General features: G+C 51.3%; 2 protein-coding genes across 6 annotated transcripts in view; one reads left to right on the forward strand and one right to left on the reverse strand.

Annotated features, from left to right (window-relative positions):
* Positions 1 to 1,260, forward strand: part of TMEM106C (transmembrane protein 106C) — a 5,356-nt gene extending 4,096 nt beyond the window's left edge. For 2 of the 5 annotated variants that reach the window (XM_049627280.1, XM_049627279.1), the window contains exon 7: positions 1 to 516. This exon is cut by the window's left edge and continues 454 nt beyond it. Coding sequence is in view for 2 of the 5 variants with exons in the window: in XM_049627281.1 (XP_049483238.1) it covers positions 530 to 694 (165 nt within the window). In the remaining 3 variants the exon portion in view is untranslated. The other 3 variants (XM_049627282.1, XM_049627281.1, XM_049627278.1) reach the window with 3 other exon arrangements.
* Positions 1,261 to 16,081: 14,821 nt separating this feature from the next.
* Positions 16,082 to 47,261, reverse strand: COL2A1 (collagen type II alpha 1 chain). Its single transcript, XM_049627287.1, has 54 exons — positions 47,007 to 47,261; positions 42,683 to 42,889; positions 41,244 to 41,260; positions 40,778 to 40,810; positions 40,639 to 40,671; positions 40,487 to 40,540; positions 40,220 to 40,321; positions 38,921 to 38,998; positions 38,231 to 38,275; positions 38,074 to 38,127; positions 37,589 to 37,642; positions 36,770 to 36,823; positions 36,300 to 36,353; positions 36,128 to 36,181; positions 35,789 to 35,833; positions 35,191 to 35,244; positions 32,486 to 32,530; positions 31,994 to 32,047; positions 30,414 to 30,512; positions 30,060 to 30,104; positions 29,868 to 29,966; positions 29,623 to 29,676; positions 29,165 to 29,272; positions 28,716 to 28,769; positions 28,535 to 28,633; positions 28,325 to 28,378; positions 27,790 to 27,888; positions 27,346 to 27,399; positions 26,913 to 26,966; positions 26,523 to 26,576; positions 26,256 to 26,309; positions 26,012 to 26,056; positions 25,729 to 25,827; positions 25,427 to 25,534; positions 25,046 to 25,099; positions 24,753 to 24,806; positions 24,320 to 24,373; positions 23,917 to 23,970; positions 23,520 to 23,627; positions 22,901 to 22,954; positions 22,353 to 22,406; positions 21,481 to 21,642; positions 21,184 to 21,291; positions 20,836 to 20,943; positions 20,455 to 20,508; positions 20,173 to 20,280; positions 19,931 to 19,984; positions 19,666 to 19,773; positions 19,334 to 19,387; positions 18,814 to 18,921; positions 18,173 to 18,461; positions 17,550 to 17,737; positions 17,111 to 17,353; positions 16,082 to 16,651 (listed from the first exon to the last, which is right to left on the reverse strand). The coding sequence occupies exons 1-54, from the start codon at positions 47,089 to 47,091 to the stop codon at positions 16,505 to 16,507; spliced, it is 4,464 nt and encodes a 1,487-aa protein (XP_049483244.1). The 5' UTR covers positions 47,092 to 47,261; the 3' UTR covers positions 16,082 to 16,504.
* Between the last annotated feature and the right edge of the window lie 22,260 nt (positions 47,262 to 69,521).

The raw sequence follows: 69,521 nt of genomic DNA on the forward strand, positions 1-69,521 counted from the left end.
GAGTTGGTCCTAGAACCCTGACTGTTCAATTTGCGGATGACAAGCATCTTCTAGACATTTGAAATAGGAGGGTCTAGAGCAGAGCTTCTCAGCCTTGGCACCGTTGACATTTTGGACATTGGGACATTTTGGACACCGTTAACAGTTCTTTGTTGTGGGGGGCTGTCTGGTGCACTGCAAGTTGTTTAACAGCATCCCTAGCCTCTACCCGCTAAACGCTAGTTAAGTCACCACCTCCCCGCCCCTCAGTTGTAATACCCCGGAAGGTCTTCAGACATGGCGGAAAGTTTCCTATAGGGTAAAATTGTCCTGGGTTGAGAACCACTTATTTAGAACCACTTCTTCATGCCATAGCCTTTCTGTGAATGTAGAAAGATCCTCTGGCCTCCTGGTTATGTAATCGTGAAGATAGGCATCTGGGACCCATGGATGTTGTTGCTTGAGCTTGCTAGAAATTATTTAGGCAACTTTTCTTCATCTCAAAAACAGAACTTACTCTTCTTTTTTTTTTTTTTTTTCCTCCCCCTAGAACTTCAGTGAAGATTTCATACATTGGCCACATGACACAGAGTTCCTTGGAGACACATCACTATGTGGACTGTGGAGTAAATTCCACAGCTGTTTAGAAACTGCTCTTGGTTCTTCCATGGCAGCACCTGCCAGAAGAGACACAGCACCTGTTCCCAGGGCCTGAGTTTCATACCATGTCGCAGGTGGTAGAAAGAGAGGAGAAATTGGTTCTCTTGATCGCCAGCAAACACCCTCCTGCCACTTGGTGGGGAGAGCTCCTCTTGGTAGCGCCATCTGTGTTTCTCAGAACCAGCAGACTCACTGCCCGGTGCCTACCCTGTGCCCAGCAAATAGTAGGCACTCGTAAAGTTTGGAGAATTGAATCCTGATCTTTTCGGCTGTTCTTGGGGCATTACAAATAGAAATCATACCGTGGTTCTAGGTTATCAATGCACAGAGTGACGTGGAGATTGGACTGTTAGTGCAGCTGCAGGACTGTCCTACTCGTCTGCACAGAAGAGGCAGAGGGTGGGAACATTTGAATACATAAGGAAGCACAGACCCTTTAATATGGGAAATTTTTTCATCTGTTCACAAATGCCTAGGAACTTAAAAACAAAAAACCTTTTTTTCCTATAGAAAGAATTGTTTTTAGCAAGAGTCTATGTGAGGCTTGCTTTACCCTTCATCCATTGGCTGGAACATGGATTGGGGATTTGGTAGAAAAATAAACCCTGCTTTTTTGATTCACCTACGTTTCCTCTGATTGCCTGGATGTCTTAGGAGCCACCTCTGGGGGACTGTAGAATAGTTGCCTGCTAAGTGGGTCAGCACAGGATGGGGGAGGGGGGAGGAAAAGGAGTCCCCACTGTACTGTCCCCGTGAGCTCCCATCACTGAAAGCAGCCTCCTGCCACAGCAGCCTGGCTCCTCCCCATCTGGCGCCCCCCTGTGGTGACAGGCTGCCCTACTGCTCTTGGAGAACAGACCACTTAGTGCCCCTTGGAGGTTGCTAGAGGTAGGGCAGATGCCTGAGGAGTGAGCAGCTGCTTTCCTAAGGAGGAATAACGTCCCCCACCAGATGACTGTAGTACTGATTAAGAGGACCTGGTTTGAAGCTGAAAGTTTTGTCCACCCTCTTGGCGTCCAAAGAATGGGCTACATAACAGCCCCACGATGGCAGGGAATCTGGTTGGGTAACTTGAGTAGTTAGGTTTCAGGATTCGGCTGAGGTGGACTCCAGCTCCCTCACTGGTGGCCTCGGGAAACCCTAACAGAGCAACAGGTGGTGGCAGGGAGTCAGTATTAGCTTTTGTCCCCACTCCTATAGGTTGATTATATTTGTTTAATGATTTTTGCACTCAAAGTCTTCAAACTAAGGTTAAATTTTATGATTCTTTGGCTGCTGTTGACCATGATGGAGTAACCCAAAGCTCAGGGTTGAAAGCCGAGTTACAGTGTTCTACTGGATCCTTTAATGGTCTGTACTGTGTGTCGGTGAGGGAGCACCACCACTTGTGCAGGAGCAAATCCCCTTTTCTGAGAACACTATCCTAAACAGAACGTGCCCTGAACAAATGAAGATGTTCACAATTACACATTTTCTCTTTAGTTTTACCATGTTCCAACTAGTCTCTAGCACCTCTTTTCATGTTACTCATTAGTACTTCAGTTTGGAATCCCATTTTGTGGCCGTGTACCTCCACAGCATTTCTTATACATATTACCTTAGAACTCAGCTATGATCTTCAAGTGAGAGTACTTAAAATTTTTAAACAGGTCTGACTGCATAATGCTATGAATTCTCATACCTATTTATATCCTAGCATCCCAAGCTACACTGTGGGGTGTTCTGCGTGGTTTAATCATGCTCTCCGTCAATTACTGATTCAATGCATACAATTTGCTGTCAGCAACACCAGAATAGAAAGGGCAAGTGGTTGGCTTGGGTGTCCTCGCTATCACTGTGGTTTTCCTAGTGCGTTGAGATTTGGAGAGTATGTTTCTTGGACACGGGGCTTCACTAGAGATCATTTCTCTGCAGGTTCTGGTGTGGCCTATGTTGGGAACTTTCTTGCTCTCACACTACTTTCACCGTGTCACCTGGTTGAAATCTCCATTTGTTCATTTACTCATGCCAGGAAAATGTTTATTGAGCACCTGCTGTATGCAAAGGATTGCATTTTCTGATGCATTTTGTTCAGAACCATAGCAGAAGTTTGTCTACCACAAGCTTTTGATATTTGCCAGGCCCCATATAGGCCACAGTTTGCCGAGTCACTTTTTGGTTTGTCTCTTTTCCTTTGTTTATTTTTCTTCAGCTCCGCATATGAGTGAAGTCATATGGTATTTGTCTTTCTCTGACTTATTTTGCTTAACCTAATACACTCTAGCTCTAGACACGTCGGTGCAAATGGCAAGATTTCATTTTTTTCACGGCTAATACTCCTGTTTTGTGTGTGTGTGTGTGTGTATACACACACACACACACACACACACACACACACACACACCACTTCTTTATCTGTTGATGAGTTGATGGACACTTGGGCTGCTTCCATAATTTGGCTTTTATAAATAATGCTGCAGTAAACCTAGGGGTGCATGTTTCCCTTTGAATTAGTGTTTTTGTATTTTGGCGATAAGTATTCACTCATGAGTTTACTGGATCATATGATAATTCCATTTTTAATTTTTGAGGAACATTCATGTTGTCTTCCACTGTGGCTGCCACGGTTTATGTTCCCACCAGTAGTGCAAGAGGGTTCCTTTTTCTCTATATTCTCGCCGACACTTGTTTTTTCTCTTTGATTTTAGCCATTCTCACAGGTGTGAGGTGATGTCTCATTGTAGTTTTGATTTGCATTTCTATGATGATGAGTGATGTTGAGCATCTTTCCATATGTCTGTTCGCTGTCTGTATGTCGTCTTGGGGGAAATGTCTGTTCATGTCTTCTGCCCATTTTTTAATTGGATTATTTGTTTTTTGGGTGTTGAGTTGTATCTGCTCTTTATTTTGGACACTAACCCTTTATTGGATATGTCATTTGCAAATATCTTCTTCCATTCAGTAAGTTGTATTTTAGTTTTGTTGATTGTTTCCTTCACTGTGTAGAAGCTTTTTATTTTTGTTTAGTCCCAATAGTTTATTTTTGCTTTTGTTTGTCTTGCCTCAGGAGACCTCTCTAGAAAAATGTTGTTATGACCAATGTCAGAGAAATTACTGCCTGTGCCCTCTTCAAGGATTATTATGGTTTCAGGTCTCACATTTAGGTCTTTAATCCATTTTGAGTTTATTTTTGTGTATGGTATAAGAAAGTGGTCCAGTTTTCATTCTTTTGCATGTGGCTTTGCAGTTTTCCCAAAACCATTTGTTGAAGAGACTGTCTTTTCCCCATTGTATGTTCCTTCCCCGTTTGTCAAAGATTAATTTGCCATATAATTGTGAGTTTATTTCTGGGTTTTCTATTCTCTTCCATTGATCTTTGTGTCTGTTTTTGGGCTAGTACCATACTGGTTCGATGATTACAAGCTTTATCATATAAGTTGAAATCTGAAATTGTGATGCCTCGAGTTTTGTTTTTCTTTTTCAGGATTACTTTGGCTATTCAGGGTCTTTGTTGGTTCTGTACAAATTTTAGGATTATTTGTTCTATCTCTGTGAAAGATGGTGTTGGTATTTTAATGGAGATTGCATTAAATCTATAGATCGCTTTGGGTAGTACAGAGGTTTTTTAAATATATGTATAGGTATATATGTATTTTTAATTTACATCCATGTTAGCATATAGCGCAGTAGTGATTTCATGGGTAGTACAGACATTTTAACAATATTTGTGCTTCCTTTCCGTGAGCATGGAATATCTTTCTCTATTTTTGTATCATCTTCAATTTCTTTCATCAGTGTTTTATACTTTTCAGAATACAGGTATTTCACGTCTTTGGTTAAGTTTATTGCTAGATATTTATTTTTTTCGGTGCAATTGTAAATGGGATTGTTTTCTTAATTTCACTTTTTGCTACTTCATTATTAGTGTATGGAACTGCAACAGATTTCTGCACATTGATTTTGTGTCCTGTGATTTCCCTGAATTCATTTACCAGTTCTTGTAGTTTTTCAGTGGAATCTTTAAGGTTTTCTACATATAGCATCATGTTATCTGCAAATAGTGAGAATTTTACTTCTTCCTTGCCAATTTGGATGCCTCTTATTTCTTTATGTTGTCTAATTGCTATGGCCAGGACTTCCACTACTACTGTCGAATGAAAGTGACGAGAGTGGACATCATTCTCTTATTTATGATGTTAGGGGAAGAGCTCTCAGTTTTTCACCATTGAGTATGATGTTGGCTGTGGGATTTGCATATAAGCCCTTTATTATGCTGAGGTATGTTCCCTCTAGCCCTATTTTGCAGAGGATGTTTTCTTTATAAAACTTTTTTTTAGTTTATTGTCAAATTGGCTAACATACAGTGTGTAAAGTGTGCTCTTGGTTTTTGGAGTAGATCCCCGTGGTTCATCGCTTTTACATACAACACCCAGTGCTCATCCCAACAAGTGCCTTCCTCAATGCACATCACTCACTTTCCCCTCTCCTCCACCCCCCATCAACTCTCAATTTGTTCTCTGTATTTAAGAGTCTCTTATGGTTTGCCTCCATCCCTCTCTGTTTGTAACTATTTTTCCCCCTTTCCCTTCCCCCTTGGTCTTCTGTTAAGTTTCTCAAGAGCCAAATATGAGTGAAAACATACGATAGCTGTCTTTCTCTGACTGACTTATTTCACTCAGCATTATACCTTCCCGTTCCATCCACGTTGCTGCAAATGCCATGATTTCATTCTTTCTCATTGCCAAGTAGTATTTCATGGTATATATAAACCACATCTTCTTTATCAGTTGATAGACATTTAGTCTCTTTCCATAATTTGGCTATTGTTGAAAGCACTGCTATAAACATTGGGGTACATGTGCCCCTATGAATCAGTCCTCTTGTATCCTTTGGATAAATTCCTAGTAGCGCTATTGCTGGGTCATAAGGTAGTTCTATTTTTAATTTTTTAAGGAACCTCCACGCTTTTTTCCAGAGCGGCTGCACCAGTTTGCATTCCCACCAACAGTGTGAGAGGGTTCCCGTTTCTCCACATCTTTGCCAGCAGCTGTTGTTGCCTGAGTTGTTCATTTTAGCCACTCTGACAGTGTGAGGTGATATCGCAGTGTGGTTTTGATTTGTATTTCCTTGATAATGAGTGACGTTGAGCATCTTTTCATGTGTCTGGTGGCCATCTGGATGCCTTCTTTGGAGAAGTGCCTATTCATGTCTTCTGCCCATTTCTTTACTGGATTACTGGTTTTTCTGGTGTTGAGTTTGGTAAGTTCTTTATAGATTTTGGATACTAACCCTTATCTGATATGTCATTTGCAAATATCTTTTCTCATTCTGTCGGTTGCCTTTTAGTTTTATTGATTGTTTCCTTTACAGTGCAGAAGCTTTTTATCTCGATTAGGTCCCAATAGTTCATTTTTGCTTTTAATTCCCTTGCCTTTGGAGATGTGTCTAGCAAGAAATTACTGCGGCTGAGGTCAAAGAGGTTGTTGCCTGCTTTCTCCTCTAGGGTTTTGATGGTTTCCTGTCTCATATTTAGGTTTTTCATCCATTTTGAGTTTATTTTTGTGTATGGTGTAAGAAAGTGGTCTAGTTTCATTCATTAGCATGTTGCTGTCTAGTTCTCCCAGCACCATATGCTAGAGACTGTCTTTTTTCCAGTGGATACTCTTTGTCAAAGATTAGTTGGCCATACATTTGTGGGCCCAATTCGGGGTTCTCTATTCCATTGGTCTTTGTGTCTGTTTTTGTGCCAATACCATATGGTCTTGATGATTACAGCTTTGTACTAGAGGCCAAAGTCTGGGATTGTGATGCCTCTGCTTTGGTTTTCTTCTTCAATATTACTTTGTCTATTCGGGGTCTTCTGTGGTTCCATGCAAATTTTAGGATTGTTTGTTTTAGCTTTGGGAAGAATGTCAGTGCAATTTTGATTGAAATTGCATCGAATGTGTAGATTGATTTGGGTAGTATTGACATTTTAACAATATTCTTCCAATCCACGAGCATGGAATGTTTTTCCATTTTTTTGTGTCTTCTTCAATTTGCTTCATAAGTTTTCTATAGTTTTCAGCTTACAGATCTTTTACATCTTTGGTTTGGTTTATTCCTAAGTATTTTATGGTTCTTGGTGCAGTTGTAAATGGGATCAGTTTCTTTATTTCTCTTTCTGTTGCTTCATTATTGGTGTATAGAAATACAACCGATTTCTATACATTGATTTTGTACCCTGCAACTTTGAGGAATTCATGTATCAGTTCTAGGAGTCTTTTGGTGGAGTCTTTTCAGGTTTTCCATGTAGAGTATCATGTCATCTGCAAAAAGTGAAAGTTTGACTTCTTCATTGCCAGTTTTGATGCCTTTTATTTCATTTTGTTGTCTGATGGCTGATGCTAGGACTTCCAACACTGTGTTAACAGTGGTGAGAGTGGACATCTCTGTGTGTTCTCAATCTCGGGGAAGCTCTCAGTTTTTCCCCATTGAGGATAATATTAGCTGTGGACTTTTCATATATGGCTTTTATGATGTTTAAATATGTTCCTTCTATCCCGACTTTCTTGAGGGTTTTTATTAAGAAAGAATGCTGTATTTTGTCAAATGCTTTTTTTGCATCTATTGACAGGGTCATATGGTTCTTATCCTTTCTTTTGTTAATGTAATGTATCACATTGATTGATTTGTGGGTACAGAACCAGCCCTGCAGCCCAGGCATGAATCCCACTTGAACATGGTGAATACTTCTTTTTATATGCTGTTGAATTCAATTTGCTAGTATCTTGTTGAGAATTTTTGCATCCATGTTCATCAGGGATATTGGCCTCTAGTGCCTCCTTTTTTGCAGGGTGTCTGTCTGGTTTGGGAATCAAGGTAATGCTGGCTTCATAGAATGAGTCTGGAAGTTTTCCTTCTGTTTCTGTTTTTTGGAACAGCTTGAGGATAGGTTTAACTCTGCTTTAAATGTCTGGTAGAATTCCCCTGGGAAGCCATCTGGCCCAGGACTCTTATTTGTTAGGAGATTTTTAATAACTGATTCAATTTCTTCATGGGTCTGTTCAAATTTTCTATTTCTTCCCATTTGAGTTTTGGTAATGTGTGGGTGTCTAGGAATTTGTCCATTTCTTCCAGGTTGTCTAGTTTGTTGGCATATAATTTTTCATAGTATTCTCTGATAACTGCTTGTATTTCTGAGGGATTGGTTGTGATAAATCCATTTTCATTTGTGATTTTATCTATTTGGGTCCTCTCTCTTTTTGAGAAGTCTGGCTGGGGTTATCGATTTTGTTTATTTCTTCAAAAAACCAACTCTTAGTTTCTTTGATCTGCTGTACTGTTTTTTTTGGATTCTGTATTGCTTATTTCTGCTCTGATCTTTATTATTTCTCTTCTTCTGCTGGATTTGGGGTTTCTTTGTTGTTCTGTTTCTAGTTCCTTTAGGTGTGCTGTTAGATTTTGTATTTGGGATTTTTCTTGTTTCTTGAGCTAGGCCTGGACTGCAATGTATTTTCCTCTCAGGACTACCGTTGCTGCATCCCAAAGGGTTTGGACTGTTGTGTTTTCATTTTAATTTGTTTCCATATATTTTTTAATTTCTTCTTTAATTGCCTGGTTGACCCATTCATTCTTCAGTAGGATGTTTTTTAACTTCCATGCATTTGGAGGTTTTCCAAACTTTTTCCTGTGGTTGATTTCAAGTTTCATAGCATTGTGATCTGAAAGTGTGTATGGTATAATCTCAATTCTTTTATATTTATGGAGGGTTGTTTTGTGACCCAGTATGTGATCTGTCTTGGAGAATGTTCCGTGTGCACTTGAGAAGAATGTGTTTTCTGCTTTAGGGTGAGAAGTTCTGAATATATCTGTCAGGTCCATCTGGCCCAGTGTATCATTCAGGGCCATTGTTTCTTTATTGAATTTCTTTCTGGATGATCTGTCCATTGTTGTAAGTGGAGTATTAAAGTCCCCTGCAATTACCACATTCTTTCCAATAAGATTGCTTATATTTGTGATTAATTGGTTTATATATTTGGGGGCCTCTGAATTTGGTGCATAAACATTTATAATTAGCTCTTCTTGATGGATAGACCTCATAATTATGATATAATGTCCTTCTTCGTCTCTTGTTACAGCTTTTAGTTTAAAATCTAGTTTGTCTGATATAAATATGGCTACTCCAGTTTTCTTTTGAGTTCCAGTAGCATGATAGATGGTTCTCCATCCCCTCACTTTCAATCTGAAGGTGTCCTCAGGTCTAAAATGGGTCTCTTGTAGACAGCAAATAGATGGGTATTGTGTTTTTATCCATTCTGATACCCTGTGTCTTTTGATTGGAGCATTTAGTCCATTTACATTCAGTGTTGTTATTGAAAGATGTAGATTTAGAGTCATTGTGTTATCTGTAGGTTTCATGCTTGTAGTGATGTCTCTGGTCCTTTGTGATCTTTGTAGCATTCCACTCACAGAGTCCCCCTTAGGATCTCTTGTAGGGCTGGTTTAGTGGTGATGAATTCCTTCAGTTTTTGTTTGTCTGAGAAAACCTTTATCTCTCCTTCTATTCTGAATGACAGGCTTGCTGGATAAAGGATTCTTGGCTGCATATTTTTCCTATTCAGAACATTGAAAATTTCCTGTGACTCCTTTCTGGCCTGCCACGTTTCAGTAGATAGGTCTGCTACTACCCTTATGTGTCTACCCTTGTAGGTTAAGGCCCATTTATCCCTAGCTGCTTTCAGAATTCTCTCTTTATCTTTGTATTTTGCCAGTTTCACTATGATACGACATCAGAAGATTGATTCAAGTTATGTCTGAAGGGAGTTCTCTGTGCCTCCTGGATTTCAGTGTCTGCGTACTTCCCCAAATCGGGGAAGTTCTCAGCTATGATTTGTTCAAGTACACCTTCACCCCTGTCTCTCCTCCTCCTCCTCCTCCTCTTCCTCTTCTTCTTCCTCCTTCCTCCTTCCTCCCTCCTCCCTCCTCCCTCTGGAACTCCTATGATATAGATATTATTCCATTTCATTGAATCACTTAGTTATCTAATTCTCCCATCATGGTCCAAAATATTTTTCTCTTTTTCTCAGCTTCATCTTTTTCCATAATTATCTTCTATTTCATTTAATCTCCTCTATGCCTCTTCAGTCCTCACTGTTACCACCCCTAGTTTATTTTGCACCTCATTTACAGCATTTTTTAATTCATCGTGATTATTTTTTAGTTCCTTGATCTCTGCAGCAATAGATTCTCTGCTTTTATTGAAGCCCAGCGATTAATCTTATGACTATTACTCTAAATTCTTGTTCAGTTACATTGTTTATATCTGTTTTGATCAGTTCTTTAGCTGTCATGTCTTCCTGGAGTTTCTTTTGAGGAGAATTCTTCCATTTCATAATTTTGGCTCGTTTTCTGTCCCTTATGTGTTTTAAAAGCTTGTTATATGTCCTGTACCTGCGAGCACTACTATGTTAAAGAGGGTCATACACTGTCCAGGGCCTGGCCCTTCAGGAGGGAGGTGTTTTTTGGAGAGTATTACTTGCTCTCTCTTGTTGTGAGTTTGGTTACTTTATCTCCCTACTCATAGTGATATTTTGGACCCTCCACCAAGTGTGCTTTGATTTGTTCCTTGGAGTAGCCCTGGAAAAGAAAACAAACAAAAAACAAAAAATACCAGCTACAAGTAAACAACAGGGTGGAGGTGGTGCTGATGGAAGAGACCTTATCCCATACTAGGAGAGAAATGACAGGGGTGGGGCGGGGGGGGGGGGGTTGAAGAAAAGAAAATTGACCAGAGAAATTAAATGGCTTAATCCAGAGAGAGAGAGAGAAAGGAAAATAAGGAGGTATAGAACATATATAAAAAGAATAAATATGTCTGTTTAAACAAACCAACAACCAGAGTAACCAGACTAGAGGCATGAGATGAGAAAAGGAAGAATGAATATATATGTGTGTGTATGTATGCATGTATATATATATATATGTGTGTGTGTGTATATATATGAATGTGTGTGTGTGTGTGTATATATGTATATGTATACATATATACATATGTGTGTATATGTATACACACATATACATATGTGTGTGTATGTGTATGTATGTGTGTATATATATATGTATATGTATACACACACACACACAAAGAATTGTCCAAGAATTAAATCAGGCAATGCAGCAGCGCTGGTCTGGAGGAGGCCTGTCTGGTTCGTCAGCATCAATCCCACTCGTGTAGATGTGCAGTTACCAGGCACAGAGGGGTGTGGTTTGATGTAGGCGGCTCCCACCTCCACTGTGAGCCCTGCTGTCCTTTCCTGAAACCCCACCTTGTTGGTGATGGGGAGAAAAATGGCAACATGCCAGTCTCTCCTCCATGGACCAGGTGTCCCAAACCACTCTGTTCAAGCCATCCTCACTGTGCCGTGGGCACGAATGAGGCGGTTTGTCCTGCTCCGACGACTCCCTTGCCTCCCTGGCGCTCAGCTGGGACTTAAACCCCGATGTCTTTAAGGTTCCCACTCCATACACCCTGGTTTCAGGGAAGTGCTGCTCTGGCTGGCAGGTGCAAGCAGTCTTGTCCTTTGAACGGTCATATACCTTCTTCCCACAGCACTCCAATGAGGGGGTTGCTTTCTCCCACTTCAGACTGTGCCTCTGAACTAGTAACCGTGCTGGGGCTGGCTCCCTTCCTCCCCAGGTGCTCGATCCGGGCAGCTGGCCTCAGTCCGGAGAAAGCCCCACAGTTAGAGATTGGATCTTGCTCCATCCTCGTCCGTGTTTTTTCTTTTGTCCAGATACAGTCCTACGGTTCCCCAGCCTCTCTTTCTCTTCCCTTTGTCCCTCCGCAGAAGGGGGTCCCCCCCCTCCATTCCTCTGCCGCCTGTTTTCTCTCTCCCAGTTCGCAATCACACAACTATGGCCCTTCAGGTTGTCCCGGTGGGTCCCTGGAGGCGTCTCTGTCACTTTGCCACCTGGACTTTTGGAGTTCAAGGTCCCTTGGCCGTTTCAACACTGCTGTGTTTGAGAGATGAGGGAACTTAGGATCCCCCTACTTCACCATGTGGGCCTCTCCTCCCCGTAGAGGATTTTTTTCATGACGGATGTTGTACTTTCAAATGCTTTTTCTGCGTCAGCTTAAAAGATTATATGGGTTTATCCTTTCTCTTATTGTTGTATCACATTGATTGATTTGTGAATATTGAACCACCCTTGCATCCTGAGAATAAATCCCACTTGATAGTGGCATATGATTTTTTTAATGTATTGTTGGATTTAGTTTGCTAATATTTTGTCAAGGATTTTTGCATTTATATTCATGAGAGATCTTGGCCTATAACTAACTCTCTCTCTCTCTCTCTCTCTCTCTCTCTTTTTGCAGTGTCTTTAGCTGGTTTTGGTATCATGGTAGCCTTATAGAATGAATTTGGAATATTTCCTTCCTATTCTAGTTTCTAGAATAGTTTGAGAAGAATATTAAATATTTTTTAAGTTTTTTTTGTTTCTTGTTTTTTTTTTGTTTTGTTTTTGTTTGTTTGTTTGTTTTTGTAGAATTCACCTGTGAAGTCATCTGATCCTGGACTTTTGTTTGTTAGGAGTATTTTTTGATTACTGATTCAGTTCATTGCTGGTAATTAGCGTATTCAAGTTTTTTTATTTCTTTCTGCTTCAGTTTTGGTAGGTTATATGTATCTAGGAATTTATCCATTTCTTCTACATTGTCCAATTATTTGGCATATAGGTTTTCATAATATTCTGTTACAATTGTTTGTATTTCTGTGGTGTTGATCATTATTTCTCCCCTTTCATTAGTGATTTTGTTTAATTAAGTGTTCCCCTCCCTCTCTTTTTGATGAGTCTAGCTGGAGGTTTATCAGTTGTTTTGATCTTTTCAAAGAATGAGTTCCTGGATTTATTGATCTGTTCCTTTTTTTTTAGTTTTGATATCATTTATTTCTGTTCTAATATTTATTATTTCCTTCCTTTTGCTGTTTTGGGTTTTGTTGTTCTTTTTCCAGGTCCTTTATTTTTTTTAAGTTTGTTTATTTATTTTGAGAGAGAAAGAATGCACATGCATGGGGGAGGGTCTGAGAGGGAGAGAGGGAATCCCAAGCAGGCTCTGTCTGGTCAGCACAGGGCCTGACACAGGTCTCGATCCTACAAACTGCGAGATCATGACCTGAGCTGAAATCAAGAATTGGACACTTAACTGGCTAAGCCACCCAGGTACGCCTCTAGCTCCTTTAAGATGCAAAGCTAGGTTGTTTATTTGAGATTTTTCTTCTTGAGGTAGCTCTGTATTGCTATAAACTTCCCTCTGGAGTAGCTTTTGCTACATTCCAACGATTTTGGACCATTGTGTTTTGATTGTCTCCATGTATTTAAATTAAATTGCTTTAAATTATCTATTAGTTACCTCCATTTAGTTTAGCTGTCTTGCTGTGATTCTGTCCTGTTCTTTCATTTGGGACATATTCCTCTGTCCCCTCATTTTGTCTGCCTTTCTGTTTCCATGTGTTAGGAAAGTCAGCTATGCCTCCTGCTCTTGAAAATAGTGGCCGTATGAAGAAGAGATCCTGTAGTGCCCTGCAGCATAATGTCCTCTGTCCACCAGAACCTGGGGCTGCAGGGTGTCCCCTGTGTGTCTTGCATGAGCCCTACTATGGTGGCTGAGCCACTTTTGCCTTCAGTCCAGTCATCTGCAATGGCTTTCTTTGCCTGCTATGGGCAGGGTTTGGTCCCTGTGTTGTTAGTGGGCCAGTCCGGGGTCACCTTGGGCCTGAGTTGAGTCAGACCAGACATTTGCCAGAGATGCAATAGCACCAAAAGGCAGGGTGCTTTCCTTGTGTTGTCTCCTGAGGAGCTTTTGTTGGTGGGTGGGGTCTGCAATCACATCAGCTGTCTGCCTCCAGCGCACTGTTGGGGCTGCAGTAGGACTGGTGTGCATAGTTTTCTTCCCCTCTCCCTAGGGTGAGAGTCACTTTGGAGTGGCACTTGCCCCTTTTGGGGCTATTTGCATACTGCCAGGCTTGTGGCACCACTTTGGATAGGCTTCAGCCAAGGGCATATTGGAGGGGACAGGTCCACAGGAGAGCATGGGGGCAGGGCTCATGGCCAGTGAGTTTTGCACCCATCCACTATGGGAAGGGAAGTACCTGCCCAAAACTCTGGCCAAGGCTAGCCACAGGAGAACGCCAGGGTGGGCACTTTGTAAGCAAGCTAGGTGGAGAGCGTTGATGTCATACTGGTTCCCGACGCAGGTGTCCTTGTTTCTGGGCTGGGATGCAGGGGGCGGAAATGCTGCCTGCCAGCTCCTTTGTTCCTGGAAAAGTCTCCCAAAGATTCCTGTTCCTCCAGCACAGCTCTGAGATTAGCAAACAAATCTCTGTCCATATACCCCAGGCGCTTTCAAACTACTGCTTCTGTGCTGTATCTCTGTAGGACTGTTGGTTGTGCCATCTCTTTACTGGTGGGGACTTTTTCCCTCTTGCCATGCCAGTTCTCCCAGAGCTGAGCCTGATGATTTTTTAAATTCCACATATAAGCCCCTGCTGATTGTAAGAACTACAATGTTATGTCCCTGCAGTTTTCAAAGCCAAATATTATGCCTGGGATTTCTGGTGTGAGGGTCTGTTTCTCTCTCCCCTCTTCATGCCTCTGGTGTCCCTTCCTCCCTTGGACAGTCCTGTAGGTCCTTTAGCTCTAGACCACATCTTGGCCCTTCCTACCCTCTCTGATGCGGCCTCTTCTCTACATTTAGTTGTGGAGAGTCTGTTCTGCTAGCATTCGGGTCATTTTCTGGGTTATTTACAGTGATGTGGGTTTCTAGATGTATCTGTGGGATGGGGTGAGCTTAGGGTCCTCCTACTCTGCAGTCTTCCCCAGAAGTAATTATAAATAAGATTCTTCATCACCTCGATAGCAGTCTTAAGATTCTCTCTGTGTTCCTTCACTTGGCTGGAAGGGGAACCAATTTCAGAAATTGTTGTGATTTACCTAGGATCCAGGTGACTTGAGGAAGTCTGAGCTCTTATTTCTAGGTTTTACTAGGTACCCAGGAAGTGGATGGGCTTTGAGGGATCACCTTGATACCCTGGTGCAAATGGGACTTCTCTTACAAAGGTCCAAGCTGATGGTCACAATCTACTGAGCTGCTTCAGTAAGAACTAGGAGCTGTGACACCACTGTGGGAAGTGAGGTGGGATAGGAAGCAGTGTGAGCTTGGTGAGTGTGGCTGTGGGGTAGAGCCACACTCTGCGACTCCATTCCACCTTTGTCCACCTTCAAAAGCATCCATATACCCCGCTGCTCTCCCCTTGCCCACCTTAGCTCTCTTGGTAGATGGAAGGGCTGTTTTAAATTATGAGATAGCTATTCTAATTAGGTATTTTTAAGTATGTTTTCATTTTACTCCTTTAGTTTGTCATGAACTAGCCCTGATAAGATACCCTTTATTCAACAAAGTTTACACTGTAAGTTGGATATTAGTAATACAAACAGGTAGTCCAACAGAAATGCCCTATGTATCTTTTTTTTTTTTTTCTGTTTCTTTAATAGAAAAGCTGTCTACCTTCCTCTGGAGGAAGGGACAGGCAGGGATGGGAGAATGGGACCGAGAGAGGGACAGTTCCTCTGGTTTATCAGTAGTGGTGGGTAGCTTTTGAAATTTATGTTGCCAGATACTATTGTCATTGATTTTGATTGGTTTCGTGTCTCCTGTCCACCTCACACATCACCGCCACTGTGCCCCCCTCTAGTAGAGAAGGGGACAGTTTCCTCACTGTGCCACCCTGAGTCACTGGAAAGCAAGGGACCCCTGATGGCAGGGAGAAATGGGAGGCCATCCATTCAGAAGCCTGGTGTTGGGAGGAAGTCCATGGAAGCTCTAAGTGTAGGCCTGGCAAGCAGAGAGGAGGGGCCAGAGGAGGGCACAGGAAAACAGAATAAGGGGTAGGGGTGAGTGTGTAACACTCCCACCTCTCCTTGACCTAAAAGTCTTAAAGAAAGATGCAGATAAATAGATCGCCAGGGTTGGTTGGTTGGTGTGTACTCGTCACGGGCCTCTGTGGACTTGCTCCCGTGCCTCTTCCCCACCCTCCCTTGGGAGCATCTCTGATCTCCCTCATCCAGCAAGGTGTGGCCCACACACTGTCCCATCCCCTCTGTCCATCCCCACGCCCTAGAGTTGTGTTTTGTGTTTACTCAAGAACAAGGCCGTTCCTGTTTTCTGCCTCCCTTCTCAAGTCTTGCCCTCCGGTCCCAGTCTACTCTTGGATTCCACGCAGTGCAGAGGTTACAAAAAGAGGCAAATGCGTGTTTGTGTGAGGTCACTAAACCAGGCAGTGTGACTCTAGAGTCTTCCCTCCTGGTTGAAAAGTCAATAGAAGAAGGCCTTCAGGACTGCCATTTGGTCATGCCTACAGTATCAAAGACTAAAGGAAAAATGAACAAAGCACAAGTCGGTATGTACTTTCCAATAATTTTTTTGTTTTTAATATCAATTGATGTTTTAAAAAATACAGAGGTGTTTGACACAGAATAGCACCATTGTGTAGGACACACACAGTTCCTGCGCCCGGCACCTGAAGGGGGCTCTTCTTGCCTGGGCTGGGGACAGTCACTCAGGGGGCGTTTGACTCACACCAGTTAGTTTCCTGCCTCTGCCTCGACCCAAAGGTCTTACAGGAAGACAATAAATAAATAGAACACCGAGATTTTATTTTGCAGTCTGCCCAGTTCAGGTCTCTCAGAAAGAGAGAGGAGAAAAGTCCACACTGTTGAGCGGGTGGGATGAATGGACATCAGGTCAGGTCAGCCATTCAGTGCAGAGCCCTAGAGTGACTGGGACTGGAAAATACTTGGGTCCTCTGGGTTGGCAATGGATTGTGTTGTTTGTGGGTTCGGGTTTTTACAAGAAGCAGACAGGCCCTATGTCCACACCAAATTCCTGCTCAGGCCCTCCTATGTCCATGGGTGCAATGTCAATGATGGGGAGACGCGAGGTCTTCTGTGACCGGTACTCGATCATAGTCTTGCCCCACTTACCGGTGTGTTTCTAGGGGAGAAAGAGAGGAGACACTGTCCAATGCCAGCTGCCCAGGACCCCAAAAAGGAGCATCACAGAACACAAAGTGTAAAACACGCTCAGGGCTCCCCCGACCTCTCCTTGGCTTGCTGAAGCCCTCTCCACGCCAGCTTCTGTCCTTACCAGCAAGTCCCCCTCCACCTGCTCCCTCCCCCACAGTGAGCGTCTCTTCACTCCATCCCCAAGGCAGACTCACACACACGCCATGTGAATACTCCTACGAGAGTAACTGGACGTGCCAGGTAGGACTTCTTTCCCCTGAGCCCAGGGAGTGAAGAAGATACAACAATGGCACCTTTCCCTCCCCTGGCACTCCGCACGCCTTCTCTACATAACCCCTCACGCTCACCTCTTGAGGATCCTATCACCTTAGGCCTATGACACCTGCTGTGGACCAACCCTCTGCCTGCTCCAGCCAGCCCGACTCACCGTGCAGCCATCCTTCAGGACAGTATATGTGAACCTGCTGTTGCCCTCAGCCCGGATCTCCACATCATTGGAGCCCTGGATGAGCAGGGCCTTCTTGAGGTTGCCAGCCGCTTCATCCAGGTAGGCAATGCTGTTCTTGCAGTGGTAGGTGATATTCTGGGAGCCCTCGGTGGACAGCAGGCGTAGGAAGGTCATCTGGACGTTGGCAGTGTTGGGAGCCAGGTTGTCATCTCCATAGCTGAACTGTCAGGGCAGAGAGCGATGGCGTGAGGCCCAGAGGCAGTGTCCAGTGGGATCGTGGTTAAGAATACTCTTCCTCCTCTTTCCCTCTTCCGAAGCCTCCAAGAAAAGTGGTGGGCGAGGTGCCACCAACTTCAAGGGAGAAAGAAGAGAAGGGTTCTGAGGAGCCGTCTGGGGCCCAGAGCATACAGCTACTCACGTGGAAGCCACCGTTGATGGTTTCTCCGAACCAGATGTGCTTCTTGTCCTTGCTCTTGCTGCTCCACCAGTTCTTCTTGGGAACACTCGCCGGGTTGGGGTAGACGCAGGTCTCGCCAGTCTCCATGTTGCAGAAAACCTTCATGGCGTCCAAGGTGCAGCCCTGGTTGGGGTCAATCCAGTAGTCTCCTGCAGGGGGAGGAGGCAGTACCCCATTGGGGCTCAGACAGGCACACACATACTCCCGAGAGGGCCAGGCCTGCCTGGGAGAGACGGAAAGGCTTCCCAGGACACAAGGGGGAGAGGCACAGGCTGTGAGGGCCACGTGTGGCCAAAGGGAGGGGAGATGCAGGGATCTGGGAGCAAGGAGACCTGGACGGGAAAGTCTGATGCTAAACAGGGGCGCAAGCAACAGGGCAGGAGCAGCGCCTGCCTGGTGGATGGAACTCTACCCTCAAGTCACGTCTGCCAAGTAGCCATGGCAGGACGGGAGCCAGGGCTGAGGTATCTCTGCTGTGAAATGGAGGAGCAACCATCCACCAGAACCTTCCAGGCCTGGCTCTGGCCTGTGCTACGAGCGGTCTCCTCCCTCATTCTGATGGGGGCCATGCCCTGCACACTCACCGCTCTTCCATTCAGGGTGGCAGAGTTTCAGGTCCCGGCAGGTGCGAGCGGGGTTCTTGCGGGAGCCCTCGGGGCTGCGGATGCTCTCAATCTGGTTGTTGAGGGACTTGAGCGTGGCATCCACCTCGGCGTCGTGCTGTCTCAGGTTGCCAGCTGCCTGGTCGGCCCGCATGTACTGCAGGGGGTCGGGGCCCTTCTCTCTCTGGCCTAGGCCAGCAAAGGCAGACATGTCGATGCCAGGGCCAGGGGGACCTGGAGGGCCAGGGGGTCCGGGGTTTCCAGGAGGACCCTGTAGCAGGAAACGGAAATCAGCCAGGAATTGTGGGGATGTGCCCCTCCTGCGTACATCCCCACTTGCTAGAATATACTAGTGTCTTCTTCTAGACACTGGGTGGGGGAGGGGTGCAGCAGCCCAGGACCAAGAAAAATCACAGCATTTCCCTACTTCTTCATCAGCCCCTCTCTCCTGTTTCCCAGCACCAAGCAGGACCCTCTGAACCTCCAGGGAAGACCCAGGACACAGGATGCCATCTTCACTAGCTGCAGGCGGATGCCCTGAAAGAGGCCCTTGGCACCAGAGAGCCCGAGCCTCCCAGATGCTGGGGACAGGCCAGACAGCGGGGAAGAGTCAGGACACTTACAGCCGGGCCAGTTTCGCCCGAACGTCCGCGGGGACCAGGAGGTCCAATGGGGCCAGGGATTCCATTAGCACCATCTTTGCCAGAGGGACCGACGGGACCAGGAGGACCCTGCAGGCCAGGAGAGAGGAGCCGTCAGCAAAGGCAGGGGTGTGGCGGGGGGGGGGGGGGAGGGGGGGCTGGTCGGGTGGCTGTCCTGATGGGAAGCCCTGCAGCTTCACATTTCTCAGAGGGCCCAGACTTGTCTCCACTGGGCCAGGGACCAGCAGGATGGCTTCACGGCTCTTCTGCCATCCTGAGCTCCTCTTTGTCGAATCCTATTCCCAGTGGGCCCAGCTGACAGCCAAGAGCTGTTCTCATGTTCATCCAGCCTGTGATCTCAGGGGGTTTCTGGCCACAGTCACCCTGAGCCCGTCGTCCTTCCACCTCCGAGCGAGGCCCCCTGAGCCCCAGGCTTCCCTCCCCATCAGAGCGCCCACACCTGGCCCCACCCCCGAGGAAGGACTCACTGCATCTCACTTACTCTAGGGCCAGAAGGACCAGCAGGACCAGAAGCACCTTGGTCTCCAGAAGGACCCTGTGCAGAAGGAAGAAGCAAAAGTCAGAGGTCAGCACAGACAGGGCCCCATCTTCCAGGATGGGAAGCCTTCTTAAATATGTATACGATACATGTCCCCCCTCCCCCGTCCTTTCCATTTGCTCCTCCCTCCAACCCCAAGGAAGTCTTGGAAATTTTTCTTTTGGTCCTGGATATTTCTTAGCATGATCCCAAGCTGGGTTAGCTGCATGGGACACTCAAGTGAGCTCTGAGCAGTGGGAGGCACCTGGGAGACATGCACAGACAGCAATACTCACAGGAGGGCCGGGCAGACCCTGCAGACCAGTGAAGCCACGGTGTCCCTTCAGTCCCCTCTCACCAGCCTCTCCAGCTTCTCCTTTGTCACCTCGGGGACCTTGAGGACCCTGGGAATGAGACAGACACAGGTTGGGTCAGGTTGACTGGGGTAGAGGCCTCTTGCTGGCCTCACCTGAGCCAAGGAGTCCGAGGATCCACACAGTCCCCACTGACCTCCAAGCCTGCCCCAGTTAGGAACCCAACAGAGGACACTCAGATACTCACTGGGATTCCCCGGGCTCCTGCTGGTCCTGCAGGGCCCATGGGGCCTTGTGCGCCCTGTGAGGGAGAGAGTGGGAACTCTGTCAGCAAAACCCTCCTCTGCCTATGGCCCGGACTGGGCCCCAAGACTCCCTGGACCCAGGGATGCATCCAGGGCCTGGGAGTCAGGCACGTAGTGGACGAGCTCCCAGCTCACTTGGCCACCCTTCTCCGCTTCCAGCTTTTACTGAATTAAGGATACTCACAGCTTCTCCTCGGTCTCCCTGCTTTCCAGTTGGGCCAGCGGGGCCAGGAGAGCCAGGGGGCCCAGGGGCTCCAGGAGCACCCACGGGACCAGTCTCACCACGATCACCCTGTCAGGAGAGAGGTCTCAGGCTTAGAGAAGAATGTTCCAGAAAATCCATGGAGAAAAGGCCCTTGCAAACTGAGACAAGACTCTGACTCCAGCCTACCACCTGGGGCTGACCTGGTAGGCCCAACAGAATATTCTCCTGTCCCACTGCTCATAGAGACACCGAGATATTCACCTTGACTCCAGCCGCACCATCTCTGCCAGGGGGGCCATCAGCACCAGGGCTTCCCTGGACAAGAGGAAACAAGATGCCATTAGAGCTGCCCCTGCCAGACTCCCGTTCTTTTCCTCCCTTCTCCCGTCGGGAGCCCCAGGCTTGTTCCCTTCCATCCTGCTAAAGCTTTGGAAGCTCAACAAGCTTCCTTCTGCCTTCCTGCCCACGTACCAGTTCTTAGTCTCTGTGTCCCTCTCTCTCTCCCATCACGACCTTCCATCGCAGCTGGGCACTTGGGCCCATCCCATCATCCCCTCCTCCAGGGCACCAGGACTGGGCCTAGCTGGCCCGGCACGCCTCTCCCTGGGAAGGGCCACACACACAGTGTGTCCCATTGCTCACCTCTCGTCCAGGTTCGCCAGAAGGACCAGTCAGGCCAGGAGGACCCACGGGGCCGGGGGGACCTCGGTCGCCAGATGCTCCGGGAGCTCCCTGCTTGCCAGGCTCACCCTGGAGGGACAGCGACAAAGAGGATGAGTGTGCACTCTAAGAATCCCGTCCTGGGACATACTGAGCCCTTCCAAAGAAAGGGCTGACAGAGAGACGGTGCTGAGGGTGCAGAGTAGGGGGAAATCTCAGGGGGTGGTATTGCTTCTGCAGAGACCAGGCCACCAAGAGCACTGAGTGAAGAACACCAGCCGGAGCCAGGCTGGGCCCAGTTCACCAGAGGAAGGGGCATCCTTCACTCACCGATGGGCCAGGCAGGCCGGGGAATCCTCTCTCACCACGTTGTCCAGGAAGACCAACAATGCCCCTTTGACCAGCCAGACCTTGGGGACCTGGAGGACCATCGGGACCCTAGAGAGGGAAGGCGAGAGTGAGAATTTGAGCTCTGACAGGGAGTGGCCCAGCCATCCACACCCAGCCTGGCCGCCATTCACAGATCCCAGCACTCTTCCCTGGCAGTGGCCCCTCCATGGTGTCCCCTCCTCCTCCATGCCCTCTGAGCTCAGAAGACTTCCTGGCCCAGGCCTGGGAAGGACTTACAGAGGGACCATCATCTCCAGGCTCTCCCTTCTCTCCAGGGGGCCCGGCAGGACCTTGGAGGCCAGGGTCGCCAGCACGGCCAGGGGGGCCGCTGTCTCCTCGAGCACCTTTAGGACCATCTTTTCCAGAAGGACCAGGGGGACCAGGGGGTCCAGGGTTGCCCTAGAAGAGCAAATGCAAGAAATGAGAACTCATCTCACCCTGCCCCATCCAGACTGCCAAAGCCACTGTGGCCCCCTCCACACAAAGGAAGCTTGACCCCCACCCCTGTCTGCTTCTTCCACCTTCCCTCCCAGGAGGGAGCTCTGAGCAGCCAGCCCTGGCTTGTCCAGCCCCACATTTGCTTTCTCTGATCTACTTGGACTTCTTCCTGCCTCCTTTCTTTTAGAAATCTCAATCCCACCATCCCTCAAGGAACAGTTCAAACATGGCTCCTCGGACCCCTAAACCTCTGCACCCACTCCCCCTGCACTTGATTGGTGGTAAACTGGTGACTTTTCACCATCTCTCGTCCCTCCATGGCAGATTCCCTGTGGGCAAAATGTAGAACTTGTACAGGCCGGGAACACAGAATGCGCTCAAGAAATGTGTTGAGGCAATCATGCCAGCCTGTCCTGCCCACTGAGCCAGGAATCTGAGGGTCCAAGCCCAAGCCAGCAGGGAAGGTTGCCCATGGCCACAGCCCTTGCTCGCAGCTGTTTACGAGAACAGGTCCCCGTGATCAATTACTCCCAGGAGTGGGAAAAGGCACAAAGGGATGGAGGCCAGCTTGCACTCTTTGGAGCCCTGCTGGGACTATGCCAGGCTCTTCAACCCCTGCTGTGCCCCTCATGCCAAGAGTAAGGTAAGAACCATCCAGGAGCATCACTTACATTGGAGCCTGGGGGTCCGACACGGCCAGCAGCTCCAGGGAATCCGGTGGCTCCCTATGGGATGAGAAGAAAGACTCTGAATCCCTCAGGCCCTCAGAAGCATCAGGAATCATATCGGGGGACGGACAAGGGTGTCTCAGAGGCTGGTGTGGAAAAGGGCAAGGAGAGCTAGAGAAGGAGAAAGGGCCCCATGGGGTCTGGCTATTGGATCAGGAAGCTGCAGCTTCTCTGCCTCCAGCTCCTGTAGGGGCTGGGGTGAGGAGGTGCATTCAGCTGGGACAGCCAGTGCTTTGGGAGCTGAGCAGGGGGCCTGCCCAGGACCACAGACCTCCCCGGATCACTGCACACCGGCAGAGAGGGGCGCCCGTTCTCCCACATGGCTGTGGGATGGGCTCAGGCTGGCGGCAGAAGCAAGGCTAAGAAAGAAGCGGGTGAGTAAATCCCAGAGCACCACCGTGGGAGCATCTGGCCAGGCCTTCTTCGTGACAGCAGCTGCCGCCCCCAAGGCGCCCTCCACCCCACCTGGTGGGAACAGGGACCTCACTCACCGGGGGGCCTTGAGCACCTCGGGCTCCTTTAGGACCAGTCACACCAGTAGGACCCTGGGAAGGAAGGAGAGAGACAGTGAGGCCTGGTCACCCAGAGGAGAGCTGTGGGCTTCTGGGTATAGGGCCCGTCTGACCCCCAAGAGCTGACTCCCAAGGGGTTAGTTTTCCGAGATGTAGCTTTCTTGTCACTAAAATCCCAGCCTGGAGAAGGCATCACAGGTGGGCCTGCCACCCCCTCCAAGAGAGACTCGTGCTCTAGGAGACCTCGGGGGTGGGGGGGTGGGAGGCCTGGCAGGCATCTGCCCCCTTCCCTCCCCAGGAGCCTGGCTGCGTCGTCCCTGGTCATCTATCCTTAGCCTGCACTCTGTGTCATCTCCTGGCCCCCACACCCTAGACGACATAAGCCAGTTAACTCCTTTTGAACCTCTATCCCCAAGTACAGATTCCTCCCCACAGCTGCTCCCTTCTGGGGCTGGGGCAGCAGCAGGCTCTAACATCTGCCAGGTAGAAGGGCTTCAGCTTGGGGTGACACCCATGCCTCCTGTCCAGGCCCCTCATCCTGCACGCCAACATCCCTATCCCATGGGAACAGCTCCTGGGGCTGCTCACTGCTACCCACCTGAGGTCCAGGAGCTCCAGAGGGGCCCTGAGGACCCGGGGCACCAGCATCACCTTTCTGGCCAGCCTCTCCTTGCTCGCCCTTGGCACCTGGCTGGCCATCAGCACCCTGTCCCGAGGAGGAGGAAGCAGATGAGTTAGAGGCAAGCCAGATACTCCACATTCTTCCAAAAGGGCCAGAGCTCTGGGTGAGTGGGTGGGTCAGTAAATGAGCGAGTGAGCGAGCTGCTCTAAGATGGGACTGTGAGATCAGCGTGGAGGTTCAAGGAAAGACAGAAGAGGCCATTTCCCTCTTCTTTACATTCTGTCCCTCCCTCCCCCACAGGCTAGAAGGTGCCCTCAGGTGTAGAGCTGGCCTGAGCAGAGGGGTGGGAAGGAGGGTGGACAGGGATACTCACGGGAGGTCCTGCGAATCCAGCGGGCCCAGGAGGGCCAGTCTCTCCACGTTCACCCTGTGGGAGAGAGGGCCCAGGAGAGGTAAGGCCCTATGCCTGCCTGCTTCTGTCCTCTCCTATAACCCAGGCCCTTGTGGCCCAGCCCTTGCATAGAAAGCCCAGAGACAGGACATGCAGACAGCCTCCAGGAAGCTCTGTCCTAAATACAAGGGACCCACTTCAGAAGACCTCTCTTGGTCAGAGGATCTGGCGACCCGAAGGCCCTCCACCTCGACCGCATCATGGAGATGAGGCCTTCTCTCTCCATTCTCATCTCTGCTTCCTCCCCCAGACCCAAAGGGCCAGGCTGAGAGGCAGGGCGGCTTCTCTTGCTCCCAGGGGCCTGGGCACAGGGGCAGATACTCACCGGGGCGCCACGAGCACCAGCAGTTCCCGCAGGACCAGGAGGTCCAACTTCTCCCTAGGGTGGGGAGGGGAGATGAGAGCCACAGGTAAGGGGTGGGGGTCAGAGTGGGGACCTTAAAGAGCAAAGTGCATCCAGGGAGCCCTGCAGCAGATGGCCTGTTTTCTCCTTGTAGCTTCAGTCCGAGAGGTACTTCCTGGGGCCTCTGCTGAATGCTGGCTTACCGGCCCCCTCCCTCCCTGCAACAGCTCCGCTGGATGGGGTGCACAGCCTCTGACTCTGCTTTTAAGAAGACTCCCACCCCTCACTCCTTGCAGCTACTAGTGGGCAGGAGGGTGCTAGCTGTTGAGTGAGGAGAAGAGACGGCAGTCTTTGGCAGGAGATGCGCAGGTGTGATAGGGGAGGGGAGCCATGAGCGAAGGGAGCTGTGACTCACCTTCTCACCATTGGCACCGGCAGGGCCAGGGGGGCCAATGGGACCAGTCAGGCCCTAGGGAGAAAGGAGACAAAGGTGAGGGAGGAAGAGTTGACCAGGGACTTGGAGCCCCGTAGGGAGTCTGGGGACCTCACACCCGTGGCCCCAGCCTTGTCAGGAGAGTCCCAAAGCTGCCCAGCCTGCGCAACTGAGATAGGACAGGGGCTGTGCTCACACACTGCGCTTCTGTGCCCAGAGCGCAGGGCTGGAGACCCACGGGGTCCCCAGGGTGCCTGCAGCCAGCATTCACTTACTCGTCCACCGTCCTTCCCAGGGGCTCCCTCGGGGCCTTTCTCACCAACGTCACCCTGTGGGATAGAGAAGATGGGCCACCTCAGGAGGGGGCTCTGGCTCCGTGTCACCCTGGCTGAGGCTGCAGGCACAGCTCAGCTCCTGGCCCAGCAGGATTGGCTATGGGTTCAGGGTGAGAGGCGTGAGATGGAGGGAAGGGTTGGGAGAGGGGGGTCACTAAAAGACAAATAGTGCCTGGGGTGGGTGGGTGGGGGGGAGGTCTCCAAGTTCCTCAAGAGGATTAACTAGGGACCCCCCCCCCCCGCCCAGGTGCTGTGGGGAGGGGATGAGTGTGGCACAGGGAAGCGCAGCTTTGGGGGAGGCACAGTCGGCCTGGTACTCACCCTGTCTCCCTTGGGCCCAGCGATGCCAGCTGCTCCCCTCTCACCAGGCATCCCCTGCAGACCTGGAGGGCCCTGAGCCCCAGGGGGGCCGGCTGGGCCAGATGCGCCCTGTGGGGTGGGGGTAGAGGCGTCTGTGGTGGGCAGCACCTGCCCAGGACCCCAGCACCCAAGCCCCCCTTCCTCCCCTGCCAGGCCTCCTTTCTGTCTTGTCTTCCATCTTCCCTTCTTCTGCCCCATTCCCCCTCCCCTCCCCCAGCAGGGCCTCCTAGGCTGACCCAGACAACCCCAACAGCCTCACTTACTTTGGGGCCGTCCGTGCCAGGAGTGCCAGGGAGGCCGCGGGGACCCTGGAGGCCCTGGGCACCGGGAGAGCCACGTTCACCTGGGAAACCTCGTTCACCCTGTGGCAGAGACACCATGGGGCAGTCAAGTGAGAGTGATGGGGCAGAGGCCCAGGAAAAGGCAGGGGGGCAGCAAGCAGAGTGGGGCCCCGGGACCCGGGCGCGGTTCTGCAGGGCCAGGCTGGCAGAAATGCACAGGGAAAGAGCAGGTCCGAGGGCACCACCAGAAACGGCCAATGCTTACCCTGGGACCCACGAGGCCGGGGGCTCCAGCTTCACCAGGAACACCCTGGAGAACAAACAAAGGCGTGTGAAAGAGGGGAAGATTTGATGTCCTGCAGCCAGGGAGGAGCATCCCTCCCTCTGGAGGCTGAGCTGGGATGTGGCCCGGACACTCCCGGCCTCGTGGGGCTCCTTGTGCCCTCCTGCAGAGCAGAAGAGACCTTCCCATCTAAATAGTTTGCAGGTTCAAAGAGCCCCACACTCACCTGGTCACCTGGCTTTCCACCTTCACCTGGGGGACCGGGAGGGCCAGGAAGTCCCTAGAAGGCAGTGACATGCGTTAGCAAGAGAGTAAGTTTACTCCTCCCGCCCTCCAGGGAGGCCCAGCACAAGGCAAGAGCCAGGACTGTAGGGAAGCCTCACCCCCCTGGCCCCCATGAGAGGGGCGGGCCCTCCACCCGCAGTGCCTACTACCGCCCGCAGAACCCCGGGCTTGGAAAGGACTGAAAAGGGGGCCCAGTCCGGCCACCTACCTGGAACCCAGATGGCCCAGGGGCACCCTGCTCGCCTCGTTCACCGGCAGGTCCCTGCAGAAGGAAACAAACGTGACCCGAGCGCTCCGGAGAATCTAAGAGCCTCGGACACAGGGCACTGGGGTGGCCAGCAGGAGGACAGGCCAGACACCCCCCTGCACCGCCCAACAAGGTTGCAGGAGTGTGTGCCTCGCTATTCTCCCACCAATGACCTGCACTCCTGAAACAGGGGTGGGGTCCACACTGCCTTGGCTGAGTGGGTCTGGTGTCCCGCATGAGCCCACACCCAAACTGTTAGTTTCAATGTCGAGCGGGCCTGAGGTGCCTCGGCCTCCACGCCACCGCCCCCGTGCCCACAGGGCCACCTAGAGAGGCCAGGCAGGTACTTACAGCGGGTCCGGGGGGCCCCGCAGCACCGGTCTCACCATCTTTGCCGGGAAGACCCTAGAGGGAAGGGAAAAGGGTGAGGTCCTGACACACGCTCTTCAGTTCTGTGGACCCCAGTACTGGGCAGGCACAGTCGGTGACCCTGAGTTTCCATGATCCCCCAACCTGAACTCCATTTCTCCCCGCTTCCTTTCCTGAGCCCCTCCTTTTCCCAGTCTTGCTCAGCATGGGAGCCTTCCCCATCTCCCGGCTACTGACCAATAGCAACTAGAAGTCATCCTGTGTGGACTCCCAAAGGCCCTAGAGAAGCATGGACTTCTCAGCCACAGGACTCCACGCTGCTAACTAGGGACCCCAGGAGCATGCCACGGGATTCCTCTCCCCTTGAGGGTGTCCAGCCAGCACCAATGCGTGGGTAGTGAGACGGGGTACTTACTCTCAGTCCAGGGGCACCAGGAAGTCCCTTCTCACCAGCCTTGCCAGGTTCGCCCTGGAGGAAAGAGTGCAGGACCATGAAGGGAGGGTTTTGGGGGGGCGGGGGGTAGAGCAGGTGGGGGAGCCTGGGACTTGGGGCCACAGCCTGACGGACAGGAAAAGCTCAAGCTGAGAATCAGCACCTTCTCTTACGCTCAGAGGGTGTGGCAGCACTGCCCATGGAACAATGTCACGGCTGAGATGTCCCGAAGCTCTAAAGAGCCCCGGGTTTCCCCAGATCACATGCACTCCTGTGGGACATGGAGGCCCCAGCTGCTCATGGCACCCAGGATCCCACTCAGACCTGCCCTTGGTTAACTCTCTTTAGGAGCCAGTCCTTTCCACAGGGGGCAAGGAGGTAGGTGGCACCATGTGGAAGGAAATGGAAGGGCAGGTTATTACTTACATTGGCACCTTTGGGGCCGGGGAAACCCATGACACCAGGCTGCCCACGAGCACCCTGAGGACCTGGAGGTCCAGGACGACCATCTTCACCAGGGGCTCCCTGAAAGAGAGGACACCGTTCTCAGAATGTAGACGCTCTTCCCACATCCGTCCATCCACCTACTAAGTGCCTACTATGTGGCAGGCACAGGGCAAGGCAACGACCAGATGCACAGCACAGGGACTGAGCAAGGTTTCAACCAGCAGCCCTCACTGCACATGTGGACCCCTGTCAGCAACAAGGTACTGCTTAAATTAGAAGTTTTGCCTCTCACGGTGCACACCAGGCTTCGTCTTCCCCCGAGGAAAGGCCCGAATGCACAACGGGGTGGCACTTCCAGAGCTCCACACCCGGCCCTGGTACCTACCATCTGCACCCCTCCCCTGTTCTCAAAATTCACGGGCTGCCCCCCATCCAGACTCCTGTCTGTCTTCCTACCTGCCTCCTCAAGGATATCCCCTCAACCTCTCCCAACAACTCCAAATGGTAGACTTACAGAAGGACCAACTTTGCCTTGAGGACCGGCATCACCGGGGCGTCCAGTGAGACCCTTTGTTGAGGAGAGAGACAGAGGGTGGGCGGGCGTCGGGGCAGGCCCCAGGTCCTCCCGATCCTCAGCACAGGGCTGGAGGGAGCAGGTGGGGAAGGGCACGAGGACTCCCGATCACAGTCGGAAGTCAAGGACAAAGGCGGCTGGGCTACTTACCCGGGCTCCAGGAAGGCCAGGCTCTCCGGGACGGCCAGGATCGCCGTTGGCACCCTTGGGGCCAGCAAGGCCGCTGGGCCCTCGCTCTCCAGGGGCTCCCTACACAAGGGGAGGCAGCAGTCATCAGCAGGCCATTTGACCAGCCACGCAGGGACCCCAAGCCCTTTTTCCCCCCACTCACCTTTGGACCTGCCAGACCATCTTGACCTGGGAAGCCACGGTTGCCAGGAGCACCCTAGGAAGAAGTGGGAGGGCAGGTGGTGAGTGACAATGGCCCCTGACCCAACGGTGACTCCAGGGAGCCCAGCCAGGCTTCGGGGGATCAGTCCCACCAACCCACAGTTTCTGTGGGGCTGTAGCTATGGCCGGCAAGATTCCGAGAGAGTAACTTCTTGGGCCTGACCTGGGGAGTAGCTCAAACCATTTCATGCCCTCCTGGGGGCATGGGGTACAAATAAGAAGGGCTCCCTGTCCCCGTGGCATTGAGTGGAGAAGAGAGGAATCTGATACTCAGGCCACAGGACTGGACAAGAACACAGAACCACCAAGACTCCACTTCCACGTTCAGGTCACACCCATAGAAAGTGGGGACTAGGAGTCCCCTTACCTCTAGAGTAAGAGCCCACTTACTCTTTCTCCAGGGGGACCAACGGGCCCAGCACCACCAGGCTCTCCACGGGCACCTCTCTTGCCTTCCTCACCAGCAGGACCAGGGGCTCCTTGGGGGCCAGCAGGGCCCTGAGAAGCAGCACAAAAGAGAAACAGGGTGAGTCTTCACCTGACCCCGGGTCAATCACTGACCTGGCATGTGGTGGAAGTGACCTTGGCCATTATTTCAGGGCTAGGGGATTTGGGGAAGAGGGGCCGTAGAGGGTCAGCCCAGGAAGAGCAGAAGTGGCCCGGTGGGAAGAGAGAGGGTGTAAGGGTCAAAGATGGGAGCTGAAGCTGCATCAGCTTCTCAACCCCGATATGTCCCCCTCCCCAGACACAGCCTGAGGGGTCCCAGATTAGGGGACAGGGCTATGGAGGAGTAGGGCAGTGGGCGGGGGGATGGCCTTGGGCCCAAGAGCTGGTGGGCAGATACTCACAGGCTCTCCCTTGGGGCCTTGTTCGCCTTTGAAGCCAGCAATACCAGGCTCACCCTTGAGAAAAGACAGAGGCAGGTTGTCACGCTGGGTTCTCTCCATGGACCCTGCCCCCATCTCCAGAAACCCTTAAAGGCATGCCCCCCCCAGCCCCCAACAAAGGACACTGGTGTGAGTGCAGGAAGGAGGGATGGCGGGGTTTGACCCCGATGGTATCGATGGGACTTGGGGTTCACTCTGGGTCTTACCGTCTGACCTTTCGGGCCCAGCGGACCAGTTGCACCTTGAGGGCCAGGTGGACCACGGGGCCCAGGGAAGCCGGGAGCACCAGCGATGCCCGGAGCACCCTGTCAGCATGAGTAGAAGAGAGGGGCATCAGGAGAGGGGGCAAGGAGGGACTGACCCCACCTGGAGGAGCCAAATCCAAGGGCAACACTCACAGCAGATCCTTTGGCTCCAGGAATTCCATCAGTTCCAGGGTTACCCTGAGGAAAGAGATGGGGTCATTATGAAGTAAGTAGCAAAGAATAAACCCCAGCTACCTCCCTGCCCTCCCAGACCACAGGCCCAGGGGCTGGGCCAGCAGCTGGCCGTCCCAGACATGGTCCTGCTGGGGGTTTCTGGGACAGGATGGGGTTGGAAGGAGACCTGCCCCTAGAGATCAGGGAGCAGGTGCTGGGCCTAGATGAAGGTTTGATTGGTGGGGCTCCAAATGGGCTCCACGTCTCTCAGAGGTAAACAGAGTCAAGAGCACCCAGGCCACAGACTTCAGGCCAAAGGGAAGCTGTACTTACAGAGGCACCGGCCGGTCCAGGGGACCCAGGAGTACCAGGTTCACCGCGAGGACCTTGAGCGCCTTCGGGGCCTCGAGCACCAGTGGGGCCAGCTTCACCCTGGATAGAGACAGAGAGGGGTGGAGTGAGGAGACGCCACGGGGCGGGTGGGGGGCAAAGACCTCTCCTCGGCCAGCAACAGCTCAGGGACAGAAAGCGGAGTTGCACACACTGCACCCACTGTGTGCGTGCACGAGCGTGTTCCCCACGTGGTCCCACACGCCCCCCCCCCCCCCAGTGAGCTCGCCAACCTGATGCCTTCCCCCCACACCTCCTCCGCTCTCCGTCTCCCCTCCACACTTTAACCCCCCACAGCAAATGCACACCTCCGTGCTATGGCATCGGGCCTCAGGAAGGCCAGTGCTGGGGGGTCCTGCCCACGCTGAGGGGCGTAAGCTGGTAGACGGGCCACTGAGGCGGGCAGCCTTTACCTCCCCCACTCTCCACCTATTCCTTCACCGGGGAAAGGGAGGCCCTTGGACATCTGGACTCAGGGCACCACTCCACTTGCGTCTGGCCAATGTGCGAACACCGCCACCCCCAGGCTCCGGCCCAGGCCTGTCTGAAGCCAGCCAGGAAGCCAGGACGCAAGCAAGCCGGGACGAGCGCCCCACTCCACTTGCCCCTGCTCTGACCACGGTCCAGTCCTCCTCGGCCTCTGGCAGGTCCCGCAACCCCCCAAAATGGCCTCTGCTTTTACTTTCATTTTTTTCCTGAAAGTTACAACTGGCTGCGATCCGGGCTCTCTGGCCGGCCGAGTCCTCTGGGGAGGACTGCTGACCTGGAGGCGGGGCAGAGCCTCCTCAGGTTTCTTCTCAGAACATTCTTGCTCCACTCTTGTAATTATTATTTTCTAAAGGTCAGGCCCCCTCACCTTCCGCTGTCCCTCTTCACAATGGGTCTCCTTCACCCAGCTCCCAGGGCCTCAGACACTGTCTGGTTGCCATGGAAACCCCCAGGAGGGGAAAGGCAACCTGATGCCAGTGACCACATGGAGGCTCCTTATTCATCTCCCGGCTGCCCCAGGAGAGAATTCCCAGGGAACGTGCGCACTGGAATCCTTCTTGGGCCACAGGGGCCTTTCCCTGAACTGGCTGGCCTCCCACTGGCCCCTATTAATCCTTGGAAGAACTCTGTTCACACTGCCTGGAAGAGCCAGGCCCCCGGTGGGGTAGGGGCGAGAGGGAAGCTTGGAGCTATCTCCTTGCCCACTTCCTCCAGCTGTCTTCCGGGTCTAGAGTTTGCCGTCCTCCAGTTCCTGGTCTTCTGCTCCCTCCCAGATCTCCGGTGTCTCCCCATCTTTTCCTCCCTTCCCTGGTCTGACGCTGTAACCGCACCTCCAGCTTCTTATCCTTATATCTCACTTTCCCTTCCATCTGGTGACTGAACCGCCTGGCTCGTCCTTGCCTCCGCAGAGAGCAGCAGTGGGTGGGGGTGGGACACACTCCTCAGAAGGGAAGTGGGGACGGTCCAGGGGGCAGTTGGTGAGGGTGATGGGGTGGGGAGGGGGCGGCTCCCGACTCCACCCGCAGGGCACGTACCTTGGCACCGGGAGCACCAGGGAAGCCAGGACCTCCAGCAGGACCCACGGGACCCTGGAGGAAGGAAGGAGGGGGAGAGGGGAATGCTGTTTCCGGGCAGTGTTGCTGCAACCCCCAAAGGGGTTGCGAGCCACCCCCACACCTCACACTCCTTCCCACCTTTGTACTGATTTTGCACTACATCCATCGTGGCCCAAAGTCCCTGGGCGAAAACCGCCCCCTCTGCCTGAGCCTGGCTTCACGAGGCAAAGCCGGTTTCTAACTACAGACATGGTGAGAAGCAGATGATTCTTTTACCTCCCTATCTATCCCTCCTCAAAAAAATGCCAAGAGGATGGCTGAGAAAAATGAACCGTTGCTTCAAAGCTTGTTATCGACAGGCTAGGGTGATACGGATTCCTCTCCCTTTGCCCAAGAAGCGCCAGCACTGCCAACCCCACTGGGCTGCTGAAAGGGACTCGGCTAAACCTACCACAGATGACAGGCACTTACCGGAGGCCCAGCAGGGCCTGGTTGACCGTCGTTGCCCCGGGCACCCTATAAGCAGGGGGGGAAGAAGCGGCCGTGGTGAGAGGTGCCTGACCAACAGACCAGGCCCTCCCCGCCCACAGTGCCCGCCCCCCCCACAGAAAATGTGGGCGGCGCTGGGCCCCAGGGGCCTCAGGGCTGAGTGGGGGGCTGGCCAGGGATGGGTGCAGGGCAGCCCCCCAGGGAGGAGCAGCCCCAGAACCCCTCCGTGTTGGGGGCAGCAGCGGGCAAATTCTGAGCTTAAACACAGCTTGGGTGCTCTCCTAGCTATTCCATCATTTCTTAAACTTCCATTTAGACCCCAAATATCCCCAACATCAAGGCCAAGTTATCATTTAAAGACTCAGTGAATCAGGCCAAAGGACAATGAAACAGCCAAGCAGCAAACCTCACACAATTCCTCCCACCTGCTCCCAGGGGGAAACACTTCCAGGAGCTTGGTTATCCTCCTTGGTTGAGGCTTGGTTAAGGCCTCCCCTTGGTTAGGTCCGGGATGCCTCTGGGCTCCGCCCTCTCCCCACCCACTCTACACAACCTATTTCTAAGGAAACACAGATGCTGCCGCTGGCCCAGGAAGAAGCCGTGTTCTGCGATAGGGACAGAGCCCTGGGCACAGCCTGAGGACCACGTCTGAGCTCTTGCCCCTGAGAGTCCTTTACACAGAAAGACAGGGCCGCCAGGTCGCTCTCTAGGACTAATTTTGAGGGTTTTCCCCCCAGGTTTGTGGTGAGCACATTCTCCACCCCACCCCCACCCCCACCCCCCCCCCCCCCGCCTTTCTCTCTCAAGGCCCCTCAGGGCCCAGGGAACTTTTACCCAAACTCTAGGAACCATTAGGCTAGGCCCGGCACCTGGTCCTTGGCAGGGGACTGGAGCAGGCCAGAAGGCGACCTTTCCCAAGCTGGGCCCCGCCTGCCTGCCTCTGCCTCTTCTAGGGTGCTGAAGAAGGATGCTTTGGCGGGGAGCTCATATTTTAAATAAGACTCAAATCTTCTTCCTGGCTATGATCCATTTCTCCTGACTGAGATGCTCCAGACTGGCATTAAACAAGAACGCAAGAGGAGACTTGACAGAAAAAAAATGTCAGAGGGAACATAAAGCCTCAGCGTTGGCCACGGCCCATTCTGGGCCAGGCCGGCTGCTTCGGGAAGCTATGGAGCACCTTCCCTCCGGGGGTTGGCCAGTGGAGAGGCCTGGGGCCCAGCATGACCCGCGAGGCCTGTGCTGGCGTCGGTGGCTCTCCCTGCAGCAGAGCTGGGAGAGGGCACAGTCTGGCCCAAGGGGGCACGTGACCACAGCAGGCAGAGGCCAGCCCAGCCCCGTCCCGGGCCCAGCCTTGACACCAGGCCTGCACTTGGAACTGCGTGACGTTGTCAACTTTCTATGCCAAAGCCTATACGCAGCCTGCCAGCCTGACTACTGCGGGGACAGGAACCAGCGGGGAGGAGCAAGGAGCAAGGCCTGCTGTGCTCGGCAAGGAGGAAGAACAGGGATGCGGCTCGTCTCTGCCCCTGACAGGGTGCGGCCACCACAGCTCCGGGCCCGGCCAAAGAGCCACAGGCCAGGTCCTAATAGTCTGCAAAAATAGCAGTGTTTCTTGGCAGCCCCAGCACTCTCTAATCCCCTCACACAAAGTGACCCTGGGACAAGGCACCTCAGCAGCTCCGGGGGACAAACGGGGGTCGGGGCTGCCTGTATCTCACTGATCTGCTCTGGAGGGAAATTTCTGCCAAACCGATACATTATGCAGGAGGCAGCAGAGTGAGTGAAGCTGATTTACTTTGGCCAGCCCTGCAATGGCCTGTGAGGAGGGGCCTCGGAGCCTGGGTGGCTGGGGTATGAGCTCAACCGAAAGCATAATCTTTCTTAAACACAGCTTTCATCACATCACTCGCCTGACCAAGCGCCTACAAGGGCTCTCCATTGCTGAGGGATCAGAAATAAACACCTGCGCCCTCCGCCGCCCGCCGCAAATCCCCTGCAAATCCCTGTGCCCTTCACTTCCCACATCAACAAGAGGCCACCAGAGGCGGAGGCTGCCGAGCAGGGTCTTAAGCTATGCAACCTTTCTGTGCCTCGGTTTCTCCTTCCCTAAAATGGGGAGAAGAACGGAATCTACTTCACAGGATATAAGGGGAGATTCGGTGAGACAAAGCATGTAAGGTATTAACCCAAGGAAGTGCCTGTGGCAGGGTGGCCACTGGGATTATCTATCACAGTATCACCAGCGGCAGCAGCAATGTCAAGTATAAAGACCCCATGTGCCTAGTTGATGCTAGACTGTTATGCTTTAATAGGGCATCATCTCAAAAGCCAGAAAGAACAGAGAGTAGCACAGCATCGTAAGTCTGTCCATAAGTTCAAACTGGATTGACCGGGGGCGTGGGGGGTGGGGGGGCCCTGCGAAAGGGATTACCTGCACCATCCAGCCTGGTTAAGAGAGAATCCTGCCCTCACCAACCAACCCTCCCTTCGCTGTCCTTCAACGGTGCAGACTCGGCCTGGGGATTTGCAGCAGGGTTACTCAGAGATAATCCTCACGGGGTGACAATGCTCTCTGCGCCTCACGGGGTCATTTTGAGGGTCAAGCAAAACAGCCACCCACGAAAGTGCCTTGTAATCTCTAAAGGGCCGGCCAAAAGGTGGCCTTTGGCCTTGTCATTACTCACCGCAGCCCCAGCGGGGCCAGTCCGTCCTCTCTCACCAGGCAGGCCGCGGGGACCCTGGAACACACACACCAGGCCAACACACGCATGAGTCGGCTTAACGACGCTCCACAAGTCCTTCCCAGACACCGGAGTGGGGAGCGTGCGTGTGCCCGGGAGGCAAAGGTGTGGATGCCCCTGATCCTGCCTTCCCGACCCATCTAGAACTTCTCATATCACATCAAAGTTCTTCTGCCCAGCAGACCACACACACGCTCCTGTCGTTACTGTCGGGAGTCTGGTCACAGGCGTGCCTTGCTTTGTGCAATAGACGAACACCCCCCTCAAAACGTGGAGAATAGACAGAATTTTAAAAAACTGAAGTACATCCTAAGTGTGTTCACGGGCTATTTCAAGGAAACCCTGGTGACACCTTGAACAAATCATCTAGCTGATAAATTTAGCTTTTGGATCTGATCGTAACCAGATCAAATCTACAAAACCGAGTATCTCCTCTGCACACAGGGAGCAGTGGTGTCCATAGCAGAGTCATCTACTAGGCTTTAGGAGACGTCTGAAGAGCGTCCCGAGGGCCTCCCCAGGGGGTGATATTCACACTCACCATTGGGCCCGGGGAACCATTCTCACCCGGTGAACCACTCTCACCCTGGAAAAAAGATGCACAGTGTCAGTGAGCGGGACCCCACTGCCCCCAGAAAACTCCCAAGGAGGAAGCTGAAATCTCTGGTCAACTCAGCTACCACCGAGACCCCCCCCAAAGTTCAGTTCTGCGAGGGACAATTCCCCGAGCTCTCCAGGCCTCCTGCTCCTCCATCAGGATGTAGGACTGGGTGTTCCCAACCAAAGCCGTTCTGACATCCTAACTCCACGGACTCAATAGCATCTCCTTGACCGGAAAGAAAGGCTCCTCCATTGTCCCCACGTGCTTCTTGGTCCTTACCTTCACACCTGGAGCACCAGCTTCTCCCTTAGCACCATCTAGACCTGGGTAGCCCTAGGGGACAGGAGAAAACGTTCGATCACACTTCTGGAAGAAGATTCGTGCCCCCCAAATGATTTTTCTCTCCCCAGGGCAATTCCTTCCTCCCAACCCCTGTGTCCGTGATACTTACTCTGTGACCCTTGACGCCAGGAAGGCCTGGGGTTCCGGGGAAGCCGCGAGCACCCTGCAGTCCAAAGAGACGTTGAAGGCACAGTGCAGAAGGGCCCAGGAGAGGCAGACCCGCACTGCAGAGAGTCTCCAAAGCCAGCTCCCTCAGGCCGGGGCGGGAGGGGGTGCGGTCAGAAGCCCAGCACTTGGACAGTTCTTTCAGTAGATCCCAGAGCCCCCCTCGCCGTGCTTCCCCCATCTTATGGGAAAACGGGTGTATACAACAGCTGCCTAGCCATCCCCACCCCGTGGGCCTGTGTCAGGATCCTAAACATCAGCACGAAGGTCTGATGTACGTAGGGGCTGCTGGAATTCTGCTTTAGAAGTGAGCTAACCCAACTGGATGAGCTGGGTGCGAGGCCACTGCCTTGGCTGCAAAGGAGGGAGACTCACAACGAGGTTCGGGGCTGGGAAAGGTGGGGAGGACTTTACCTGAGGGCCAGGAGGGCCTCTTTCACCAGATTTTCCAGGCTTTCCGGCTTCACCCTGAAGGGAGAGAGATGTATTTCAGCTTCTCCAGAAGACAAGGTAGCACAGTTGGCACAATCCAGATCACCTCTCTCCTCTTAGTTTTCTATGCCTTTGCCCACCTGCTTACTCCCTGCCCGCCCCGCCCCGCCCCCACCACCTCCTTCAGATTCCACACTTTGAATGCCCCTCCTGGGTCACCATGCATTCTTTCAGACAGCTGGGCAAGCTTCTCCGTCCCCCCCAGCCCCCAGCTGCGCCGGGGGGCTTTTCTCTCTCCCCTCCTAGGCTCTGCCCATAGGGCCAGCACTGCCTTACCCTGAGAGACTTTTTGCTGTCTAATGTGATTCATAAGAATAGTTCGAGAGCCAACTCCCTTCACTTCGTTTGCATCCTTTGCAGACATCCTGACTCAGGCTGCGCTTTTCCTAACTCATTTACAAGTAAGATAATGCTGGGCTGTTGAGTGTCTTCCTTTGTTTTTCCTTCTCTACATCTGTCCCTCTGTGTTTTCCCTTTCCCTTCTCTTGTTTCTCAATTTCCCTTCGTGGAGCTAATGATGTTTTAATTATTTCCCTCCCCAGTGGGTCCCAAGCAGTCCCCAGGCACTCGCAAGTGGAAATGTAGACAGTAGACAGGGTCTGAGACTCCAACTGACCAGTTCTGCCCCTAAGGACACTTTCCCCCGGACCAAGCCAAGGGCGCTTCTGCCCCAGCACATACACCCCCTCCAGACCCTCCCAAAGGAGGCATCCACTCGTTTGACTGGTCAGGTGTACTCACATCATCGCCAGGCTTTCCAGGGGGGCCAGGAGGACCGCGGGGACCCATGGGACCCTACAAACAAAGTGAGGGAGTCTAAGAGATGGCCGGAGTGGGACGATACCTGATCGGTAGACAAAACTTCAGGACTGTAGCCTCTGGAATCTAGTTCCCCCCATAAGGAAGAAAGATGGGGTGCAGGGGTCTTCCCACTCTGTGCTGAGAGAGAGTGAGCCTGCAGGGCCGACTGTACTGGAAGGCAGCAGGAGGCACAGGCCAGGGGCGGCCCAGAAAGGGGACTGTTGTGACAGAGCTCCTGGTGGTCCTCGCCCGCCGTGGCTCTCTGTCAGAGATCCCACAGAGCTAAGAAGTGGCATCTAGATTTCCTCAGGGCCCTCCCCTGGGAAAGCTCTGGGCAGAGCCAGGGAGGTGACAGTGCCGGGAGCTGGGTGGTCCATCACTGGAGGCTCCCCAGGGGGAGGACAGGGCCCAGCGCTGGCACTCACAGAGACACCGGGTTCCCCAGGTTCTCCAGGGTTGCCTTGAAATCCTTGAGGTCCCTAAAAAGTAACAGGAGGACACCAGGTTAGCCCTACAAACTGCCACCCGAGAGCTTGAAAGCATCCGCGCGGCCACCACCATCAGGAAAGACCCAGTACTTACGGGAGCACCAGCAGGGCCTGGAGGCCCTCGAGGTCCCATGGGGCCCTGCATCGGAACAGAAAAGGAGGAAGCTCAGCGGAATTGCCTCGCCAGCGGCCTCCCGCGGGCCACCTCCTCCCAGCCGAGGGCCCAGACAAAGGACACAAAGTTACCCCGTGGGGAGGGGGCATCCAGTGGCTGCTCCCTCTCATTTCCCGCTCCCCGCACAACAATCTATTTATTTATAGGCACCATTTGGATAGAGAAGCTGGCCTTGCTCTCTCCTGGCCCTCAGCCATGTTTACTAAAGTCTGAGTTTCATTTAGCATGTGCCAAGTCCAAGCCGCAGGGCCGAGATTTCCTGCTGGAAGCCTTGTGGATGCTGGAGAACAGTGGCTGCTGTCTGCGTTCTTCAGTTCTCAGTCCAAGAGCAGTAGCAACCAGCCTTGCAACAGACCAGCCTATATGTGCCTCTCCATCCTCATTCTTCTTGGTCACTCCAGCGCATCATTGAAACCGGCATCCGTCACCATTAAAAACCAAATGCGTTGCGCTAACCGCATGGGAGGTTACATAACCGGTGGAGAAGAGCTGCTCTACGCAATTATCTGTAAAGTGAGGTTGTCAGCTTCTCTGACTCTGCTAAGGGCCACCGCCTGCCATTTTGGCTGCCAAAAAAACCAAACCCAAAAAACTGGCGTCTTGTCTTACCATTGGCCCTTGCATCACTCCCATCTGGGCACCACCAGCCTTCTCATCAAATCCTCCGGCCATCTGGGCAGCAAAGTTCTGCAAATAAACCCAACCACATTAGGAGCCCGACAGGCTCCATGTAGTTCCGCTGTAAATCGGTATCGGAAAAAAAAAAAAACAAAAAAACAAAAAAACCTTAACTTCAGATAAACTCTAATTGTTGGAAACTAACCTAGCATCGGATAGAATTACCAACGATTCCTGAAAAACCGGTGTGGAAATGTGTTATTAGATGACAGTGGCACACTCATTTCCCTGGAAGATGCAGTGCTATTTGGAGAAGCATCCGTGACTTGCATTTCATTTTACAGGATTACACTTTAAATTCTAAAATGGGGGGCGCCTGGGTGGCTCAGTCGGTTAAGCGGCCGACGTCGGCTCAGGTCACGATCTCGCAGTCTGTGAGTTCAAGCCCCGCGTCGGGCTCTGTGCTGACAGCTCAGAGCCTGGAGCCTGTTTCAGATTCTGTGTCTCCCTCCCTCTGACCCTCCCCCATTCATGCTCTGTCTCTCTCTGTCTCAAAAATAAATAAACGTTAAAAAAAAATAAATTCTAAAATGGTAAATAGGCTGTTTAACCTACGTTGAGAAATGTAACTCAAACATCGCTTCTCAGGGTTTCAGAAAAAAAAATTTCCAGGTCTTTATTGTCCGGCCAAAGACTAAAACCCACAACCTTAAAATTTTTCAGCAAGGAAGGTAGCAGGCATCTGTGAGCCACTCAAGAATTTGAAACGCAGCAAACATCAAAACGGCAAACCTGCAAAAACTGGACAATAACACAATTCGTTGACTGGCTTCATTCCAAAAATGACTGGAGCCACACACCTTCAGTCAGTGGGGCTCTTTCATGAGAATGAATAGTCCCTTGGAATGTACTTGGCAAGGGCCACGATTAAATGTCTTCCAAGGACAGTGGTCTCTCTTCTTCCAGGGAACTACAAGTGCCCAGTCATCCTCTCCCCCGGCCCCACACCCATGCCCAAGAATCGACCGCACAGTACAGACGCCTGGGAGCCAGGTAACTGAAGACTTTCTTTGCAGAAACCCAGTGAGTGAAAAAAGTCATCCCTTAGCGCCACAGTCTGATGCCTAATATGTGATTCCGCTAAATTACAGGCCCGGGGAGAAGCCCACGGGCAGGCTGTGCACACACTGCTGGCCGGCCTGGGAGCCAGCCAGGTAAGCGGGAGTAGCAATTTAGAAGCCACATTTTTCTGGAGGGGCAGCTGAAGGAAGGGGACATAAGGATACTTACTCCACCGAGGCCAGGGGGGCCAGGGGGGCCAGGAGGACCAGGGGGGCCAGGATTTCCAGGGGTCCCAGGCTCTCCGTCTCTGCCACGCGGTCCAGGGGCACCCTTGGCAGAAAGAGAGAAGGGCACCCGTGTGAAGCAGGATTTACACAAGAACCGCCCTGGCCACGGCTGCCCCCGAGGAGGTGGTCATGCACATGGGAGGGGGCAGAGGGGATGCCCGGAGGATCTGGGGGTTCCACAGGAATCGGGCAGCTTTTCTCTACTCACTTTTTCACCTTTGTCGCCACGATCCCCTCTGGGTCCTTGTTCACCTGCAGGTCCCTGAAGGTGAAGGGAATGATGAGATGACAGCATGGCCAGGGGCCTGCAGAACAGTGACTTGAGGAAGAGGTGGGAGAAGGGATTTCTCCCTTTCTTACCTGAGGCCCAGGAGGTCCTTTGGGTCCTACAATCTGTGAGAGAGACAGAGACCCAGAGGATGGCAAGTTAGAGGGAGCCCAAGGAGCCGACCCCCTCGGAGCAGTGGAGGCAACCGACGTGAGGACAATGTGTACTTACATCCTTAATGTCTCCGGGTTCTCCTTTCTGTCCCTGAAACACGACACATTGTGAGGACGGAGCCCCACAAGCCCACTAAAGCCCCCAGCATGAAACCCTGCCCTGCAGCCTGAGCATTGAGGTCCCCCTGCCCCGTAACACAGAGCTCTGCCTGCTGCCTACAAAATCACAGGCTGGGTGAGCACAACATTGCTCCTGAAGAAAGCAAAAACAGAGACAAAAAAAGGAAAAGAGGGGCACCTGGGTAGCTCAGTCGGTTCAGTCTCCGACTTCACCTTAGGTCACGATCTCCCCGCTAGGCTCGTGAGTTCGAGCCCTGCATCGAACAGCTCTGAGCCTGGGGCCTGCTTCAGATTCTGTGCCTCCCTCTCTCTCTCTGCCCCTCCCCCTCTCACACTGTCTCTCTGTCTCTCTCTCAAATAAACTTTAAAAAAAAAAAAAAAGGAAAAAAAAAAAAAACCCTTACCTTTGGTCCTGGTTGCCCTGCAAGTGGGAAAGAATAGAGAAGAATGAAAGATTTGTGAGATGGGTTAGCACAAGTTCTTGTGCTCAAACACTCTCTAATGGATTAAACAAAGACAAGGATGCAACCCGGGAAGGAGGCAGCTTCCTGTCCCTCTGTTGGGATGTTAGGGTCACTGGGGTCCTGGGGTTGCTGGAGGTCCCACGAGGAATGGAGAGGACCCAGACTTTGTTATTGAGAAAGCAGTCAGCATGCAAAAGAATGGAGCAGGGCGTATGAAGAGAAAATGAGCAGCTCAAGATCTCATGAGCACCAAGAAAGGAAACACCAGAAGCTGGCAGAAGGTCCAGTCTCTTCTCTCCTCACAGGGCAGGAAGCCCTTCCCACAGCCCAAGCCCTCCCGGAAGAAGGTTTAGGGAGGTAGAAGGGTCTTACGTTCAAGCGGGGTCTCCTTGAAGCGAGCACAAAAACACAGCAGGGCAGAGGAGTTATAGACAGCATCGAAGCCAGCACCCCCCACCCCCACAAATCAATGATCCCTTCCCCCTTCAAAGCAGTGAGGCCCTCACCACTTCCCCCACTGGGGCCTCAGAAATGATCGGGAAATCTAGACCATAAAAGCAGCTTGCCAGTGTTGGTGAAGGTGTTAAGGAAGGGCAACTCCTTGCTTCCCTTTCAACTTTCTTCTCTGTTTGAGTAGGAAGGGGACAGTGAGGGCCACCCAAGAGACCTAGGCATGTGCCCGTCCCCACCACCCCCTTTCCCCCGCAGGGAGATGGGGCGTATGTTCAAGTGCTGGGGAGGGGTCACGTGCACACATGTGGTCCACCAGCACTGGTTCTAGCTGGGAATGAGTAAACCCACCAGAGCGCACGCCTGCAGGGCTCCAGCCCAGCGCCATCTCTCAGAGCCCAGCCCCTCCTTCTACTATTAACTGGCTTAGTAATTGGCAGTTAACTCCAAGAGAGGTAAAGAAAACAAAAGGCAACTGCCACCAACGTTCCAGATTTCAAAGAGGGAGCCCGCCCTGTCTCCCCACTGAAGACCATTAGTGGTCGTCTACAGAGAAGACAAGGTGTGGGTAACTAATTAATCTGGGGAATTAATCTGGGGTTCGGCCCACAGGATATGGGCTCTCCATTGCAGCTCTAGTGATCAGAGAGGATTCCAGAGAGGATCCTTTTATGGGACCACATCTGTCCTTCCGTATCTTGGAAGCGTACTTTTTTGGAGGTTTTAGGTGAGGAGGAACCCCTCTAGTGTCCCAGGCTCATTCACTTTCAACCCGCAGGCAAGAAGTGGCCTTTCCTTTCAGCTTCAGCTGCCGGGGTCCCATGGATAACCAGCCCCTCTGCCGCGCAGAGATGACCAGCATCCATGGGAGGTTTGCTGCACCTGCAAGTAATTTATTTATGTGGAAGAGGAAATAAATAAATTACGACCACTGGCAGTGGCGAGGTCAGTTGAGCAGATGGGGCAGCACTCTCCGAAGGGGGTCTCAGGGCTGAGGCAGTCTTTCATGTCTTCACAGATTATGTCGTCGCAGAGGACAGTCCCAGTGTCACAGACACAGATCCGGCAGGGCTCGGGCTTCCACACATCCTTATCATTATACCTCTGCCCGTCCTGCACACAGCTGCCAGCCTTCTCTGCACCAAGGGTGGGGCAGGGGAAGCAGAGAGTGAAGGGAAGGAGGGGGTGGGGAGCCAGAAGAGAAAAAGAGAAAGAGGTTGCAGTCAACTTGACATCATTCGAAGAATGATGGGCTCCGGCCATCCAAAAGTAGAGAACTTGGAAATCATTTTTCTAAGACATCATTCAATCTTTTGTGCAGTCAACATATGTTTATTGTGCACCTTGCACTGTGCTATCCATTGACCAGTGAAAACCCTGCCCCAGCAGTGAAGGTGGGCGAGGGGTGCTACTGTACCATATTCTCTTCCGAATGCCTGGGGCAGACCCAAGGGTGTTGGGGGGGCGGGGACTCCGAGTGGGAACTCAGGAACTGTCCAGAGGAGAGGGGAAAATGGAGAGACACCCCCCCCACCCCAGCACAGGAACAGAGGCCTTTTTTCTGCCTTCCTCTAGGAACTACGGGATTTGCTAAAAAGGACTGACAGCTACAATGCAGGAGGCATGTAGAAAATTCAACCCACAAGAATTAGAATCTATAAACAACCAGATTCCAAAAGCGGATATACGGGGTGGGGGTTAAAGGAGGAGCGGTTAGAAATAGGATCATGTCCCACGACTTAAATCATATTAGAATTCGGGCCAATTTGGGGAGGAGGATAGGGGCCCATTCAAAAAATGCCCTTGGGACCCCCAGCAGGCTAACAAAATGCCTTGGGAGACAAGAAGGGCGTAGGGGCTCCCCTCTGCTGACCTCCAGCTGTAGCCCTCCCTGGAGAGAGCCTACCTTCATCAGAAGACAAACCTCAATGTGGGGGGGGGGGCGGGGAGGGCGCTGGGGGCTTTGAATGCCTGGCCTGGGCTAAGATTAGCCAGTCCCGGCCTGGCCTCCTCCAAGAATGAAGACCGAGAACGGCACGGACTAGTCCCTCTCCACCAGCGCCCTGCCGTCTGGAACTCACCCTGCAAACGAAACCTGTGCTGACAAGAGCGCTCCCGAGAGCGCCAGGGGCTGAAGAGCCCGCACCACGTGCTAGGGAGCGCCCAGCGCTGTTTTTCTCATCAAAATCCCCAAAGCGAAGGCAGCTGCAGGGGATGAATAATAGGAAAGCGCCACAAACCAGGTGGGCGGAGAAAGAAATGGGCCTGCCTCCTGCTCTTTAAGGAGACTCTGAAAACCTAAAGATAAACCTTCCTTTTTTTTCCCCCTTGCCAGCAGAAGAAATCCGCTCAGCCTTTAGGCAAGATAATCCCGGCCAGAGTAGGGGGATCCCAGGGTAAACACAGAAGTTGCGGGGACACGCCCACGGCTAAAATAGCTGGAACGGTAGAAATCAGGCGGTGGGGAAGGAGAAGGAGCAGAGGTTAATGGTCTCCCGTCTGGACCGAGGAAAAGCGCACCTTCACCCAAGAGGGCCCAGGGTGAAAAAAGAAAACGCTGGGAGAAGGGGGTGCACCCGAATGCGGGTCAGATTTCTCTAGGAAGGGCGGCCCCGGGATGCGCGGGGGCGGGGCCAGGCAGCGCGGGATGTGAGAGCCGCTGGGTGACTTCTGGCAGCAGCTCTGGACGCGGCTCGCCCACAGACACTGGGAGGGTGAAAAGTGGGATTAAATGACTGCCCCAGAAAGGAGCCAGCCCCGTAACCGGATCCCCTAGGTGTGGACGGAGGAGCCCAGCACCACCATAATTGCTGTTCGAAACCGCTGCCGATAGCATCCCGGCGCGCCTGATCCGGTTCCCCTCATTACCGCAGCGCGGTATAAGTGCTCCTTTGTGGCAGGCCAATTAAAAAGTTACCTCTTTCGGGGAACTGTTTTTGCTTCGCCGCCGCTTTGCGCAGGGCTGGAGCCCGGGAGGTGGCGGCGGGCGGGCACAGGGGGGCATTGTGGAGAGGGGGGTCAGGGAGTCCGGGGGAACCCACCGGACCTCGCCTCTCATGAATGGGGCTTTTCTCGAGCGCACACAGAGCCCGATTCACAGGTCTCCGCAAGGAACCAGTTTAAATAAATACGGGCAGCATTTCAGCCCCATCTGGAAGCCATCGCTGCCAATCTCCCAACGCAAACAAGCCTCACAAAGGAGGATTGAGGTCTCTCCCCTCAGCCGAGGGGCACTTTCGCAGGCGAGGGCTGTGAAATGCAGATGTGGGTCAAAGACGCCGCCTCCAATAAGTTTCTCAAAGTCGTGGACAGATGGGGAGGAGGGGCGTGCCCGAGCTCTAGGTTTCTGACATTCCTGACGTCCACGCAGACTGTGCCTTTCCCCACGTCACTTCTTTGGGTCCACCGACCCAGGGGAGGGGGTTACGAGGCTCGGATGCGCCTGGGAGCGAAGTCAACCGCCCCGATGCACTCCTCCCCCCACCCCCGACCCCGGGGAGGAGGAGGAGGAGGAGGAGGAGGAGGAGGAGGAGGAGGAGCGACTGGAAGGTTTGGGCCCAAGAAACTGTGGAATTCACTCACTCCCGGGAAAGTTGCGGCGGTGAGAGCGCTCTGCCATTTAAGTGAGCGCCTCTAATAACAGACGGAGAATTTGGGAATTATTTTAAACTCACTTAGCTAATTTCACTGTGCACTAAGCAGAGGTCAGTCAAGAAGACAGCTTTGTGGGTGTACAGGGAAATTGAGGACAAAAATATAGCCAGTCCGAGCCGGAAACACTGATGGACACACCGTATCCCAAGTGCCCGGGAGCGCGCCGCCAGGTTAGCGCAGCACGCGACGACCCGGCCAGAATCTCCTGCCCCGGGCTCGCTGCGACTGCGCCGCGGGCTCCAGTCCTGCCCCCGCCTGGGTCAGCCACTCTAATGAACGGAAAGTCCTCCTGGGCCCAGAGCCCTCCAAACCGTCTCTGGAGACAGCCTGGTGGCAGGAGACACCAAATAGAGCCTCGTCGGCAGAGGGATTTTGATCCCCCCCCCACCTCCATCCCGCCTCCCCAAACAGTTTCCTCTGCGATTGATTTACAATCTGTAACATACAAAGACAGAGCTGGAATCCCAGCCATCGGAAACGTGCCCAAACACGTGGGGAAAAAAAAAAATCCTCTCTACCTAATACACTTTCCAGGCTTCGTTTGTCCTGAATATAATCCCAGACAGTGGGACTTTACCAAAGGAGACGATGGAAAGGTGAGATCCGAACCGCCTTTGGACTAGACCGTAAAACTGCCATCTCTAACTATATTCGGCTGAAATTGTTATAGCAATTGACCAACTCTGCCCCCTTCCTCTGCTACACACACACACACACACACACACACACACACACACACAGAGCCTAGCCCGGTGAGTTCCAGAAATTTAGAAGAGTAACTCATTGTAGTACCTCCGGGGTTTGGAGGGGAAGACGGCGGGGAGGGGGCGCTATTTTCTGGGGCGTTTGAAAAAAGCACGGTCTGGTTAGAATGTTATCGCCTTTCAGATGGCCTCTCCTACGGGGAGTTTCTGTACCCGTTAGAGGCACGGCCAAAGTCGAGATGAGAACGAGGGCTGCACCTTGCTCCTGCGCCAGCCGGGAGGGGGAGGAAACTGCGAGAGGCGCTGAGATCTCAGAGCGCCTCTCGGAAGCCTCTCTTTTGTGGCCTCCGATTTCAGCCCACCAGATTCAGAGCATCTCCTTTGTCTAACTCCCCTTTGAACCCTCCAGCCACCAACCCCTGGACGCGGCTGCGAGGTCAACCCTTTGGCGCTTGCTCGTCCCTTCGTTAGAGCCCTTTCCAACTTCTCCTAAGATCGATGGGCCACGACCTGTTTTGCAGCACTCCAAGTGCTTCGGGGAGGTGAGTTGGGTGGGTGTGCGCCTGCTTAATTATCAAAGCTGGTGGAAAAGAGCGCGCTTAAATCTATGCGCAAACATCTCGACCCGACACTTTGCACGTTTCAAATTCCTGCGCAACGTAGAGACCTGCAAATGCCTCCAACTGCGACCTGCACCAGCCGACGCTCCAACAGAGCCCCTGACTTGCAGAACTCCGCTAGGTGAGCCCCTGCGCATCATGCGCCCAAGTCTCGGCGCGCTATGACCCCTGGAGCCACTCTAGCCTGGACCCGCCGGCTCCAGAGAGGGAGAGGGCCGGAGGAGGGTGCGAAGGGACGGCACAGAAGGGTGGCAGGCAGGGACCGGGCGACTTACGGACATCCTGGCCGTGACACCGAAGGACAGCGGCGACGAGCAGCGTCAGCAGCACCAGCGTCTGGGGAGCCCCGAGGCGGATCATGGCTCACCGCGGGGCCTGGCGGAGCCGGCCCGAGCGGAGCGCAGCGAGGCGGCAGGAGCACGGCGTGGGTCCGGGTCTCTACCGCGCCCTCATGCAGGAGGCCCTCGGAGCAGGAGGAGGAGGCAGGAGACCCGGCAGCCCAACAGCGCTCTGCGTCTTCTCGCCTCCGCGGAGCCCGTTATATGCGTCCGGCCCCTCTCGAGGCTGGCGAACTCGCCCAAACCGCGGGCCGCCCCCGGCCCCCCGCCGGGCTGTAACCTGAGACCCCGCCCCCGGAGCCGGCCTGGGCCCAGCCAGAGCCCGCACCTGCCTGGGCCGGACCCCCCTCTCCGCTAGCCCTGCTTCCCGCCCCCCACCCCTAGTGTGCCGAGTGGCCTGATCGGGCGGGGCGCAGAGACGGCTGCTGTCCTCCCCCCAACCCAGGGTTGCGGCGCTGCCCCCTCCGACCACAGGCGGGAAGGGGGGCCTCCGGCCCCTCCCCTCGGAGTTCTGCCCAGATTGGAGGGGCGGGGGGTGTTTGCAGAGGCGCAGGCCGCGAGCCCTAGACCGTGGACGGAAAAGACTTGGGAGGGAGGAGGGAAAGCGGTAGAAAGGAGCAGCGGGGGAGAGTTAGCAGGGCTCCGCGTTGGGACCTAGGGCAGGGGGAGGGGAGGAGGGCGCAGGGGGAGCTCGCGATGGTATCCGGAATCCAACTCTTGGAAACTGGCAAGCAAGGCCAAGTTTGGGGAGGTGCCCCGGCCTATCTTCTAGCCTTCTGGCCGCTTCCCGGAGTACCTGGCCCCGGGGCTCCCACCTGGAGATTCGGAACGACAGGCCCCAGCCCCTCCCCCACCCAGCTCTGCGAAGAAAGAGCCTCCTCTGGAGCCTTGGCAGAAGTTGGCCAGAGCCAATCGCCAGGAAAGGGGCCGGTGTGTTACAGCACAGAGGGAGACCTGTGTGAAGGTGTGGGGGCGGGGGCAGGCCCTGGGAAGGGGGCTTGAGCAGCTACAGAGGACGGAGGGAGCCCAGACTAAACCGTGCGTGCTGCCGAGGTGGGGGACTGTCTAGTTCCAGGCTCAGACGTGGTGTCTGCTCTTCCTGGCCGGGGGCCTGGAGAGGGCCCCGGGGGGGAGTGGGCACTGCCGCCCGGGGTTGAGCAGTTCTGGCCAGGGACATTGGTCACTGCTGCAGCCCGGTCCAGGGAGTGAGGCGGCTGCTCCAGCTGGACCGAGTTCTGTGAGCCAGGGGAGAAGCCAGAATTTCCTAGTTGGCCCCCTGGCCCTCTTGCTGCTTCCCACCTCACTTCACCTTCCCCGGTGAGCTCCCTTGGGGCATCTTGGCCGGATGCTGCCTCCTTCTCAGGGCTCAGCCATGCTCTTCTCTTGGCTCCTGGTGACTCACTCCATTGATATTAGAGAGGCAAGGACCCCAAACAGACCTTCTTCCTCTTGACGAGATGGTTTTCTGTCCCTGAGGACTGTCAGGTCTCTCAAACAACTTTAGGAAAAATACAAACTTTCGTGAAACTTGGACTTGGGGGTCTGACTTGCCCGGATCTCACCTCCTCGGCGGTGGGGTTTTTGCTGTGCTTTCCTTCTGGAAGTTGAGGGCACTTGGAAGAAGCTACACAGGGAGTTCTGGGCTTCCCTTCCCTCTCTCCACTCCCCCATGCTATGAAGCTTCCCCAAGTAGAGCCCCGAATTCCAAGAGTGCAGGACTTGTGTGCATGTGTGCTGGCCAGAGAGAGAAAGAACTGTCACTGTTTAAAGAGATGGCTCCACATTTTCGTGCAGTCCGGATGGAGGTGGGTGAGGGACTGAACCACTGGTTCCAACTCCTCTACCCTCCAGGGGCCTTCCTTCGCTCTCTTCCTCACCTCCTGTTCAAGGAGGTTGCATTAAGCTCTGAGCCTTTCCTCGGCCCCAGCCTCTGCCCAGAGAAAGCTGCTCTCAGGCCTACAGTGTCCCAGTGCCCTCCTTGGGGCCATGGGTCCCATCTTCCACCGGCAAGGTAGGATGACCAAATCCCAAGACCCCCTGGGTGAGAGCCCCTCTGAGAAGCCTTCTCGGATATCTCTAGAACACAATGTCTCCCTGCCTTTCTGAATCCCTCTGGCACTTGTAGCCCGTATCCACAGTTACACTGTAAGGTACGTATGTTTTCTGTGTGGTTTTCATTTTTTTTTTAACCCTTGTATTAACTGGTCTTATCTTAGCAACGAGCCTGGGAGCCCCTTGGGACAAGAGCGATGCCTTAGGTGCACCCCCTGTGGACTAGTGCATTTAGTTGCAAAATATGATTTCTTTTGTGATGCAAGCAATACATAGGCAGCTATCAAGCTAGACCTACATACAACTGACCTCAAATAGAAATGGCCATAAAAGTTCAACCGAAAACAAAGTTTTGGGGAAAACACTAAAGTATATGAAAAAATTAAAGCCTATTTCAAAGTGATCTAGTTTGACCAGTGGCAAAGTGCCGCATACTTCTGAGCTAAGTTGCTCTTGACTTCATCCTCTGTCGCTGTGATTCATCTTTGCTAGTGAACTCTTTCTACATATAAGAACTCTGGATTCTTCCCAGTAATCATGGTTCATCTGTGAATACAGTTTCGTTCTCCACTTGGTGTGGGGGGGGGGGGGGGGGGGGGGCGGATTTTTTTTTTTCATCAGAGAATTGAGCAAAGCAAAATAAAATCTAAAATTTAAATCAACAACGCCAAAATAAATTACGGAAATTATTTAAATTCTAAAGCCAACTAAACACCAATATTAATATTTTACCCATTCGTGAATCCAAACAACTACCATTTCAAAACCTCTAATTTGTGACTCAGACTAAGACTGAACCTGTATGTGGCAAAAAGAGAAAAAAAAAAAATCATGGATTTGGAGATTACTTACCCAGCAATCTCACTATCCAGAACATAGCCAAGAAGCTAAAAAGAAGAGGAAATAAACCGGTGAGCAGGGGATGAAGCACCACTCGGAAACCTGAGCAGCCATAATTCACGTCACGGACTAAAAGCATATGCATTTTATGCATAGTGCAGCCCCTCTTGCCCTGGGTGTGTTGATCATGGTTTAGATATTGCATTCACAGGTAATGTCATCTGACCTCACCAATTAGATGCAGAAAGATAGAGGTAAAATAGCAAAACAGTTGTGGGACGAAAGCACAATAAGAACAGCAAGAAGGGACAAGAAAAGAAGGTAGAAAACGCAATATGAAGTTGACCCGGTGAATAAAGAACATGGTAGCCTGGGGCCAAGAGGGCTGGGGTCAAATGCTCCATGGTCCTCAATGGCACCAGGGGGTATCCAGCTTCATGGCATCTGCCGCAGTGCTGTGGTTCACAGTGATGAACTTCAATGTCCAGGAAAATGTTCCTTTGAGTTTAATATGGTCTCTTTGAGGAGGCAGGGAGCTACGCATTACATTTTAGAAAGGTCTCCGTGAAACATAATGAAAATAAATGTTTGTTCACTTAATGTAAAAAAAATCTCCTGTCCTAGCAGTGCAACATAGATGCGGAAGCGCCGCGGTGCCTTGAACTGCAGAATTGTATCAAAGAGCTGCTGGTTCCCCCACTCGGTGGAAGAAAAGCATGGATGGCTGAGGACAAAGGTCCCACGTGGCCTCGTCATCCACTTACACCTTTGAGAATAGCACGCCTGATAGCAGGTAGAACATTTGGCGATCAAACAGACACGATCAGTGCATCTGCCCCAGCTCAGATCGATGCGGTGAGACAGATGGATGAAGCCAGTCATTTATGTATGGTGTAGACAAACTAACTGTTCAACTATTTTTTCCTTTTTATGGGCATATTAAATTTAGACTTCCGTAGACACAGACTCACTGGGAAAGGTATTTGTAGGTAGACTGGAAAGAAAGGGTCTTTCTCTCCCTCTGCACAAATTCCATTTAAAAATAGTGATAAAGTGAGGAAGGACTCGCATTCCAAAGAGGTAAACCCACCCCAAATATGGCAGGTGGTGAAGGCGCACACTTCACTCAACCTCTAGCCGCACTTCACCCAGACGGCCGGCCAGCCGTGGTGGAGGGCTGGCGGGTCCGCCTCGTTCAGTGACATTCAGCTTCTGTCGGTTGGGCTCAGTTCAGACGTCCTTTCAAGATGTGTTTATGTTTTCCTTTGGCATTTTGGGGGCAGAGTAACAGAATCAGGACTATCCAGGATAGGGTTTCCAGATTCATGGTGTACATTCCATCGCATAGGAGCATAAATGTGTTACTATGTGTCTTCAAATGCAAACAACATCAAGAATCCCACTCAGTGTCCTCCGTCCTGTCTTAGCCCCGTGTGACTCCAGCTTAGCGCTTCTGTACGAAACGGGGAGATAGAGAGGGTGAAGAGACTGCCTTTGAATTCTCGTAAAGGAAACAAGAGAAAAAAGGAATTTGAGAAATGCTGGAAGGAAGGTACCCTCCTAAAAAAAAAAAAAAAAGGAAAAGAAAAGAAACCACACAAAGAGAGAGAGAGGGAAGGACAGAAAGAATAGCAGAGAGCAATGCTGGGGAAGGCTTCCTGGGAGAAGTTGGCCTCTGGGACAGGTAGGGTTTTGAAAATGCAGAGGCATAGGAAGGGCACGGGTTGGCTCCTATAAGAAGGCAAACAGGCAATGAAGCAGAAGACATGGCAAGGCTCCCAGAGCAGCGTGGAGTCAGCCTTGGGGGCCACCGGGAATAAGACATAGCCGTCCGGATGAAATCAAGGCCAGACACAGAGGACTCCATGAATGCCGCTATTTGTCACTGAGTCTGCCTCAGACCTGCCTCTCTTACTTCGCTCTCCCACTTCAACTTGTCTCCCACGAGATAGGCCTTTTGCGGAAAAAGAGAGAAAGATGTCTGGGGTTGTTTTTTTTTTTTTTAAGGTTTACTTTTTTTTTTAAATTTTTTTTTAACGTTTATTTATTTTTGAGGCAGAGAGAGACAGAGCATGAACAGGGGAGGGTCAGAGAGAGGGAGACACAGAATCTGAAACAGGCTCCAGGCTCTGAGCTGTCAGCACAGAGCCCGACGCGGGGCTCGAACCCACGGACCGCGAAATCATGACCTGAGCCAAAGTCAGCCGCTCAACTGACTGAGCCACCCAGGCGCCCCTAAGGTTTACTTTTTGAAGAAATACAGAGATGATCTTCCCATTTCCCTTCCTTCCTCCTTCCTTCCTTCCTTCCTTCCTTCCTTTACATAAGCCTTTCAGACCAAGTCTTGCGTTTTCTTAAAGTGCATGGTGTTCTGGCTTCTAAGGAACGTGTGTCTCTCTCATCAGTCCTTGGTGGTGCTGGGGTGCAGGGAAAAACACAAATGACTCAATGCAGAGATGTCCGAGCACTCCCAGCAGAGGCTGTGAGTGAGGCAGTCGGTTCTGCGTCGGAAGGTCGTCCAGCCACCGCCGTCTCCCAGAGCCAGAGAGCCTTTGCTCTGGGCACTCGTCCAGCAATGACACAGCTCTGTGGCTCCAGGGGCACCCCTGGAGGGGCCCCAAACCTGCCAGACAAGTGAAAGTGGGTGACTTCTGTCTCCCATCTCTCTCCCTCCCTCGCACTCCTCACTTACATATCGCCAGTACCTTGGGGTTGTGCCCTGAGTCGTTCGTTCATTCCCTCGTCTATTCTTCACGCATGTAGAGAAAGCCTACGCGACTCTCTTCTCATACGTCCTGGAGACCAGGGGCCATAACGTACACACAGCGGGTCTCCATAGGTGCCGAAACAGAGTTGAGTGTTCTAAATCTTTGCGACTGGCAGTGTGGTCCGTGGACAAGCATCCCCAACCTACCCTGGGGCCTTGTTAGAAAAACAGAACCTACTAAATCAGAACTGGCATTTTCCCGAGATTGCCAGATAACTCAGATGCCCATTAAAGCTGGAGAAGTGCCCGTCTAAGGACTGGAGGTGATGGCTAGTGAGTTGTGCCCCCCCCAGCCCCCCCCCGGGCTGATGGAGTGGTGTGGTCTGCACGGTGGGGATCCCACGTGCCCTGCATCTGCAGGCATGGCAGGGTGGGGGCCCGAGTCCAGGGCTGGGGGACAGGAGCTGAGGGAGAGGGATGGACAGAAGGTTGTAGAGGGGGCACGACTTTGAAAGGCCTGCTGCTGGGGGTGTGAGCGTGTTAACTCTCAAAGGCCGGCTCCTTCTGTGGTAGGGGGGAGGTCATTTTCCCTGTGTTCTATTTCTGAGGGGAAATGGGGTCAGCGCGAGGAAGAGCCTGAGCTCCGTGGAGACGGCGTCAGGGCAGAGCAGGAGACGAGTGGAGGCTGACGTCGGACCCCTTTCCCAACAAGCGCCTCAGCCCTGCCTCTCCGGGGCCGCTCACCCATGAACTCTTCCTGGGTGGGAAGCGGCACGGAAAGCGAGGAGCTAGACAGGGATGCCTCTGGGCCTAGTGGGGCGCGCACCCTTCAGAGAAAGCCAGGCGCCTGGAAGCCACGTTTATTCTGCCCCGGTGGGGGGGGGGGGTGCTGCCCTCCAGGAAGTCCCTGAAAAGCTCAAGGGAACTTGTGGCAAGCTTCTAGTGGGTTCCCCTGCCAAAAACAACCTCTGGAGGGAGCAGGACAGTGTGTACTGCCCTTCTCCACACCGCAAACCCAACGAGGGCGCCTTGTCTGCCCTGCCTGAGGCACCTGTCCAGGGGCAGCCGGAGCACCATTCTGTCCGCACGCCCGCACCCGCTCTAGCCTGCAGGCCAGCTCCTCGGCTGACACCCACCCGCTGCCCTTGAAACCCCTCCCTAAGAGCCTTGGAGTCCTTCTTGACTGCCCCCCCCCACTCTGTCCTCCTTCCTGTCCCCTCCCCTTCCTGTGCCTTCAGCTCCACTGTGCTAAGCACCAGCTATGCCCTAGGCACTTGCTAAATGGTGTGGGGGACACAAAGAAAGATCTATTTATATGGATCCTATCCTCAAGGAGATTACCTACCCCCAGGAGATACTCACATAAAAAGCCAAAATAAGAGGTAAATACATGGTAATATGTTGTGATGAGGTGTGATGGCCATGCCCTGTACGGAAGCACTCTGTCCTGGCCTTTAACTGAGACTCGCTCTTGACACAGCCTTGGGCAATGAGGATAGCTTGGTCACACCTGTGCTACACCGCGTTACTAATCTCCTTCCGAGCTCCAGAGATCTGCCTTCTTCCACCCCCACCTTCACCCCCAATGATAAGTCTCTTCCTCTGGCAGCTTAGCTATGTGACCAGCGAGGCCCCCACAACGGGGTTTGCTCCTTGTCACATAGGGACCCCGCCCTGGAGTCCTCCACTGGTTGTCCGAGCATTTCCTTCCCATGCAATCAAGCGAGAGTAAAGAATCCCGCGGGCATCCGGTTGTCACCTGTGCCAGCCCGCCAGGACATCAGTCTAGTGTCACCCTCGCAGTACCTAGAAACACATCTATCCTTACTGTTTTCTTGGGTCACATAAAAAGAAATGAGGGTTGCCCTTCGACCCGCTCAGGTTCAACACGGCAAGTGCACTTCCTAGCTTTGCCCCCTTGGGCGAATCACGCAGCTTCTCTGAATCTCATCTATAAAACCAGGATAACAGCAATGTGCTCATGGGCTCATGGTGAGGACAAATCAAGTAACAGATGTGGAGTGCTTTACAGAGGAGGCTCAGAGTCGTGTTTCTCATCCTCAGCACCGCTTTCCTTGGCCACTGCCCTAGTTACTGACCCTCATCCCCTCTGTCTCGTCACCCCATACAGAAACAATACCACTTCTCTGTGTTTAATCAAGTCGCATTAACATTTTTTGTCTTACCGGTTATGTCTCCACGAGTTCGGATTACAACTAACGGCGTCGAGGCTGATCAACGAACATCCTGCAGTTTGAGGTTTTCAGCTGAAGACGTTGTAATTATCTTAAAATCCGTAACACAAGCTCTGGGTGCACAAACTTTCAGTATTACCTGAAAAGCATCCTTGGCACCGGGAATATGTGGATTTGATACTCGGGCGCAGCTTTTCCCTAAGAAGGAGACCGGGACCTTGTCACGTTGTCATGAAGGCTGGGAAGACGAAAATAGCAGCTGACCTCCACCGTTATCAGGTTAAACAAGAAGACAAGTTTGATTTGACTGTCGAAAGATAAGATTTGGGGGAAACCACCTGCAAGGCTTTTTGATCCGGTTGGATGAGGAGCTTGAGAGGACCTAACTCAAAGAGAGGGAGAAGTTAGTTCTTCTCGGGTCAGGACAGGGACAGTGTGACATTTTCCAGGGAGGGAGAACGATTCAAAATGAGTGAAAAAGATGCCTCATCCTATCTCGGTGTTCCTATGTCTTTAAATCTTGCTTAGAATTATGGAGCTTTGTTTCTATATTTTCCTGGGGCACCTGGGTGGCTCAGTCAGTTAAGCGTCTGACTTCAGCTCAGGTCACGATCTTGCGGTTTGTGAGTTCGAGCCCCGCCTCGGGCTCTGTGCTGACAGCTCAGAGCCTGGAGCCTGCTTAGGATTCTGTGTCTCCCTCTCTCTCTGCCCTTCTCCCACTTGCATTGTGTGTGTGTGTGTGTATCTCCCCATCTCAAAAATAAACATTAAAAAAAATTTAAATTATGTATTCTGATTCTTTGTAATCTTTATACTTAACTGCATTTACAGAGGGTTCTATTTGGTCAGGGAAGGTATATTTAAATAGAAAACCGCATGCGCCAGGTTATTCAAACTGTCCACAGATACAACCGAATATCCACCTGGTGGCAGAGGGTCACAATTGCAGGCAAAGTGCCCAGGAGCCCGTGGGCTGAGGAGTGTGATTTAGCAAATGTCAGTGGAGGTCACATCACTCTTCTATAAGGGTTGTAAATACTTAACATTCTCCCTGTGAATTCAGTGACTGTGTTTATTCTTGGCGAGCACCTACCAGAAGTCTTTTAAATGACAGCGCTTAGCAGATGTTAGAGTCCCCTAATATTAATGCCTGTGAGTGTCTGTCCAGTCTGGTGTATTTGTTCTTGGAATTAAACTAAAGGGCAGGGATTCCTTTTGTCTAGCACAGATTCTCAGCGGAGATAACACTGAATGGTGATAACCCTGGGATAGTTGTCTAGCCTGAGAACTGGTAAGTAACATGATCGGTGCCAGGGTAGGGAGAAAGAAAGGAGATTTGAGAAACGCTGGAGGATATGTTTATTAAGAGCTGACTTTTTACCACTTTGGTGCCTTGGGCTGCACAGCTTGCGAATGTGCAGGGGGGTGTATCCGTAGGCTCACAAACGGAGCTGCCCTTCTCTACCAGCTTGGAAACATTCTCTGTGGTTGCAGTGCTCATCACAACCTCTTTATGCATGATGAGTTACTCATTAAAGATGTTGCTTTAATGCTGAGATATGTGGGGGCAGCGGAGGGGGTTAGTCATCCCAGAAGGAGTGTGTGCAAGGTGAATCCAGCAGTAGGATGTGACGAGTGGGAGTGAGAAAGCAGGAAAAAAGCAATTTCATTTACCATCTTTTCCAGCAAACATTTCAAAAACACCTATGTTATGTATCGTCTTAGAGACACAAATTTATGCAATATTCTATTTCTTCTCTTGAACGGCCTGTACATTCTTGCAAATCTCTTGGGCATGAAGCGGTGAAAAGAACACTGGCCTTGGACTTAGGAACTCTAAATTTTGCACTGGCCTGTGCATTTAATTTGCTGTGTGATCTTGATCTAATTGCTTTATTCTCTGGGCCTCAGAGGCTTCATCTGTAAAGTAGGGTAGCTGCATGTGGTTTTGTGATGAGAGGCACCAGCTCTAGTCTGTTTCCCTGTCCCCTTGACCCTAATCCTAGCAGAATTTAGTTTTTACTATCAAGGACCTATCAATGGAATCTGAAATAAGCTAAAATAAGAGATCAACTGGATGAAAGTTTTCCCACCCAGAAGCTCCTCTCCCCCTGGGACTCAGCACCTCTCTCCCAGCCCCACTTGTCTCCTGGGTCCATGCTGGCTGCCCAAGAAGAGGGAGAGGGGTTACCCAGAAATAGAGAAATAGAAAGCAGGATGTCTCCAGACATTTCCATTTCCCCAAGACCCAGGGGGAAAGGCAGAGAGAGAGAGAGAGAGAGTGTGTGTGGGAGAGAGAGAGAGAGAGAGAGAGAGCATGTCCAGATTTGTCATCTCTGAATTGGGTGGAAGGTGGGTGCATCTCAGCCCATCTTCTGGGTTATAATGACTAATGATGACAGATGCTCTGACAGGGATCACCTGGGGCCCTGCGTTTTCTTGCCTGATTCATGGGCCAGCCAGAGGTAGGGGAGCATTTCCAGTGCAACCTGGTGATTCATCTCTGCCATGCTGAGTTGTCCTGGTTGCAAATCTACAAGAATGTAATTGGTGCCCAAGTAGACATCAGTTAATCAACCAGTGTTTATATGGTGGTAGTCCATGGACAAAGGCGTTAGTGCTCTAACCCGAGCAAGCATTAACTGAGCACTTACTACAGGTCCAGAGCATGCACACTCTGCACGGAGAACAAAAGAAATGTGTTCTAGTCCCTGCCCTCAAGAGAGCTTCAATCACATTTCAAGAGTTGGCCCCTCGAATGGGGTGTCAGAGACACAGAGATCCTTCAAGACAGAGCTACCTGATAGAACTTTCTGTGATGATGGTAACATTCAGTGTCTGTGCTGTTCAGTATGGTAGCCACTAGCCACGTGTGGTGCTTGAGCACTTGAAGTGTGGCTAATGCAATTGAGGAACTGAATTTTTAAGTTTATTTAATTTTAATTTTTAAAACTTTAATTAAATGGCCATATGTGGCCAGTAGTTATCATACTGGACCATGCATCATGTCCTTGCTATTCAAAATGTGTCCTGCAGACCAGAAACATCACATCACTTGGGAACATGTCAGAAATATAGAATTTCGGGCCCCAGCCCTACTGAATCAGAACCTTCCTTTGAATAAGATCCTGAGGTCATCTGTTTGTACATCAAGTTTGAGAAGCACTGGGCTAGGGCACTGCTTCCCAACTTGACTGCATATTAGAATCACTTACATATCAGGAAGCTTTTAAAACTCCCCGTATTGTGACTGCACCCCAGACAAATGAAACCAGTATTTGTGGGGGGTGAAACCCAGGCACCCGTGTTGTTTAAGCCCCCAGGTGATCCCAGCGTGCACACGAAGTTGAGAACGGCTACTCTGGGGCCAGGCAGCCAGCCTGGGTCACACTCTGATGGATGAGTCCATGTGAGGGCCAGCGACTCAGCCTTAGCCTCTAAATTCACTTGTTGGGCCCAGCTGCCTGGGAAGCCAAAGGGAGAGTTATTCATTCTCAGCAAGTGTAAGAACTGGCTGGGGTTTATGTTTGTTTCCAGCGCCTAAGTGAGATGTTCATTAGTTTTTGACAAAACACGTCCAAATGCCACAGTACCAAAGGGTATTGAGCCAGCCGGGTCACTGAAGGCTGGGAAGGGCTGATTCACTTCCTCACTCTGGGGCCTGGATACCCTGGCATCCCAGAGCAGCCCCATGAAGGGAGCTATTATTCCCACTCAGGGTGGAGGCGGCTGGTTTTTCCAATGCAACTTGTCTTCAGCTGTCCCTTACTGCTGCTCAGCAAGTGCCCAAGGGTCACTGGGGCCAAAAGAGAAAAGGTGGGTTTTCCTGAACAGCCAGACTCTCATCCTGTTGATCTGAACAAGACCTGAGAGGCCCCAGCCACTTTCTAGTGACGAATGACACTTGCAGAGATGAGTCTTCATCTCCCAGAGGGTGAAGTTTCAGGGAAAGCACGTCTGAAATCGGGGTCTGAAGAAATTGGGTCCCACCAGCAGCAAGACTGTCCCAAGGGATGGAGCTGCAGCCCCAGCGTGGGGTGTTGATTTCCAGAGTCTCACTGAGGAACATCTTCCTTGACTCAGGTGATATGGAGATGCAAATGATTCACTTTGTAAATGAGATCCCCAACTATGTGACTTTTGGCTCATTTGTCTTGACATATCCATAGAATTTCTTAAGCTCTGAATCCATAGTTCTTCTCATGCATTGCATGCTGACCTTAGGAGAGTCGGTGAATACAAGGGTGTCTTTAGGAAGACAATGAGAGAGCCAGCCATGATTTTCACCCATCTTGGAGCAAGGGAGGAACCAAGGCCAGCACTGAGAGTTTCCAAGGACAACCAGAGCAAATGCCTCTCTGCTTTCTCTCCACCTCCAAGTCCACCTTCACCTGTAGGTTACCAAGCATCATCCAGATATCCAGATATCCTTAGAAAGCTTTGTTAGCCAGCAGGTCGCTAGACCACAAGCCACATATGAATGAATGAGGCTCTCTCTGTGCTCTGGCTGGATATGAGCCTATTTCCTGGGGAAGATTAGGAAGGAGGCAGGGAGAGGATTTTTCTCCCCTCCATGGTTGCCTAGACAAGGTTGTGCCCAGGGAAAGAGAGAAAGTTGGCCAAATGTTATCTCTTCCAGCTTTCTTAACTCTATTGCTGTCCTGTTGTCTCTCTGAAGACTTGGTGTCACTCACCTACAATGATGTCTGGGCTATACAATTAGCACTTGGCTAAGTGCTCGCTAATTCTTCAATGGCACTTCATCACCATGCCATAAAGCATCAGGGCCCTGCAGGCTCCTTGGAGGCCAAAGAGTCCAACACTCTTGACTCACAGATGGGGGAAATGGGGCCCAGGAAGCAGTGCTCTGAGCATATTGGAGCCTGAGGCTAAAGGAGAAATCAGTAATACTGATTCCATATCTATTGAAAACTTTGGTATTTTGTTCATTATGGATTTTTTTTGCATTAATTTTTGAAAACTGTGCCTTAAAATCCTCTCTACCTTAACTACTGAATTTTTTGGTGCCCCTTCAAGTTTATACCCGAGGTGAGTGTCTGACTTGAGGCTTGGCCCTGGCAGGAAGGGTTGCTCAAGATGACACTAGTTTTGACCAAAGGCCAAAGGAGAATTTGGGTCTTCCAAATCTGTGAACTTCCTTCTTTTATGTTCACTTCAAGTGCAAATCCTATCTCTCCAAATAAGTGGAGAGTTCTAGTGGGCAGGGAGCTGAATTGGTAGAATAATGACACCCTTATAAGGTTATTGTCCAACCAGAGAAACAATATTTACAAGTTCAAGAAGCTGTAAAATCATTCTCTAAATACAGGATTGCTGTTGATGGCTGTGTCAAGCTATTGTTACTGCAGTAAGATAATAAGAGATATGGGGACACATTCCAAGATGTGGACTAGTTCCCCAGCCCAACTCTCTCTCACCTGTACTACTTTCCAAGCGAGGAAGCCCCTTCCATTCTTTCCAAACCCAGGCTGATGACATTCTTCAAGAGTTTTGTTTCTTTGATCAAGCTTTACCACATCTGTGGTTCTTTTACTCACCCCATGCTCCTGGCATAGAGCACAGCCGTGGGACATGGAGAATGAACAATAAATAACAACTGAGCACCAAGGATCACCTCTTCTTTCTGTGTAATGGCTGCGTGACGTGGAGCATTGCTCGGTATGGCGGCACCATGTTGATGGACATCCAGTTGCTTCTCTTTGTTCTCTCCTTCCCTTTCCTGCTCTCCCCTTTCCCTCTCAATCTCTCTTTCTCTCTCCCCCTTTTTGGCTGGGGTTAAGCCTTTTTTTTCCCTCCAGGGTTCTGCATTGCAGAGGTATGTAATGCACATAGTTTTCTCAGAAAGAGTACATGTTCCCTGCCCAGAATCAGTGCTGCTTGGGATTCATGTCCCCTACCTATAGGGTCAGCTGTGCCCCACTCAACGGGAAGACCTGAAAACCCCAAAGTATGGAAAGTGTGGTTCGGTGATGAGATGTTACAGACAACCCATTTCCTAAAGTGTCTGTGAGCATGGCTGCTGGAAGAGCCCAAAAAGGAGAAAGGAAAGCCACCTTGCTGGGAACCAAGTTGGGTCAGCTTTGCTTCAGCTACAAAGAAAGGAAAGTACACTTGGTCTTTCTTCTCTCCCTTTTTTGCATCATTATTCTTTTTTTTAAAGAAAAAAATCATAATTTTAATATTATTTTTAATAGGTAATTCATTCTCATGATTCAAAATATCAAAGGTATAGAAGGTAAAGTCTCCTCCCAGCCACTTACTTCCCCTTCCAGAGGGGACCAACTTGACCTGTCCTCAGGTACCTGTCCAGAGATATTCCAAGCATACCCAAACATCTGTGCATAAAATCTCCCACTCCTGTTACAAATGGTAAAAAGTCATTCCTCCCCTCTCTTAGCGCAAATGGGAACGTACTCCATATACTGGTCTTCACACAGGACTTCGGTTTTTTTGTATCTTGGAGATGATTCCAAACCAACCCATTAAATATGTTCTCATTGTTTTAATGATGCTTTACTATTCCATTGTATGGCGTACTACAATCTGTTTAACTAGTCCCCTTTTGATGGACATTTGAGCTCTTTCCAGTCTTTTCCTGAAGAAATGCTGCAGTAATATTGGTATATATGTCACTTTGCACATACACACATTTATCTGTAGGATAATTTCCTAGAAGCAGAATTGCTGGGTCAAAATTGATGTGCGTTAAAAAGTTTGACAGGTAGGGGCGCCTGGGTGGCTCAGTCAGTTGAACGTCTAACTCTTGATTTTGGTTCAGGTCATAATCCCAGGGTTGTGGGATCAAGCCCTGCGTTGGGCTCTGCGCTGAACATGGAACCTGATCTGACAGGTATTACTAAGTTCCTTTCTACATTGCACATGCCATTCCCTTCAGCAGGGTATGAGTGCCCATTTGACCAAACCTTTTCCAGCCACTCCTGCCATGGTTTACTAAGGAGAAATCTCACAACAGCCACCTGTATGGTGACTAACCCTTCAGGCCTTTTCCTATCTGAAAAGTGAAGAATGGTGTCTGAGTGTGGTTTTGATTTGTATTTCTCTTATTAAGACTGGGCTTTATTTTGTTTTTATTTTCTAGGAGCTCTTTTTTTTCCATATACTTAGCCCACTTTTCTATTGTGTTTTGTATTTTGTGTAGTATCTGATTTGTGCACACTCTTTGTACAGATCATTAGACCTTGTCCAGGGTAAGAATAGCAAGTACTTCTTTGTGGTTTGGCATTTTGTCTTTTGACTTTGCCTGTGGTGATTTTGTTTGCCAGGCAAACCTTTTTATTTTTATCATTAAGTTTATCATTATTTTATGATTTCTGGTTTCATTCATAGATTTCAAAATTCTCTTTTAGAGTTTGATTTTTACTTTTTTAACGTTTATTTTTGAGAGAGAGACAGAGTGCGAGCAGGGGAGGGGCAGAGAGAGGGGGAGACATAGAATCCGAAGTAGGTTCCAGGCTCTGAGCTGTCAGCACAGAGCCTGACATGGGGCTTGAACCCACAAACTGTGAGATCATGACCTGAACCGAAATCAGACACATCCAACTGAGCCACCCAGGCACCCATTTTTTTTTTTTTTTTTTTTTTTTTTTTTTTTTTTGGAGAGAGAGCACGCACACGCAAGCAGGGGAGGGGCAGTGGAGGAGAGATAATCTTAAGTGGGCTCCACGTGGAGCCTGGTGCGGGGCTTGAGGGGCTCGATCTCATAACCCTGAGATCATGACCTGAATCGAAATCAAGAGTCAGTCATTCAACTGACTGAGCCACCCAGGTACCCTTGATTTTTACATTTAAGCTTTATATCTACAGGCAACTCATTTCCTTTAAAGGTGTGAAGTATGAATCTGACTCTATTTTTTCCCCCAATGTCTCCCCAGGATATTTATTGAGAAGTCTTTCTCTCCTCACTGGGTGAAATGCCACCTCTCTATGTAATAAATTCCAAGTTTTGTTTGTGCCTGTCCCAGCTCTTCCTCTGGTGCCTCATTGGCCTAGGTACCCATGCGCCAGCACCAGGCCCTCTCTTTTTCTTTCTGTGCCACTTGGACTTGACTATAGGTCCCTGGGCTTGTGGACACTGGACTGGGATGGGGTAGGGGTGGAGGAATAGCAAAAGGGTTGGATAACATCAGAAAACTTCTAGGCTTTCTCCACAGCCTCCCCACATCTAAAATGGTTTTGCTCCCACACTTCCTCTCTAAAGAAAAACAAAAAGAACAAAGAAGTTCTATTCCTCATTTTAAAAATCTATTTGTCTGGCCCGGAGGGAACCCCCTGTTTTTCTGTGCACTCTGCCGATGTTCTCGGGGAAACGGGGCTTCCCTTCCAAGTTTAGGAGCTTGGGGACACCTTGAAGTAGGGCTTTGATCACTGAGTGACTTCCCCCACAGGCTCCTCAAACCTCAAACCCAGCAATTGCTGGTGGAGTGTAAATTGAGCTGGTCTTTATCTTAGAGACATTACAACAGACCCTAGACAAACACATTAACAGCCACTAAAAGACTAAACTAATGCGGGCCAATAAACAAATCCCCAGGAGAGATTATGCAGAACCTTCCTCCCTCTCACCCTCCCTCCCTCCCTCCCTCCCTCCGAGTGCCCCCTCAGCTCCTGCTCTCTCAGCCCAAGAGCTCCTCCCCAACCAGACCCTACGCGCGTCACTGGCAGCTGCCCTGCTTTGGGCCCCTTTTCTAACCCGGCTCTGGTCCATGCACTCAGTAAATATTGCAAATAACATAAGAGAGCAAATCTCCTTTGATGGACCAGCTAATAGTTCCAAGCTATCAAAAGGAAGGTTCTCCTTTGGAGGTAGAAATTATCCTATATACCTGAGGTTTTCAATTTAAGGTCTTCAGATGTGCCTCAGAGGTTCCCTGGACCCCTGCAGTGATTTGCAATATTTATAGGTAAGCCTGGGGGGAGCATTTTTCTAAGTGGTGGGAGAGAAGGGTGGGTCCTTGGTGTTCCTAAGAGTCCAATACTTAAAAAAAAAAAAAAGTACAGATATCTATGGATAAAATGGTACCTGGAATCTGCTTCAAAACATTCCAGTGGGAGTTCAGGGAGTGGCTGGGGTAGGTGTAGTTACAGATGAAATAAGATTAGCCATGAGTTGATAATTGTTAAAGCTATTGATGGGTGCTTGGCAGTTATTATATTATTCTCTTGTGAAGGAAGGAAGGAAGGAAGGAAGGAAGAGAAAGAAGGAAGGAGGAGGGGGAGGAAAGAGGGAGGAAGGGTTGGAGGAAGGAAGGAGACCCTTGTTACAGACTAATGGAAAGAGCCAGACAGCCCACAGTCTGCAGCTGCCTCTCACAATTCCGCTTTATAGGAACAACTTCTGCCCTGATTCGTGTTTGGGAGGCCGGAAAATGTGTGGATGCAGAAGCGTGTCCCCTTCACTCTCACCTCCACCCTCTGTGCTCAGCATCACCCTGAGAGCAGGACCAGAGTCCCTGAGGGCATCTTTGTTCATCTTTGTCCTCCCGCTAAGCCTCCCCCTGCCCCGCCACAGGCTTGGGGGTGGGGGTGGGGCAGGGAGTCATCCGAGGCCCTTGGCTCTCCACCCCAGCCCAGGCAGATGGAGCCCCGGTTGCCTGAACGAGGTTGTGCAGAAGGGGACTGTGGCTGCACCGTTTGGATGTGCTTGGAGTAGAAAATTCACAAATTCCAAGCTCCACTCCCAAAGCAAACCTCCCCAACCCAGGTGGCTGCAGCCCGTCCTCCCTCTGACAGCGACAGCTCCACGGGCCGCCAGGCGGGGAGGCTTTGAAAACCAGCTTGTGTTTGAATTGTGAAAGCACCAATGTTTGTGATGTTTGCCCAGCAGAGAAGGAGCATATTTTCTCCCTTCCAAAGGCAAACTCAAAAGATGCTCCACGGTTTTTCTTCAGACTTTCCACAGGAAACATAAATCAGGAAGAAAAATGACCATAGGTGCTGGGGCCTGAAGAGGAATGCCAGCCCCAAAGGGGCTGCTGGAACAGGCGCCCTCTGTCCTCTGGTGAGGATGACACCCTTCAGAGTCTAGGGCCGCACTTCTCTCCTCTGAGCAACCTTCCCAGTTGAGGCAAGGGGAGCAACCAGACCCACTCTCAGGCTTCACTCATGGTGGGTCTTCCCCATCCAATGGTGGCTGGTGCTTGGGCTGGGCAGCTATTGAGATCCCCTAGCTGCCTATCTTTTTCTCTTCTCTCTCTCTTGTGTTAAAGTAAAACAAACATGGTGCTCCAAGCCCAGGAGCCCAGCAACGCTGTCAGATGCTGGATCAGAGCGTTAAGGTGTGGACATGGCATGTAGGGAGCCTGAGCGCTGCCCCCCTCATCTGCCGGCCGGCCCTGCCTGTCTTAAGCTCCATCTTGGAAGGAGAAGGACTTTCCCAGTCTGTGGTCTCTGCCCTCAGGGAGCTTATAATCTGCATGCAAACATAAAATAAGAGAGGTCATAAGGCAGTGTTTGAGTGCACACTGTTAAAATAAAAAAATAGAGACCAATCTTGAAAATTCCCTGAGCAGACAAAACCAATTTACTTGTACCAACAAAGTTGAATGTAACTTATTTTGCAGAACTAACCTGACTTGGATTATTTCTTGCTTGTGCCTCTGGAAATCCTAGGCAAAGAACTGTTTCCCAAGGTTGGTATGAGATAACCACTGGCCAATTCCCTGTCAGTTAAGAAGATTCTAATATTGGAAGAAGAAGAAGAAGAAGAAGAAGAAGAAGAAGAAGAAGAAGAAGAAAGAGAAAAGAAAAGAAAAGAAAAGGAAGAAATTCTAATACTATAACCAATCACCGTGAAGAATTAGCAGTCCCTGCTTTCTTGCTATATAAGCTGCTTTACAACAATATACCCCAGAGCCTCATTCCACTGTTTGATTCTATCATTCTCTGCTCTCAAACTGTCTTTTTGGTGTGCACAGTAAATTTCTACTAATTACTTTGGTGATTCATTGTTTTTACTTCTGCTATTTCTGAGATTTTGACAACACGTATATGCACTGACTGATCTAGGCTGTGACTAACCTTTTTGTTTTTAAATAGCAAATCTCTTAATCTTTTTTAAAGTTTATTTGAGAGAGAGAGAGAGAGAGAGTGAGCAAGCATGAACAGGAGAGGGACAGAGAGAGAGAATCCCAAGTAGGCTCCACGCTGTCAGCCTGATGTGGGGCTCAAACCCATGAACTGTGAGATCATGACCTGAGCTGAGATCAAGAGTCAGACACTTAACTGACTGAGCCCCCCAGGCACCTCAAAGGTGTATATACTCTTTTTTAAAAAAATTTTTAATGTTTATTTATTTTTGAGAGAGAGTGAGAGACAGAGTGTGAGGGGGTGAAGGGCAGAGAGAGGGAGATACAGAATCCAAAGCAGGTTCCAGGCTCTGAGCTATCAGCACAGAGCCTGATGTGGGGCTTGAACTCACAGACCACAAGATCATGACCTGAGCTAAAGTCAGATGCCTAACTGACTGAGACACCCAGGCACCCCTATCCTTGATGGACTTTTTTCTGCACAGAGGATCAGACTCTTTTTCATGGGTTATAAGTACCAGCCGACTGCTTCCACATTGGGAGTTTGTGAAGATTATATACATTGACAGATCAACTGGACCCTACAAAAAGCTTGACCCAAGAAATAGAGGATTGAAATCAGTTTGGCCTGTGCTAGCAGAGCTAATGCAACATGCTGATTGATTCATTATAAGCCACGATGCCTTGAGTATTTTCTAGGGCTGTAGCTGGAATGCTTCAAGGCCACCATTTCTGTCTCTTGACATCTGAGAAACTTACTTCTTGAGATATTTTCCTCTCCTATAATGTTCTGTCTTTGGATAGACCCAACAAGCCCATTGAGCATCTACAAAAAAAAAAGAAAAAAGAAAAAGACATATTATCAATTCGTATAGCCCTGTGATAAGTCAACTAAACAAAGAAAGGACACCATTGGAAGATGCTTTTGAGAGCATGCTTCCAACCAGAGTTGGAACTTGGCTTTGATGGACCAAATTCAGAGAAAGACCACAGAAACCATTTCCTTTTCAGCTGACGTTTATTTATTCTGTTCATCTGAAGCCAGAGCCAATAAATTAAGTAACTTTCAATGGCTAAAAAGGTCTCTGAGATTAGATTGGTCAATCCCATGTCAGAAAGCTCAACTGACCTGCAGACCAGCCCGCTGTATTCATGAGTGGTGCCAGTTGTGAGAGGGGCTTCTCTCGTGCTGTTTCTGGCTGAGACTGGCTCTGACCAGAGACGCAGAGGAGAGGGAGGGCGGTGCGCTGATGAGGCTGAGGAAGAGCGATGCAGTGGAAATAGGGTGCAGGTGGCTGAGATCACGGGCTTTGGGGTCACACGGACCTGGGTCCAAAGGGCTCCTGGGCTGATGTGCTGCCATGTTTCCTGACCTACGAAAGTGGCACGATGCTAGCACCTACCTTATAAAGCGATTGTGGGGATTAAGTAAGATAAAATGTGAAGAGAATTCACACTCAGCTCTCAGCAAATGCAAGCTATTCTAATCTCAGCGAAAAGAAAGAACAAGGGGACCAGTCGGGGTTGGGGAGGGGGGACACGGTGGGAGGGGTTCAGAGGCCTGACGTTGCAGAGAGCAGCCCCCCACCCAGCCCCGTCGCCAGGCACCTGGGACTGCACATCTCCTGGTCCAGACAGATGGCATACATGTTTATTGGAAAACCATCCACAAAAGTTATTGGAAACTTTACATTTGCGGCCCGGTCTCTGCACACCGCCTAACTGCCACTGCGGGAAACAAGGCCTCATTCACTCCCCAGGCAGCTCCCTCAGCTGCCCCATCCCCTCCATCTCACGCCCCACTGGGACTGGTGTGCAGAGGCCCCCTGGTGCCCAACCTCCTCCCCTCCCCTGGCTCTGAGTGATTTCTGACTTGCTTTTTCCAAATGTGAAATCTTTGAGTGAGGTCATTTCAACCGGGGAAGGAGCGAGGGGAGGGTCACCAAGGCGATATTTCCTAAATGCAGAGGTCCCTGGGGTGACTTTAGATGGAACTTGGATAAACATTTTTCATTTTAATGGTTACATATTTATTTTTAAATGTATTTCTTTCAATGTGATTGGAGGGAAAGGTAGAATGTCAATCCCATGATACAGAGTTTTCAGTTCAAGTAACCTTGAGTAAAGCAAAAGAGAGTGAGAGAGTTGATTTAAGGAAGCTATTAAATGAATAATAAGTCTAGGTGGTCCTCAGATCTGACAAATAGTTCTGGGAATGCTGCACACTTGCTCTCAGCCCTCATCTGAAGTTTCCTGGACATGGCGGTCTGACAGACACGGTTTTGATCTCAGCAGGATGGTCCTGCCCTGAACTGGCCAGGGAGAGGGGCTGTATATAGCTCCAGGGACATGTCACAGCTCCCTCGAATGCAGTTCCGTCCGTCCCATACAGGTCTGCACCTGGCCGGCCTCGCTATCCTCAAATACTACTCCCATAATTCAAACTACTCAAGAGCCCTCCATAACTCTCCATTACCTACAGGATAGAGGCCGACTCCTCAGCCTGGCACTTCAGGCCCTTCTCAATCCATCTTTCCGTTTACGCCACAGGCCCATGTACTCACTGCCTGGAAATCTGGTGTCCCCCCTTTGGCGATCCCTCTGCTCCAGCTGCTCTGCTGATGTACATTGTCCACTCACCTCCAACCTGCCCTATGCTTCCTCAACCTCCTCCCAGTCCTCTGAATCTCCTCCTCCCAACAGGCAGACTGATGGTCTAGCACAACGCTCAGGGCCAGGCTTGGAGTTGTGACTCTAGCACTATTGCTTACCAGCTGTGTGTCCTTGAGCCAATTACTTGCCCTCTCTGGTCCTCAGTTGTTTCATCTGTAATGACGGGTGATGACAGCAACATCTCCCTCCTCCCAGGTTTTTGGGAAAGCTGAATGAGATGCTGCCCTTGGCACAGCACCAGATACACAGCAGCAATAAATACCCTGTGGTGGCTGCCCTTCCTTGAACTTGGAGTTTAGTTCTGACCAAGAGCAGCCTTTTGGCAGTCATTTACAGGGAGTAGGTGTTTGATAGGTATTTGTCGACTGATGGTGGATGTCCTGTGATGTGTTTTCTACATACTTCTCTTGATCAGAGGCTCCGCGGAGCCCGAGAGCAGTGTTCCCTCTCCCAGGTCTGAAGGTCCTCCGCAGCCTTGAAAAGCATCTATTCCTGGACCATCTCACCGCCTTCTCTTCTCTGGGTGAGTCTTCTTTGGTCTTGAGGGCTCATTGTGGAGCTACCTCTTCTTCCTTCAAGTTTGGCCTCACACTAGAATCTTCCCAGGGGCAGCCAAGACCGGCAGCGGTGGCACATGAAGCTTTCCTGGGGCAGATGGGAGGGGACAGAGAGGACAACGGCTGGGCACACACAAGGCCATCTTGCAGGCTAGAGAGAGGCCACCAGCACACACTGAGCCAGGGCCCCCTTGTGCAGGGCACTGTGCTAAGTGTGGCCCCGGAGGCCCAGGCCCTACCCCTGGTCCTGTCCCCTTCAGCCCTTGCTCTGGTTGACTACAGAGACGGCCCCAGAGCCTGGGGTTTAGCATCAGTGCCCCAGTGACCGGCCAGTGGCCACAGGCCTAGAGGAGCTGCGGGCC

Source organism: Panthera uncia, chromosome B4 (genome assembly GCF_023721935.1).
Source record: "Panthera uncia isolate 11264 chromosome B4, Puncia_PCG_1.0, whole genome shotgun sequence".
NCBI lineage: Eukaryota > Metazoa > Chordata > Mammalia > Carnivora > Felidae > Panthera > Panthera uncia.

Coding starts and splice junctions, on each gene's coding strand:
- COL2A1 (XM_049627287.1), bottom strand. CDS start 47,091: ATGATCCGCCTCGGGGCTCCCCAGACGCTGGTGCTGCTGACGCTGCTC. Junction 30,105..30,413: donor CTGGACCGGCCGGTGCCTCT/GTAAGTACAGCT, acceptor CTCTTTCCTCAG/GGTAACCCTGGAACTGATGG. Junction 21,292..21,480: donor CTGGAGATGATGGTCCCTCT/GTAAGTCCTTCC, acceptor TTCCCTCTCTAG/GGTCCCGATGGTCCTCCAGG.